Source organism: Tachypleus tridentatus, chromosome 8, assembly GCF_004210375.1.
Source record: "Tachypleus tridentatus isolate NWPU-2018 chromosome 8, ASM421037v1, whole genome shotgun sequence".
In the NCBI taxonomy this organism is placed as follows: domain Eukaryota; kingdom Metazoa; phylum Arthropoda; class Merostomata; order Xiphosura; family Limulidae; genus Tachypleus; species Tachypleus tridentatus.
In genome coordinates this window covers 10,068,128-10,124,023 of record NC_134832.1, presented here as the reverse complement: position 1 = coordinate 10,124,023, position 55,896 = coordinate 10,068,128, and the positions used below count along the sequence as shown (strand labels likewise).

The 55,896-nt window shown below is 33.0% G+C and overlaps 1 pseudogene; it reads left to right on the top strand.

Moving 5' to 3' along the window:
• Positions 1 to 267: 267 nt before the first annotated feature.
• LOC143223867 (aspartate--tRNA ligase, cytoplasmic-like) lies at positions 268 to 55,191 on the top strand (annotated as a pseudogene).
• The last annotated feature ends 705 nt before the right edge of the window (positions 55,192 to 55,896 follow it).

Below are 55,896 nucleotides of genomic sequence, written 5' to 3'. Positions count from 1 at the left end.
TATCAGCATTTAGTAAGTTTACTGATCTTGTATTGATAAAGCAATGCTAATACAGGAAAGAAGAAAATGGTTTGTAAGTGTCAAATGCATATATGTGGTACATGTGGTAAATAACCTTGATGTCAGTATGGATGCAATGGTTTAGACCTAGAGGTCAAAATGGCATGAAAAACTGGTGGGAAACAGCTGCAGAGCAAATTAAAGGCACAAAGAAAGAAAAATAGAAGGACTGATTATGCTATTTCATTGGAAAGTGATGAAGATGAAATGTCTAACAATACTTCTGAGGATCCCTTGAATTTTGTGACATCAAAGAATGATGCAGATCATCAAAGAACTCAAATACAAGAGCAAAGAGTTCAAAGAATTATTGTAGTATTCCAACAAGGCATGAGAACAATGTCTATTCAATGTGGTAGTTCTTTGGTATTAATTTACAGTACTTCATAAATTAAGAAGTTTGACAGAAGACATCAAGTTGCAGTGCTCTTGACAAGAAAAATTGACTTTTAGCATTCTGCATGATTGTATTAAAAATTCTATGTACATTGTTTCTCCCAGGAAATTTGGATAATATTACGAACGTGATTGGAAATTATATTTGTAAGAAATCTGATGATACAAAATTATCATCATCTGCCAATGATATGCAATGAGCTCTGCCAGAGAAATATATTCAGATAAAAGCTATATACATGCACTGCTTTGTTAGTGAATGGCATTCAAAGAAGTGAAGATCTGATTATTGGAGAATAAGCTATCGAAACAGTTAGATGGCTCTTTTCAATTAGTCTGTGCTTTAACTAGAATCTACAGTGTGATCTGTTCAATGTTACTGTAATCGAGCTACACTAAATGTGGTAAAGTTCCATTGAACAAGGTGATAGAATTATCTCAATGATGCCAAGGTCAAAGCCTTCATATCTACTCAGCAAACAAAGAACAACAACAGGACAAATAGCTAAGAACACAACAAACTATGGCTAAGTAGGTAAGACAAAACCACAACACTACATTAATGTCTTAAGTGTGCTACTGTGCACTGTAGGAGTCAAAACTAATGATAATATCACGACACAAGCAATTTTTTTCAAAAACTATGTGTTTAATTTTTATTCAACCAGAAAACATTAAAAGTAGTTTTAGTTCATTCCTGAATTATGTTAGATATTAAGATCTTCCACAGAACCTTATTCTAGGTTTCTGGCCAAAGGAAGCACTGTTAAAATATTTTATTTCAGTGATAGTACGGAATTACAGAAACCAATATTATTGTAAAATGTTTAATAAAAGTGGTGTCAAAAGAGAAATGCTCAATGAATGAACAAGAAACATTTGGGGTGGGCATTAGTTGCTACAAAAACACCCACACAATGATTTTTTGCTCAAATGTGTTGAAAAGAAAACCCATAATTCCTAGGGTTCAAGTTTAATAAATATAACTTTGAAACCTTAAATTTTTTTGCTGCCCTGTAAATTTTAAAAACTCCCACTAGAGGTATTATGTTCCTGGTTTGGAAACACCAATGTAAACCAATTAAATGAATGAAAGCTATTATTGAAACTTGTTGGGATCTTTTAATTAGAAAAAATGGTAATAAATTTTTAGTTATTAATTGCCAAAGGCATGTACTAAAGTAATTGAGTGGAGTGTTTTACCAATTATCATATCCATGTCATCTCTTTTTATGTATATGCATTACATCAATGATTTTCTCAAACATCCAAGTTGTTTCAGAATTACAAAAATCAAGTTTGTAAATTTTCATTGCTCAGTAGTTACTTGCAGTTTTCTATTTTGAGCAAACCATTAAGACTTTTGAAATATTTTTGAATAAAATGAAATTCTGTAATATCAGCTCTCCCAAGCATTGTAACAGCATTATTATATTTGCAAATAATACTGTCCACTAAGTTATCCAAATTATTGACATAAGCTGGGAGCAAGAGTCCTAAAACAGAAACCTTATTGGAAAAATGCCACTGTGCCACTGCTGTATTTTAAATGAATTTTTTTATTTTTCCTGCAAATTTCAATTATCCAGAGAATTTGTTTAACAGCAGGTATCTTATCAAATGCTTTCAAGTTTATTATACACTATCAACAGAAATGACCTCATTTTTATGATTTACTCATAATAAATGTTAATGCCTTTCCAATCAGAGTGATAGTTTACCATACTATTTTTGTTTCTTTCTTAACTCTTTCCTCAATAGTGAGAGGTGGGCATTTGCAGGTTTTTGACTAGTTTTGACTAGAAAGAAGTTTTTTCTTTCATTTAGTTAAAAAAAAACAGCACCTGAAATTAAGTTAAAGACAATGCATATTCAAGGTTTTACTGTAAAGTTAATCAGGGTTACTAGTTTTAGTCTCAAGATATTTTGTATTGTAACTTATTATTCATGTATATTTTATTTCTGTATGAAACACTACTATTTCTAACCTGGAAATATTTCCTGGTAAAATATGTTATTTTTTTATTATTGAAGTTAATTAAAGAAGGTGTGAATACTTTAGAAGAAGATTATTCTATTGGACAGTATGGAAAGTTGCCAATGAATCAGTCTCAAAAGAAGATAATAAAATATCTTGTAGATGTTAAAGAACTTGATTTGAACTTTGCTGATAAGAAGGTGTGGGTACATGGATGTCTTCATACCAGTCAAGCAAAAGGTGAGATTTTAGCATTAATATTTCACACAAATTATGGAATACTGATGTTCTACAAAGCTATGTTGTACTTCTTAGAATTGTCTACAGCTGTTTGAATTACTTCTCTTATAATCATGATGGACTAAGATTATGAATTTCATTACTTGAAATAAAATATTTAGTACTTGGTGGTAAAGTCGCTTAAACCACATTTTAGGCCCGTATTGAAAGCAAATGGGACATATACAATTGTAGAATCTAATACATAAATAAAATATTTTAAGGAAATTATGATATCAGACATTAGTAAGCATTGTGAGCATTATAACTAATTCTGAAGTTGTACGATTAGTGTGGTGTACACATGCAGCATGGAAGGATAGTTTGTGTTAAAAAGGTTTTGTTTGAAATAGAGCTAAGACAGAAGGTTGATAGAAATGGTTAAACAACTTTTCTTTAGTTTTAATTTTAAAAAATTAAATTGTTCATTTGATACAAGCATGTATTCAAATGGTGCCTTGTTAATCTTTAATTACTTCTGTTATAAATGATGGCACAGCAGCAGATAACTTTAGAGTGGTGTTTACAACTCAGTTAAAATGTCAAAGGTTTTATGGATTGTATGATTTATCATGCTACTACATCCAGCAAATATTTTATTATTGATTGGTGAATGTGAAATTTGCTTGGAATACCTTGTGGTACAAGTGATTCTAAGAAACTTCAATCATTATCAAGAAATTTCTGTCTAGAAATCTAAAATTGTATATTGAATATAATTTAATACAATCTGAGGTTGTTGCTCAAAATGAAGTTCAAAAGGGGCAAATATCAACTAAGTTATAATTAATGGTACTAGAAAGATTATTTGATTATCTGACAAGCACACTCATTAATGATGTATATCTCATATTGATAATGTACATGTATAATTTCATATATGTATAAAAATAGTCCACATTTGATCATTATTTTTTAAATTGGTAAAACAGTTGGCACATTTCACTTGTATTCAGTAACTAGGCTACTACAAATAGTAGTTCTAGTATTTGTTTGTACCTGTGACTGGTAGTTACAACATTTTTTCATTGTTTTTTCACAGGAAAACAATGTTTTTTTGTTCTTTGTCAGCAACATTTTACAGTTCAGTGTCTTGTATCAGTATCTGAAATTGTCAGTAAAGCAATGGTAAAGTTTGTTGCATTGTAAGTATAAACATTTTTTAAATCATTTTCACATATAATACACATAAACAGAAATCTTCCAGAGCCACACATTTCCACTCTTTGGTGATCATATTTAAGGTCATTTGTAAGTATGAGGATAGAAATTTAGGAGGAGGATGTAATATTTGTTAAAATTATAACTTTTATTTCAAAAGTTAATTAACTGAAATTATGATTGATTTGTTACCAAAATTAGTTGTTCTTATTATTACCAATTTCAGTTATTTCAACAATGGTATAATCAAAACTATGATGAAATCAATTGTTACAAAAGTAACAAATTGAAATTAGTTCCCCATAACTCATTGTTTTTGATTACTTAGACTATCCAAATAATCAGAATATTGCCATTGTGTTTGGTGTTAAACAAAAAGTGTACATACAGCATAATTAGGTGAAGTGCATAGTCATTTGAAGGTCTCAGGTCCAACTCCCATTGCCACTAAACTTGCTCCACCTGTCTTTATTCTAAAGCTACTAAATTGTTGTTACTCATTTTAAACTACTAATGGAGGGATGCTCAAATATTAAAATGTAAAACTACAAAGTATAAATTTACCATGATTTTGTATTGTGTTTACTGTTCTATTTCTGTTAGCATAATAATAATTTTTTTAAATTTTAATTGTGTTTAATATTTTTTGTTGTCAATCACATCACTATAAATAAAGGTTAAAGTTTCAAAACTGCTGGATTATAACCTGTGTAATTTAATCATTTAAGAATATAGTAATATATTTTAAGTTTTACTTTAATTTACTTCAAGAATTTATGTAAAAACAAAATACAGATACACATTTTGAAAAGACTAGTAAACAAAAGAGGTCATGATACAAAATTATAATTGCATATTCAATACTTTTTTGGGGGGCACTAGCTTTAACTTTCCACTGAGAATAGATCTCAAATGATCTTAATGAAGTCACTACTGTTGACCTGTTCTTTGACAATCAGTATTTGAATGGTTGCTTTTTAACATCATAGATTATAAGGATTCCACCTCTTCATAATTTTAGTCAATTGATATGTAGTTTTGTTTTTCCACAAGAACAGTTTCCCTTAAGATCATTAGCTGTCAGACCTATGCCAAGCCCCTTGGTGTGGATTCATGTACATGGTGAGGGGACTTCCAGAGAAGGTTCCTTTCTGTCAGTTTACCTCCCCAGGGATCTGAACATCCACCCACGGATTTTTTGTGCATGGTGGCCCATGAAGGGAAGAAAAGGATTCTGGTGGTTGAGGGGTCCAATCCTAACATACCACTTTGGCTTTGAATTCCTATAGATGGGCAGCCTTGGGGTGGCTTCACTAGGGTCAGTCAACTGGTCCACTTGGGTTAGGGTCAACCAAGTACTAGTGTTGGATGTTCTCAGCAGGTTTTGTGGACAATTGTATCATGCTGGTGTTTGGGTATAGTGCTCATGAAACCCTGGTGTTGCTGCAGTATCCTTGTTTGGCACTGTAGTGCATCCCCTCTCAGGGCTTCATGGTGGGTGGGGTCAGTGGGCACTGAAACGTAGCTTCCTTGTTATGGATATTCCTCTTTCTAACAAAATAAATAAAAATGAAAGAACTGAAAAAAACAATCATTGGAAAATGACCATGCATGAATGACTTTGTTTTACAGTCAACCTTACAGCCAGATTCTACAGCTCAATTTCTCATTTTCCATTCCTTCTCTGAGAAATCCTTGCAGCAGATGTCTCCATTTTTCATTCAGAAGGACTTCTTGCTCCACAAAATCAGTAAAGAAGTTGTACTCTGGAGACATTTTGATGGAAACATCCTTCAACACAGCATAACAAACTTCTCTTGAAATCAAAAGCTATTGGGGATATACTCATTAAGTTTACTCCCCATGCAACTTTGAATTCTTCCAGAGGAATTATACTTGAGAGGGATTTAAAGAACATTCCTGAGTTGAAAATCCTTGCTGGTTTCTCCAGTCAAGGCATAACTATGGTATGCCAAATCTTCACCCATAAAGACAGGATTATGGACCTTACCAATGTTCTAATACTAATGTTTACATCACCTTGTCCTCCTGCAATGGTCAGAGTAGGTCATCTGAACAACAAGGTATGGCTTTACTTTCTTAACCCTCTCAGATGTTTTCAGTGTCAAAAGTTTGGTCACTTAAAAACATTGTCATGGTTCTTTGGTATGTGCTCGTTGTGGTCATGACGCTTTCAAGTGCAACCTGAAACCACACTGTGTTAACTGTAGTGGCCCACACCTCTCTTACCTTGTTTCTTGCCCTAAATGGGTATAAGAGAAAGAGGTGCAATGCTTAAAGACTGTTAATAATATCACCTACTCAGAGTCTCAGAAATTATCCCCAACTCTATCCCAGACATATACTGCTGCACTCTATTCCACAACCACAGTGGGAGTGCCCCAAACAGAGTTGTTTGCAAAACGTCTTAAGAATCTTGTGCCCTCCATAATTAAAAAAGTTGATGCATCTATGTCTATTTCCATTTTTGTCCCTACCATTTATTCCAGTGACTGTCCAGTTTCACTTCCTTCAGGTTCAAATGTTTCGTCAGATCCATCCTCTTCTGCAGCCCCAAAAAGTAAATTGGCCATTCGTTCATACCCTTAGTCATTGGAATCTTTGTTCACAGACAGAGACCTGCCTACCTGACTCAGGGTAGGATCCATGGAAGTTGATTGATCTTCGTCCAATAAAGAAAAGAAGCGTGGTTGCAATCAGAAAATCTCCCTGCCACATTCTCCTCCACATAGATAACAATGGCCACTCTGATCCAGTGGAACTGTTGAGTTTTTTAATCAAATGTAGATAACATTAAGGATTTGATTGATTCTTACCATCCCATGTGTCTCTCCTTACAGGAAACATATCTGGAACCTAATGATACAGTCACCCTTCAGCAGCTTTCCTTGTATAGAAACAACAGGTCATGTGATGGACGAGTGCATGGCAGTGTGGCATTGCTGCTTGATCAGCGGGTGTTCACTCTGTCCTTGTCACTTGATACATACTTGGAGGTTGTAGCCATCCGTGTTTCATTGGGTCGTACCATCACTATTTGTTCTCTCTACCTGCTTCCTGAAGAGATCTATAATCAGACAAACCTTTGATGCCTTCATTGACCAGATACCATTCCCCTTTTAACTACTGGGAGATTTTAATGGACATAATCCCCTTTGGAGTGGTACTAGTATTGATGGGAGAGGTCGTGTTATAGAACATATGCTCTTGAACCACAACCTGTCTCTCTTCAATACTGGATCTTATACTTATTTTCATGCACCTAGTCAATCTTTTACTGCTATAGATCTTTCTGTCTGCTCCCTTTTTCACTTTTCTTGGAGAGTCGGCAGTAATCCTTGGGTCAGTATCATTTACCTATCATTTTTAGAGAGACTGGCTGTAGTCGATGCTATCTGACCAGCGTCTTCGATGGATGTTGGACCAGGCTAACTGGCCTTCTTTCACCACTTTCTCAGAACTTGATCCTGCCATTGTGTGTAAGCCATTGATAGATGGCTGTGTGGCAGCAGTGACTGACTGTATTGTCCAGGCAGCTAGTCGGTGTATTCCTTAAAGCTGGACATGTTTCCCACAGTATCCTCATCCATGGTGGAATCCTGCCTGCAAAAGGACAAGAAAAGCTCAAAAAAGGGCTTGGGATACCTTTGGTAGATATTCCACACTTTTAAACCACATTGCATTTCAGCAGGCCTGTGCACATGTTAGGCAGGTCAGATGTCAAAGCCAGAAGGAATCTTGGATTAAATATACCTCTAGCATTTCTTGTACCACTAGTTCTAAAATCATATGGGACATAATTTGAAAGGTTTAGTGACCAGTATCTTTCTGTCCCCTTTCAATCTTTTTCTCTGATGGCCAAGAAGCCGCTGATACCGAGAGCATCACCAAAACTCAGCAAAAGCTTTTATCGTACATCTAGCGCTTCATTCCTATCTTCTCAGCCATCAAAACACGGGCAGAACAATTGCCTCTTTCCTTTCAGGCTGATTGTCTCTATGACAATAATCACTCACTCATACTGATGGAACTTAAACTTGCTCTTTGTTAGTCTGGCAGTACATCGGTTGAACCTGATGATATTCATTTCGAGATGGTATGACATCTCTTTCCTGCCTCTCTTGTTATTCCTCTGATTGTTTTTAACAGGATCTGTTTGGAGAATGTTTTTCCTGATGCTTGCCACTATGCTATTGCATTCTCTTTCCCTAAACCTGAGAAGGATCTCAAGATTCCTTTCAACTACCTTTCAATTGCTTTGACGAACTGTCTCTGTAAGATCTTAAAGAGGATGGTTAATGCTTGTCTTATTTGGTTTCTTGAATCAAACAACCTCTTTTTTCCCTATCACTGTGGGTTCTGAAGACATCACTCCACCATGGACCACCTAAATCGACTTGAAACATCAATTAGGGAAACCTTTCTCAAACAACAACATCTTGTTTCTCTATTACTTTACCTTGAGAAGGCTTATGATACAACGTGGAGGTATGGTATCTTGCGAGACTTCCATTCATATGGGTTGCGTGGCAATTTACCAATTTTTATTAAACATTTTTTAATGAATTGGTAATTCCAAGTCTGTGTAGGTTCAACATTTTCCCATTCTTTTCCACAGGAACTTGGAGTCTTTCAGAGCTGTGTCTTTTGAGTGTCACTTTTCAACATAAAGATTAATGCCATCAGTGGACAACTACCCCTACAGTGGCAAATGGTCTCTTTATCGATGACTTTTATATCTCGTGTCATTCGTCAAATATGAGGTGTATTGAGTGGCATCTAGTCTGCCTTCACTCATTTATTGACATGGATCATTGCAAAATGTTTCAACTTTTCTCTCCAAAACTGTTTGCATGTACTTTCACCATCAATGAAGTAGTCACCCTGATCATGGACTTCATATTGGTGAAGCAGTGTTTTCCATGGTCCCTGAGGCTAAGTTCTTGGGGCTTATATTTGACTATTAGCTGACCTTTATACCACGCATCAAGCAACTAAGTGTCAAGTGTATAAGGGCACTGAACATCCTCCGTGCCATCTCTTCCACCTTTTGAAGGGTTGCGGATCAATGTTCCATACTAAAAGTCTATCGTGGCCTTATTTGATCAAAATTAGAGTATGGGTCTGCCAGGACTTCAGCCTTGAAAATGTCGGACCCCATTCACCATCAGGGGCTTTGGCTCTGCACAGGTTCCTTCCAAGTTTATCTAGTCCAGAGTTTGTACACAGAATCCCACGAACCCCCTCTACACCTTCGTTGTTTGCAACTGTTTTTAATGCAACTTCGATCTTTACCACAGCATTCCACATGGGGTTGTGTTTTCCTTTCCTAGTGGGCCACACTTTTTCATAGTAAATGGTCTGCCACTGTTCCTTTTAGCCTTCATTTCCAGGTGCAGTTGAATGAGTTTGGTCTATCTTTGGATGACACAGCGGTATATATAGATCAGCTCATCTTACTGTGACAAATTACTATCGCCAAGTGTGACCTTTCTTTTAGTCATCTGAAGAAGACAGATACTCCTGACTGGAAGTATTGCCTTCTATTTGCTGAACATCTTTTCAACCATCCTTTCATTCCTATTTATACAGATGATTTGAAATCAGATGCCATTGCTTGCTATCATTTGGTTGTTGCACATAGTTTCTACAGTTTCTGTGTTCATTCCCCAATTGTACGCCATTTCTCTTGCCCTGGATCACATAGAAGCTATGCAGTACACAAACTGTACTGTTTATACCAGTGTGATAAGCACTATGTTAACCCTGTAATCTCTACGTCAGTTCTCACCCTATTCTTGCTGATGTTCAAAACTGACTGGTCCATTTCTCTTTAACATCTATTTCTATCCAGTTCTTCTGGATACCAGGCCATGTTGGTATCTGCAGGAATGAGCACACTGACACCGAAGTTAAGTCCATCTGCTCTGGCACTATCACTGCTGTGCCTGTTCCATACATGGACTGTGGTTTTGTATTCAAGGCTTGGCTCCATACCAGTTGACAGTCGATTTGGAGTGAGCAACGTAAAAATGAGCTTTTCCAAATGAAACCCTTTATTGAGCTTTGAGCATTTTGTTTTCATAAGAATCGGAAAGAGAAAGTTGTCATAACTAGACTACCCATTGGTCACAGTTTTTTAACTCATCGTTTTCTTTTATCTTGGACTGATGCACCAGTGTTGTCTGTGTGACACTCATTTCATAATAAGCCACATTCTGCTGTCTTGCTGTCATTATGACTGTCAATGATGGCACCATTTTAGAAATGTTTTGTCCCAAGGTTTACACATAACGTCGGACAGTGTCATCGACGATGGTGACACTGTCCACCTTACAAATGTTTTTTTAGTTTTTTAAATGTGATTGACCTTTTTAACACTATTTAAATTTTTAATTCGTAAATTATACTTTTTTATAATTTTTTTTGAAGTGCAACTAGTTCGATATGAAATTAGAAAATGACCATAACGTCAAATTAACTCGAAACCAGGACTGGAAAGGCCAACTTAAGGTGACTAATGCTGGTGTTTGTACTTACCTATTAGTCATCCTAGCAAGTTATGACCATTCAACTTATGCTACAAAATTTCCTTTAAAACTAGTATTACTATAATTTCACTCTTGCTGCTGTACACTAGATCTAAAATTTGGATTTCATGCTGTTTAAGTTTTAATTCTAAATTTCAACTTTGTCTTGTTTTACCTTGATTTCATTTTACAAATTTTAATCCCTTTGCTTTCCTTTGAACTTTTTGCTGGATGTTTGGCACAGATAGCCTAGTTGCTTTACACCATAAAATGCCAAATTCACCCATCCACCCTGTGCCAAGCCAACATTTAAGTCACACAGCATGGGAATGTAAATATCATACAAGAAATATTTTTAAAATGATCTTTAAACATGACAAAAACGATTGTATACTAAATACAAAAGTACTTGTCAGATATTTGTGTTTCACAGAATATGTAGTTAACAGTCACTTTTTTGCCTCTAACTGAAATAATTCCACAAATCTATCAAGTTTGTTAGGTGTAAATAAATTGAATGGAAATGATGTGAAAATAATAGTCTTTACCATGAACTCATATTAACTTTAAGTCTGTTTTCATTGTTCACTTTGACTTGCAGTAGCAAAGTTGAAGCTTAATGGTAATTCAAGATGAGTAGAAACTTCCTTAGATGAACAACTTAAATCCTCCATGTTGTCTGATGGATGACAATTACCATGAAACAGACCGATACTCAAGAGAGCATGGCAGACTACTGTGCAACTATTCATGCCCACATTGCAAAAGTAATATTGATTCCAAATTCCCAACCATAGTAATTTGACAAAGCTAGTTGTTATCTTTCCTAATGGAACACCCCTTGGTGTGGATTCCTGTATTTGGTGAGGGGACCTCCCAGGGAAAGTTTAGTTTTTTTGAGTTTACCTCCTCTAGGATCTAAACATTTACCCACATGTTTGCCATGTGTGGTGATCCATGAAGGGGATGAGATGATCCTGGGGATTGAGGGATCCAACCCGAGCACACCACTTTGACCTTGAATTCCTTTTGACGGGCAGCCTAAGGATGGCCCCCCTTAGGTCAGTTGGCTGGTCTACTCAGGCTAGGGTCAACCAAGTACCAGTGTTAGATGTTCTCAACACGATGCTGGTGTTTGGGTATAGTGTTCACAAAACCCTGGTGTAGCTGCAGTGTCCTTGTTTCACATTGTAGTGCATCCCCTCGTAGGGCTTCATGGTGGGTGGGGTCAGTGGGCACTGAAAATTCCCTTTCTTTATTATGGATACTCCAATTAAAAATTTTAATAAAATAGTGAGAAAACAGTCCATAGGTAAACGACCATATCTTGAAGATTTTGAGCAGCAATCATCAACATCTGTAACACCTGTTGTACCTCATTTTCTCATACTACATTCTCTTTCAGACAAACCTTAAGGGCAAATGTCTCCGTTTTTCATTCAGAAGGGAATAGAGAGACTTACTGGCTCTCCAATGTCAGTAAAGAAGCTTCAGTCTGGTGACATATTCGTGGAAACATTCACATCTCAACACAGTGAACTCCTCTTGCATTCAAAGGCGATTGGGGATACACCTATTATGGTTACATCTCATGCTAATTTGAATTTAGGAGGACATTTCTTCATGAGGAGTTATTGTTGAGAGGGATTTGAAGAACATCCCCGAGTCAGAGATTTTTGCTAGTTTCTCCACCCAAAGAGTTTCTGCAGTGAGGTGTATCTCCACTCATAAAGATGGAATCATGATGCCAACCAATGTCTTCATTCTGACATTTACATCACCATGTCCACTTGCCACAATCAAAGCAGGTTATCTTAATTGCAGGGTATGGCCATACATTCCATACCCTCTCCGATGTTTCCAGCGTCAGCAATTCGGTCACTAGAAGTCACCATGTCGTGGTTCCTTGATGTGGTCCTTGCCACTATGAGTGTGAAATGGACCCTCATTGTGCCAACTGGTTCTCACCTCTCCTAATTTCGTTCTTGTCCTAAATGGTTGGAAGAAAAAGAGGTGCAGTGTTTGAAAACTATTCATAACATTACTTACCCTGAGGCTCAAACATTGCTGTTTACCACTTCATCTCAGATGTATGCTGCTGCACTTCGTTCCACTACTACAGTAGGACTGCAGATGGATCTCTCTGTGCCTGCAAAATAATTGTTCTCAAACCAAATGAAAAGTCTTTTGACCTCCATGGTTGAAAAAGTTGATGAATCAAGTTCAACACCCATCTCTGTCATTAACATACATTTCAGCAAATTCCAAGATCCACTTCCTTTGGTTGCGGGTACAGGCATTTCCTCGGGTACATCTTCTCTCAACCCAACATTCAAAACTATCATTTGTTCACATCCTCAGTTGCTGGAATCATCTTCCAACAGCAAAGACCTGCCCAATCGACTAATAAAGACAGTAAAGAAAAAATATTTGGTTGTAAACAGAAGGGTTCTACACCCAATTTGCCTACACATAAACAAAAATGGCCACATTGATGCAGTGGAACTGCTGAGGTTTATGTTCTAATCTGAATGACATCAAAGTACTGATTGCTTCATACCATCCTGTATGTCTTTCCTCACAGGAAACATTTGTGAAACCTTCTGATACAGTCACCTTTTGGCAGTTTTCTTTGTATAGAAATGACAGGCTGTGTGATGAACGAGTACATGGAGGGGTGGCACTGTTGATTCATCAGTGTGTGCCCTCGCTGTCTTTGCCACTCGATGCACCCTTGGAAGCTGTAGCCATCCGTGTTTCCTTGGGTTGTACCATCACTGTTTTCTCTGTCTACATGTTTCCTGTAGAGCCCTATGATCAATCAGACCTTGATGCTCTCATTGAACAGTTGATTTCTCCCTTTTTAATCCTGGAGGACTTTAATGGGCATCATCCCCTCTGGGAAAGTGCTGATATTGATAGGAGAGGTCACTCTGTAGAGCATATGCTCTCTGATCACAACCTTTTTCTTTTCAATAGCTGTTCTTCTACTTATTTGCATGCACCTGATCAGTCACTTACTGCTATTGATGTATCAGTTTGCTCCCCTTCATTATTCTCCAATTTTTAATGGAGGGTTGACAGTAATCCACAAGGCAGTGAGCATTTTCGTATAATTTTGAGAAAAACTGACCGTGGTTAATGCCACCTGACCTTTGTGCTTCTGTGAAAGCTGGATGAAGCAAACTGGCCCTCATTCACTGCTCTTGCAGAATTTGATTCTGCCATCGTCTATAAGCCATCAATAGATGGCTGTGTGGCAGTGGGAACTGAATGTATAATACAAATAACTGCTCAGTGTATTCCTAAAGCCTCGACACATTTTCCACGATATTGTCATCCATGGTGGAATCCTTGCCACATGGAACAGAAGGCTCAAAAATGGGCCTGCCATTTTTTTCGTTGGTATCCCACACTTTCACACCACATCACTTTCCAGGAATCTTGAATTAAATTCACAACCAGCATATCTTCTACCACAAGTTCCAAAGTAATATGGGACAAGATTCGAAAGCTCAGTGGGCAATATAATTCTGTTCCCCTCTTGATCTTCCTCTTTGATGGTGAGGAAGCAGCTGATACCCGGAGCATCATCAATACTCTAGGTGAAAGCTTTTTCCTGGTATCTAGCACTTTTTCTTCCTCCTTCACCTTCTTAGCCATCAAGACTTGGGCAGAGCAATCATCTCTTTCCTTTCGAGCTGATTTTCTCTATGACTATAATCGTCCATTTACGCTAGTGGAACTGAAATTGCCACTTCATCTATTTGGCACCTGATGATGTACACTATGAAATGCTGCACCATCTATCTTCTGCTTCTGTTGCTATTTCTCTGATTGTTTTTAACTGGATCTGGCAGGAGAATATATTTCCTGATGCCTAGCACTAGGCTTATTGTCCTACCTTTCTCTAAGCCTGGGAAGGGTCCCAAGATTCCTTCAAACTACCTTCCAATTGCTTTGATGAGCTGTCTCTGTTAAGATGTTAGAAAGGATGGTTAATTCTTGTCTTGTTTGGTTCCTCAAATCAAACAACTTCCTCTCGCCCACCTAGTGTGTGTTCCGACGACAGCATTCTACCATGGACCACCACATTTGATTTCAAACGTTAATCAGAAAAGCCTTTCTCAAACGGCAACATCTTGTATCAATATTATTTGACATTGAGAAGGCTTATGATACAACATGGAGGTATGGCATTGTGGGAGACCTCCATACATATGGGTTACATGGCCATTTGCCCATTTTTATTACAATTTTTTAAAGGACAGGTGATTTCAAGTTCATGTGGGTTCAACACTTTCTCGTTCTTCCTACAGGATCTTGGAGTCCCTCAGGGCTGTGTTTTGAATGTCACATTTTTCAGTATAAAGATTAATGCCATCACTGAACAACTCTCTCTTACTGTTACAAACGAGTTCTATGTCATCGACTTTCACATCTTTCATTCGTCGCACGTGAGGTATATTGAGCAGCAGGTGCAGACTGCCCTCACTCGTTTACTGAAGTGGACCACAGCAAACAGCTTTAACTTCTCTCTCTCTAAAACAGTTTGCATGCATTTTTGCTGCCAGTGGGGTATTCACCATGATCCTGAACTCCATAATGGTAAAGTTATGTTGCCTGTGGTCCCTGAGACAGTTTTTGGGGCTTATCTTTGACTGTAAGCTGATTTTTATACCACACATCAAGCAGCTATGGGTCAAATGTACAAGAGCACTGAACATCTTCTGTATCCTCTCTTCCACCACTGGGGGAGTGGGTCAATATTCTATGCTAAAGATATATCGTGCTCTTATTCGATCAAATCTCGACTGCAAATCACTGGTCTATGGCTCTGCCAGAACCTCAGCTTTAAAGATGCTGGACCCCATTTATCATCAAGGACTTTGGCTCCGCACTGGGGCTTTCTGCTCTTCCCCAGTTCAAATCTTATACATAGTCTCATTAACCTTCTTTGCACCTCTGCTGTTTGCAACTGTTTTTACTATATGCTTTGAAACTTTGTTCCTTACCAAAGCATCTCACCTGGGTTTGTGTTTTCCTTCCTTTCTTCATATCCAAGTGCAAATGGATGAATTTGGCCTGTCCTTGGGCAACATTGTTTCATTCATTGGTCAGCCCATCCCACTATGGCTTCTTACAGTCCCCAAATGTGACCTATCTTTAAGTCATCTGAGAAAAGCAGACACTTCCAATTGGAAATACTGTCTGTTATTTGCTGAACATCTTTTGAACCTTCCTTCCATTCCTATTTATATAGATGGTTCAAAATCAGGTTATTGTGTGGGCTCTGCCATGGTTTGTTGTGATTCGTTGGTTGTGCACAGAATTCCCTCTGTAGCTTCTGTGTTCACTGCTGAACTGTATGCCATTTTATTACATATATATTACACGTGATCCATCTATCAAAACACAGATCAACAGAACAAATGCAAAAATTAAACAAGAAATTAAAATAGCAAAAGAAACTAATTGGCAAAACTTTTGTAAAAACTTGGAAAAAGTCAAAAACAATCCAAAAGAATTTTGGAAAAAATTCAAGAGTATTTCTTCCGATAAAAACACAAATCATATGCTACAACACATCATACACAACAATAGAATCGCAAGGACGGACGTAGAGAAAGCCGACCTATTAGCCGCCTACTATGAATCCTCCTTCAGTAACCTAAACTCAGTCGACTTTGACACACAACACCAACATCATGTCAAGAACTTCATAAATACAAACCAAGCTTCATTCTCACCACAATTCCCTGGTGAGACACTGGAAACATACTCAAGTTCAATCAACAGGAAAATTACCATCACTGAACTAAAAATTAACATTAAAAAATTGAAAAACACTTCCCCTGGACATGACCAAATACCAAACATTATTCTGAAAAAAAGCTCTACTCTCCTATTACAACACCTCACATATATCATGAACATTTCACTAACAACTGGATATTACCCCGACACTTGGAAAAAAGCCATCATAACCACGATTCCAAAGAAACAAACTAATAGGGCCAATCCAGGTAATTTCCGTTCCATCAGTCTGTTAAGCTGCCTTGGCAAACTGATGGAGAGGGTTATCTCCAACCTTCTTCTTCACTTTTGTGAAATAAATAATATCCTTCCAGAATCCCAAAATGCTTCCAGAAAAAACAAGCAAGCAACAGATCACCTCACACGACTCACCGAACAGTCTACAAAGCTTTTAACAACAACCAAGTAACCATTGGTGTATTTCTAGACGTTAAAAAAAGCATTTGACAGCGTATGGCACAATGCCATCAAATACAAACTAACTCATCTAAAAATAAACCCTACTATAGTTAAATGGATATCAAACTTCCTGACAGATAGAACAGCACAAGTAAAAGTCAATAAAACTATATCTAAATCATTCAATATAACTGCAGGAGTGCCCCAAGGATCAGTCCTTTCTCCACTACTATATAATATTTTCGTCAGTGACATACCTTTCGCCAATTTAACATACATGGATAATTCACAATACGCAGACGACATCGCTATCTGGAGCACCTCCAGAAACCCAGTAATGGCCATGCCTCGCGTGCAAGAATCACTTAACAGCATCTCGACCTGGAGTAACAAGTGGAGAGTAGTTTTAAATCCAACCAAAACACAAGCAATCACCTTCTACAGGAAACTAAAAAAACAAAGAAAAAATCTAGAAAATGTAAAATTATCACTCGGAAATACGCCCATTAACATGAGCAAAAACATCACATTCCTTGGTATCACTTTTGACACAAAACTAACATGGAAAAAACATGTTAACAACATACACTCATCAATTAGAAAACACATTTCACACTTAATGACTCTAACCAGCAAACACTCAAAATGCTCACCAAAAACCATTATCCAAATATACAAGGCTTACATCCGTCCACTAATAGAGTATGGATGTTAAGTCACATATAATATGTCAAATAACACACTCCAGAAAATCCAACTTCAACAAAACAAAATACTAAGATCTGCATTCAGTCTACCGTCATACACTCCAGTAAATTATATACATCAAATCAGCAACTTACCAACACTAAGAAATAGACTAACAGAAATATCAAACAAATACTATTTAAAAGCAGAACACAGAAACAAACTAACGGCATCACTCTATAAATTAACTAGTGCACCAACCAAATTTATTTCACCATACAACATATTTCAGGAATCACAAATCACACAACAGAGTACTCAAAGGGCAAAACTCACCTAAATACTATGTATTTTCTTTTTCAGGTCTCGGGCACAGGACAGGTAAAACTTTCGGCGCCTGTCCTGTGAAAGTGGGTTTTTCTCGGGGCACTCCCGTTTCCCCCCACAGCAAAAACTTAGGCATTGGATCTTTAGATCCCAGCCTAGGCAACTTTATTGCCATGCCCTGAATCGGGTCGTTTATGTTTATGTTCACATTTACTATGACATCTGCCTTTCGGGACGGGATCTGACTGTTTTCTTCGGTGCTACCTTTGCCTTGTTCATGAATAATATTAATTATGACCAACTTCACTCCTTCACCCAAAAAAAAAAAGAGTTAAAAAAAACCCAGCTAAATTCAATAACCTTCCACAAAAGGGGACGAAGAGGAACCACAACGTTCCTGAACACCCCAGTTGGAGAGAGAATTCTGATTTTCTCTCTCTAAACTAAACCCCTGCCACGTTAGTTTGCGTTTACACATACAATGACCTAAATATAAAAGGTGGAAGACTTTTGAAGCGTTCTCCTCTACACTTGTGTCTCCACAACAGGCAGATGCCATCCATTCTACAAAGTTTTATCATGAATAGTCTGCCTTAAACAATCTGTCAAAACATGGAGATTGGTTTTATATTTTCACTCATTTGAATGCTAGATTTATTCTGGAGTAATTGTTGAGTAAATGCCTTTTAGGAATATACAGAACAGATTTCAACAAAAGCTTCATGGGATAGTGATGTAACTGGTGGAACAGAGTTTCATAGGCCCATACAAGTAGTTAAAATCAGCTGTGGTTGAGGGTTGCAGGAACATTCCACCTCTGTGCAGGATTGTGGTTTTAGTTTGTGGGCATATAATGTGTTGGGGTCAAACACTTTGAAGGTAATGACTTGATGCAGTGAAAAGTCAGTGTATAAGCCATTGACTGGAGAGATTGGAGAAAACAGCATGCGAAACTTAGCTGGTTTTAAGAAGGACATGACTGATAACACATCTTACTAGCTTGAGTGTCAAAACAGAAGGGGGGAAAGAAATCCAAACATGAGTTTTTATGCAGATGCAATGGAATTTCATCATTGATAATGTTGGCATTGTCCAGTTTGAGTGTGTTTTTACATTTGTATCGATTATAGTTTCATTCTTTTGTATAGAAACTATTCTTGTTTTATGTTTTTATATTAAACATTTTTAACCTTTTACTTGCTGTTGTAATGTTGAAAGTTATCCTAATGTAACCAATTTGTCGAATAATATAAAATTAGATGTTTGTGATGTCAAAATACTAAGTCTATAGTTTCATACAAATTAGAAACTCAAATTACCAATATTAACAAGCTAAAATATAAAATAAGAACCTCGTATCTCTTTATTTTCCTGAGATGTGGCTTATGTATGAAATCAAACACAATGGCCCCGTTCATCTCTTTCCATTTTTTAAAACAGTCCCTTATATACTCTTTCTTCAATGTATGACATGAATAACTAATCATCAGCTTGGAGTGCCCCTTTAGTGGTTTTCTCAGCCACTTTAATTGGTAAAAGGCTGCCTTTTTTTTTTTGTTTTCTTTAGCCAAGATTTCAAGGAGGTAGGTTGTGCCTTTAGCCTGCTCTAAATTTCATATTTTTTTAAATCTAAATACATCTTAGTTATTGAGCTTAATAAATTATAGTGGAATCCTATGGTATCAGTATAGTTATTTATGATTTCGTGGTTACTCAATAAGGTATGTTTCATGTGTCTGTACTGCTCTAATTGAAAGGATCCCAGGGTATGAGCTGTCATGTGGGATATAAAAAAGTACCCTAGGTTTTTAATGTTACTGCAGAAGTAGGACCAACATTGTGGTGGGCATATACCATCTATCAGTCTTAACCTCCATTTGCCAGTCTCATGTAAAGGAATAGCAATAGAACTTAAAATTAAGATAATAAATATAGAAATTAGGAAAGTGATATGTGGGTGTTCAAGCCCTCAATGTCTCACTTCTATATCACTCTTCACTGCCTGCAGACAGTTGTGGGAAGGTGATTGCTCACCAAAGTAAAGAAGTAAAATATAAAAATAAAAATAAGGTATTGCCATTTGGGGGGTAGGTAAGTTAAATAAACATACTTTTTGTAATTAGCATTCCAGCCCCAATTATGGTAGAAAAGCAGTAATTGGAAGCCCAGTATATGGAATTACATTAGTATGAAGGATCACATCCAGGTATCTCATTTAACTAGCATAATTTCCAACCACCACACATTAAGTCTTCTGTAACTATCATGCTCTAAACAAGCCTTTATATGCAGTTAGGTGTACAACCACATAAAGTAGAGCCATGTTGTTAAATGGCCTTATTCACAACTACAATTAGAAGTCTACCAAAGTTTGTGAAGATACATATAATGTATCAGAATTTATAGTGTAAAACTTAATATGTGCAAATATGTAGATGAAGTCTTGTATTATACCAAGTCCGTTGCTAAAGGGTTAAACAAGCAAATTTTGCATAATTCACAGCCTGTTATTTCACCTTAACTTCTTGTCTGACCTTTGGTCTATATTTCAAATGTCTGTTCCTCTGCTGATGAAATGGGATGACACCTGTGCCACTATTGGCCAAATTTTACACAACCATAGTAAGCTCCTCTCTTTCCATTTTCTCTCTGTAAATCTGGACATCTCTCCATCTGCATGGTCAGAGCAGTAAATTTCAAACATATTAGCTTCTCTACTGAATCATTGCAGTGAATTTTTAGGAGTAACGAATGCCATCTGTTCTAACCTGCCATAACATGGTATGTTACATCTTTGGAAAAACTTCAGCTACCTCTTTAGGTGTTTTCCATTCTAACAATTTCATTTAATATTTTTTCATTTTTTGAAACTACTGACACAGCTTTATTTGTAGATACGAGGGCTGTTCAAAAAATACGCGGACTGTTTGAATTGCGCGGCTTCAGTTGGTTCCAGGGGAATCCGCTTGGCGTCGCTAGGTTTGCACAGATCAGCTAATTACGACGCCATTTCCCGATTGCAGATATCTTCATTTGTGTATTAGCTACGCGGTTTTAAGTGAAGTACGATTTTTTCGTTTGGCGGATTTCAAAATGAATGACCTGAAGGAGCAACGACTTGCTGTGAAATTTTGTGTTAAACTTGGAAAATCTGCGACTGAAACTTTTGCTATGCTTAACACGGCTTACGGTGATGTTGCTATGAAGTGTACGGCATGTTTCAAGTGGCATGAACGTTTTAAGGATGGTCGACAGTCCATTGAAGATGATGAGCGTCCTGGACGTCCTTCCACGTCAACTGACGACCCACACATCGACAAAATCAACACCCTGGTACGGGCAAATCGACGTCTGACTGTCAGGGAGCTTGCTGAAGAGTGTGGGATATCAGTTGGATCTTGTTACGAGATTTTGACCGAAAAATTGAAGATGCACCGCGTTGCTGCGAAGTTCGGCTCTCAGAACTCGTGAGTTTTTTGGCCAAACACTCAATCACTGTTCTTCCCCACCCCCCCCTACTCACCTGACCTTGCTCCTTGCGATTTTTTCTTGTTCCCCAAACTCAAAAGACCCTTGAAAGGAAGAAGATTTGAGACGATTTCGGAGATTAAGGCAAATGCGACGAAGGAGCTGGAGGACATTACAAAAGAAACGTACCAGGACTGTTTCAACAAGTAGAAACACCGTTGGGATACGTGTGTGCGTTGGGGAGGAGAGTACTTTGAAGGGGTCCCAGACCTGTAACTTCTAAATAAAGTACATTTTGTTTTAAGACGTCAGTCCGCGTATTTTTTGAACAGACCTCATATATAATGTCTTTAAAAAAACAAATTGTAGTGTAGGTATTCATTAGGAAATTCCTCCACAAATTTATTGACCAAAACATCTTGGTCAGTTGCTATTAAGGTATGTTTCAAGGTAAAACATAGTAACTTATTAGCATACTCAACTAAGGTTTTTATGTTTACAAATTTAAAATTCCAATGAAATTAAGGTTCTCTTCTTCACTGATTCAAAATGCTGACACAATGTTTGAACTACTATTTTATGAATTTATGTCAATAAACTTGGTATTAAAGTGTAGGTTATAATTTAGTATTATACGTCAGTTAATTTCTTAACTTGAAAGTAAATATTGAAAAAAATCCTAAATATCTATTTTTATGTGTCACATGGAATGTTTAATGCAAATTTTGTTTAAATCAAATGTTTGTGATGTCTAAATGTTTATAGTTTATTGCAAATTAGAGCTAAAGTTAATGATATCAACAAACTAGAATATACAGTTAGAACTTCATATCTTTCCTTTTTCCAAGATATCACTATATCTAGAGAATTAACCATTTTTGAAGTACTTGCTTGCGTACACCAGTTTTGCTTTCTGATATGTTTATAACTAAACGGAAGCTCAGAATGTCCCCCATGTTGTTATCTCAGCCTGTATGAAATGTTTATGCAGTTAAAAACTTTCTTTTTCATGGTAGATTTGAAGTGGAAGGGTAAGTTTGTAATGAAACTCAAAATATATTTTTTCAGACCCAAATACAACTTAGTTACTAAACCTGATAAAGTGTACTAGATTTCTATGGCATTGATAGAGTATACTCATGATATTTTGTTATTTCAGAATGTGTATGTAAAACTCCCAAATATTATTTTGTTTTGTAAAATTTGACAAGGCTTATTTGCAAATTATGGCAAACAAGTGCAAATTTCTTTAGTAGAAGAGATCATTGTTTTCTGTATTTCTTTATTTACTATTTTGTGCTTTAAGAAAAATAACTGAAATTCAAGAATGTTTTGAATAATAATAATAATATATACATATGCATATGTGCTGTGTTATAGTTGAAATGTGACTGCATTTTACAAAATACTGGTCCACCAAATAATAACCATAACAGGTCACTGTAAAGATAATTTTTCTACTATTGGATATAGGAAAGAGTACACATGCACCATGTCACTTTAACTTCTGTAATCTTTGTCAGACACAGCTGAAAAGTCAATAAAATAATAATAAATATACATGTATAATGTTATCAGGATTATGCTATTTAGAATAAACACTTGTGGTTTCATGTTATAATTTGTCGTCATTCTTGAATAAAAAAAAGCATAATTTATACCTGTTTCATAGTAGGTAGAAGATCTCAAATCAATCAAACACATACAGAAATACAATACTGGAAATAACAGATAAAATATAAAGCTTTTTCCAAGAAAAACGTTTGATAATTATTTGGAGATTATAGAGATTTTAATGTGAAATTTGATATTTTTTTGATGCATTAAGACACTTTTAATATTGAAATCAAAATTACTTTGCATATTGGATAGAAAACATTTGAAAAGAAAAAATATGCAGACAAATCATTACTTATAAAATCTTAAAACTTCATAGAAAAAATGTTTTGTGTACAAGAGCCTTGTAATATTTACTTGATAATCTACAAAATTTTATGATATGCTTACTTTATTAAAAGTTGTAGTATGAAAACTATAACTAGCACAGAATGATTGAGATGAATTCATGGGAACAAGTCCACGTGGGTTACAAGATATCTGGTATGTTAGTCAGACAGAACAATAAACAAAACAAAATAAAAAAACTGTCATTGCAACTAATGTCACTAATATTATTGTGTAAAATACATGATTTTAACTAATCTTTTTTATTGTTTCTTTACACTGATTGTTATAATTTACAAACTTATGGTTATTTAGTATAATTCAAGCATATTTTTATTATGTGTTGTCACCACTTGCAGTGAACAGTATAGGAATACATTGACAGTAGGGGTAAATCCATTCAGGATTCTAGTGAACAGATGTTTCGATGACATGCATATAAACCTTTTAGCCCTGTTGAATTTACGTAAAAGATTTTTAAATTTTCACATAATAAAGACTAATGATGACTAGTTCAGTGAGTAATGAGAATTGTATAAAGTACCTGTATCTGGGTGTTTATTCAAGGTGAGTTCCCTTTTCAGGACTGTAATGTTACCTGTATTAAACTCATTATTTTCTAATGATGACATTGCTACAGCCTTAAAATTTAAAACACATACACTGCTGGCCAAAATCTTAAGGCCAATGAACATAAAAAAAGAATATGCATTTTGCATTGTTAGGCTCGACCACTTATTTGAGAAGAGTTGAAAATAAGAAAAGAAAAAATAAAAATAAAAAACTTTTTTAACATTTAATAGGGAAAATGTGAACACTATGAAATTAGCCTAAATACTAGCTGGTCAAAAGTTTAAGACCATACTGAAATGAAGCATTAATTGGTAAACATGTTACAAAATTTAGACATTTGTTTTCAAGCATTACTGTTGCCAACATCTCTCACTGATATCTCGTGTCACATTGGGTAAAAACATGGCAAAAGCTAAAAAGTTGACAAAGTTTGAATGTGGCAGAATTATCAAGCTGCAAAAGCAAGGTCTCTCTCAACATGCCATCGTTGGTGAGATTGGGCGTTGTAAAACTGCTGTTGCAAATTTCTTGAAAGACCCTGAGGGATATGGAATGAGAATTTCAAGCGGTCGGCCCAAGAAAATTTTGCCAGTGTTGAGCAGGAGGATTCGACAGGTTGTCCGGCAAGACACCAGTCGATTGTCAAACCAGATTAAGGCCCTTATGGATGCAGAATGCAGCTCAAGAACAATAAGACAGCATCTGTGAGAGAAAGGCTTTGAAAGCTGTAAATTTCTTCAAACGCCATGCCTCCTTCCACACCATAAAACAGCTCGGTTAAACTTTGCTGAGAAGCACCAAACATGGGATGTAGAAAAGTGGAAGAAGGTTTCGTTCGTTGATGAGAAAAAAATTAACTTGGATGGTTAAGGATATCCCACCGGAGGCATTTTCTACACGACACAGTGGAAAAGATTCCATTATGATCTGGGGTGCTTTCTCCATGGAACAATGGAACTTCAGGTTATACAGGGGCATCAAACAGCAGCTGGTTACATTGGCATGTTGGAGAGAGCATCCTTATTGACTCAGCTTCCTGTGTGGAAGTGACTGGATCTTTCAGCAGGACAATGCTGCAATCTACAATGCCTGCAGGACAAAGGACTTTTTCATGGCGAATAACGTGATTCTTTTGGACCATCCAGTGTGTTTGCCCAAACTGAATCCTGTTGAAAATATTTGGGAGTGGATGGCAAGGGAAGTCTATAGAAATGGACATCAATTCCAAACAGTGCATGACCTTCATGAAGCCATCTTCAGCACTTGGAATAACATTCCAGCAATCCTTCTGCAAATGCTTATATCAACCATGCCAAGGCGAATGTTTGAAGTTATTCAAAATGACAGCCGTGCAACTCACTACTGAGACCTCTTGTTGGGCATTTCCTACCCTGTTTAGGACTTCTTTTTGGTATAGTCTTAAACTTTTGACCAGCTAGTATTTAGGCTAATTTCATAGTGTTCACATTTTCTCTATTAAATGCTTAAAAAGTTTATTTTTATTTTCCTTTTTCTTATTTTCATCTTTTGAAGCTCAACTCAAATAAGTGGTTGAGTCTAACAATGCAAAATGCATATTTTTTCTTCATGTTCATTGGCCTTAAGATTTTGGCCAGCAGTGTATCTATAGAAATTTAGTGGTGGTGAATGCCAAGTTTGCCAGAAGGGATTTGTTTAAATTCTCAAACTCATAGAAAATATGGCATATTAATCGATTAATAATTGAAATAGGCTTTTGATATATTAATTGGAGAGTATATAATTATTAAAAGGTTTATTGGTAAATGTTCATCTTGTTTCTCTTATCTTGTTGAGGTGCTGAAAGATTTAAAATATTTTATATGTACAAAATAAATAGGGGCTATTTAGTATACATGCTTTTTTCTCTCTTTATCATAGACTGAAACATTAATAAGAAATAAGATTTTACAAAGTATGTGATCAAGTTTCATGAAGTTTCCATTTCATCTCTATAAGTACATTAATGTCATTGTACAGTTGAGATCTTGATATTACACAACACTTACAATGCATAATAAAACGTAATTAATTTATTCAACTTTTGAATATTGAAGTGCATGATCAAAGTCATTGACAATTAAAGGCTACCAATTGACTAATGGTGTGCATACTGTATATTGAGTCTATTAACTATAAAATATTTGAATTGTCTTAAGTGGAGCAAAAAAAAGTAGATATCACAATTCAAGTGTAATTAAAATTTTGAGAATAGTAAATTAGTCAAAATAATGTAAGTTCTGCACTAAAATGGATTTGCTTTATAGGTTTAAATATTGGAGCTACAAAATGAAATAATCATGAAAGTAGGTGCAGATTTCAGTAGTGCTGTGTTTTTAAAAAATTATGTGAAATGTTTTTTGACAAATTCATGAAGATTCTTTTAATTTGAGTCAAAAATATAATCCTTTGAAAATGAAGCTGTGATGACATCACTATCAGTGCTTGAAATTTCAATTCAAGTCAGAAAAGCTTCTGAAACTCACCATACAAAGTTTTACTATTGGTAATAACTATTCAGTTGAAGTATGATTTTAAGTTTGGTTATTAATGTTTGAGTTAAATATTTCTATACATTTTGTAAAACTTTCAGTTACTATTCAGATTAAATCAATTTGAAATAAAATGATTTAATCTGAATATTGCTAGTAACTGAAAGTTTTAAACATGCTAATTATCAAGTCAGAGTAATTAATTATTGACCATCATGACATATTGCTATTTTTACATCTCTCAAATATCATGTGTCTTCTTATATTGCTGCAATCTTGTTATTAAATAAATATTGAACATTTCGAAGATGTTTATTTTCCACTATACACCATGTATTTTGTTTCTGTTATTTTTATGCACAATAGTATTAATTTCAAGTAACTACTTAACCTTAAGTTTTTAAAATTAAAAGCTCCAGGAAATGGTATGCACTGTAAAATAGGTGGTAATTTTAAAAAACTTACAAAAGTTATGCCACTCCATAATTTATCTTAGCATTTTATTAAATATCTTTGATTCACATTGTTTCACTAAATCCTTTAAGTGATGTTTTCACAGTCATCTTGAATTTAACCAGTTGGAGTGTTATCTCCCCCCACATTTGAGTTTCTTGAAAGTCTTATAAGTGCTTTTTTAACACTTTCTTATTCAAGACTCATGTTTGTATTACTTTAAAATTACTAACTGTCACTCAAAACATGCTCACCCTTTCAGCTGTAGTAGCTTTATAATGTTACAGCCAATCCTACTATTTGTGGGTAATGGAGCATCCCTTGAGTTGGTGGTGTTGACTAGCTGCTACTTTAGGGATAGATAACACAGATAGCCATCATGTAGCATTATGCAAAACTTCAAACAAACCAAACCAAATATGGTAGATTATCATTGAAATACAAAACTCTTTTCAACAGCACATATTAAGTCTTTCAGCATTATCTCTCAAACTAAAAAAACATCATAACAATAAAGGTAACTTTAAACTTACCAACAGTTCTATGACATGCATCATGACATTTTACTAGAACTGTTATAAGCATGGGCTATCTTTAAAATATTTTCCAAAAGTTAAGCAGTCAGGAAATTTATATTTCAAATATTGCTTATATCTTTTATGACTGTAAAAACGACCTGTTATGGCCAGATGGTTAAGGTGCTTGACTTGTAATTTAAAGGTTGTGGGTTTGAATTCCTATCACACCAAACATGCTCATCCTTTCAGCCATGGGGACATTACAATGTGAAGATCAATCCCACTGTTTGTTGGTAAAAGAGTAGTCCAAGAGTTGGTGGTGAGTGGTGATGACTAGCTGCCTTCCCTCTAGTCTTACACTGCTAAATTAGGGATGGCTAGCACATTTAGCCTTCATGTTGCTTTGTGCAAAATTCAGAAACAAGTAAACAAATATTGACTGTAAAAAGAAAGAGCTGGTAGAAAATATTTAAAATTAGTGACTGTTCACCAGTTTAACTTCTGTCATTCATAATGTGTTGCAACCCAATTTTAGGGATATAATAGATTCATTAATATCACTTAACATTATTTTATGAATAATTATATATTCATTTTCTTATCAGAATTTTATTTACTTTGCAAGGATTCTACCCCATTTTGTTGGTTATATTTCTTTTCTAGGAAGTTGACTTTGATTTCTAGAATGCCTTGCTTAAGGCTTTATATTCTTTTTTAATTACTAATTGAGAGAATTATAATGTAGGTAAGAAGTTTAAAAGGAGACTAAAAAACTGCCTTAAGATGGAATACTTCTGTTTCAGTAATTGAACAGTTTTGTGAGCAGATGAATGTTGCTAGTAATGGTCTTTGAGAGACTATCGTAAGATCTTTATTAATGTATTTTATTAAATCAAGGTGATGTCAACATAAGCTTTAAATTTCTGGAAAATATGATACTCAAGTTTCGATCTTATTTGTATCAGAAGAACCTCCATGTGATCTATCCTATACTTAGAAACTTTATACACCTATTGATAAATGTGTAAGTCGTATTTTCTACATAAAATCCACAGCTTACTGTTGCTGTGTGAGAAAAACTAATGTAGTGAGGGAGAGCATCTAAGTTTCACTGAATACATACTGTTGATTTTTGATGTTAATAACTGTGTTTAAATGTTAAAATATTCACTGATAGTGCCAACAGCAGTAATATTAGTTCACAGGTTAACACTGGATTTCATTAGTTTCTTCATTTTCTAGTTAGTTTAATGATTTTCATTACATGTATGTAATTCAGACACCTTTGAGAATACTTTTTTTTTCCTTTGACAATTTCACTTAAGTATGTAAAAAGACAAGCTAGAAATTAAGCAAATACGTTGAACACATTTGTTTCTGTTGGGTAGTAATAGAGCAACAAAAAACTGTAATATGAAATCATAAGAAAATGTTATTGCACTTCAGAATAGTTAAATATGAATTTTATATATGTAAAAATGGCTGGTATGGGTTGAGATTTTTTTATGTAGAAGCGCGAACAACATTTTGACCTTTGGTCATCATCAGGTTCACAAAAAAAACAACTGGTAACTGACCAATAGCTGATCACATGTTTGAAGGGGGTTGTGTAATTGAGTGTAGGAATGTAGAGGGTGTGCTTAGATGTTTTATTATATTTATTAATATAGGTATAAAAGTGTTTGCTCCTCTGCATAAAAAAAAATAATTCTCAACTCATACCAGCCATTTTTACATATATATTTTTCTCTACAAGTGGGTATTCTTATCATCACAGATAAATATGAATTTGTTGAGGTTGTACATAAAATTCTGAAAATTGGCCCTAAAGTTAATGGAAAAATGAAAAATTTCACATTTTTGCCCATGTAATAATTTAACTAGATTCATTCTTCAAGATTTAGTAGTTGGTCAGTTATTTAGAATCTTATTAATCCAGAACTTTGTTAGAATTTCAATGAAGAGTAGGTTATACAAGTCTTTATAAGTTACACTCGTTGTTTAAGATCCAGAAAAAAGATAGGTTCTGTAGAAGTATATTTAAGACTTCCTTAGAAATTTATTTATATGGAATAGCATATTATCTACAGTCCTTTTAGGTGGTTGATAAGTATATTCCCTGAAAGATATCCTAAACAACTATTTTCTTAAGTGATTTACTTGGTATGGTCTACAGATATGTCATGGTTAAAGCCTTTTGAAGAAGAAACTTTTATATATATTCTTTCTGAACAGGATTACAAAAGAATCGATAATTGATGTTGAAGGTTATGTGTGTACAGTTTCTCAGAAGATAGGAAGTTGTACACAGAAAGATGTTGAGTTGCATGTAGAGCAGGTAAGTTATATAACATTTGTTAATTTCAAATGTTATTTCCAACTTATTTTTTATTTTAAGTTAATCTTATATTTAAAATGTAATTTTAGCAAAGAAATTTACATTATCAGCTATTATGGTACATAATACCTTCTGCTGACAAAGAATAACGTACACATAAATAGTTTGTATGATATTTCATTAAAGTAAGACTGATAGTAATTTTAACAGTGTTGTAAGCTATATTTTTATTGTTATGACTTGGATGTTTGCTAAAGTGTGCATGACATTTAGGTCAAACAAGTTCATAAAAATAGTCTTAGCATACTCAGAAACCATATTTAACATGCACAGCATGAAGCTTAACAACTATTAGTGTCATAAATTACCTTCAGTTAGGATGAAGTGAATTACAAACACAAATAATTAACTATCGAGGGAGCAATGCTAAACTAATTTGAGATGATGAGAAGCCTGCTTGAAGTAAAAATATTTTCTTAAGGTGTTAACCTGAAGATGACCTAAGAAAGTCAAAATGTTGTTCTGTACTTTATTTTAATTAATGTGCTAATACCCATACCAGCCATCTTGAGAATACAATGTTCAACTTACAACCAGAATTTTCTAGAAACATTGAAACCTGAGCTACAGTGGTCTCTTTCTTCATTACCATAAAATTACATGGCATGAAAGATAATTAAGCCTATTAACTTAAGTGTTTTTCTTATTTGTTTCTTACTTGAACAGCTAAAATTCATGGAGTTACTTAAATACTGTCGTTTAACCATTTTTGCTTCAATTTTGTTGATTATTTAATACTTGGAAGTGAATCTTAATTTAAAAACCTGTTATAAAGACAGAAAAGGTCATAGTGTTGCTTGATTTTTATGAAGGGACACTTGAGGGCTACCTGAACATAATTTTGAAAGTGATAGACTAGAAAAAAGGAAAGCAAGTTGCAAATACCACTCATATCAAGTCATAAGATACTTTGATAGAATAAAGATATTTAACAATGCCCTAAGTGCAGGACTTCAGTAACAGGACACAAAGTGCCTTCAGATCCACATTCCACACACTAACCACTAGGCTATTTCTGGCCCAAAACAGACTATCTTTATAATGTATTTATACAAGTGGTAACTTTACCACTTTTAAAAATAATTGATTCATTTGATTTGTTTTTATTCTCAAATAATTAAAAACAGTACATTTGATTTACTAAATCTATATCTATTAGTTATGATACATCTTTGGATTAACATACTAACCTTAATTTGGTTTTGACCTGAAATTATAGCAAGCTCAGTTCAATAGCTTACAGTTATGCTGGTACATTGGGGATTGAAGGTTTTAATTGTGATTATATTGAAGATGAAGATCTTAATTATTTAATATGATTATTAATATGTATGGTGTGTTACTTATATTAACATTTGTGCTGCATTATTTAGGTTAATATTTGTAATATGCTAGATGTGGTAATTTATTTTTTATTAGAAATTGATTATAATTATAGGGTTGATATCTTAATTTACCAAAGTTAATAATGGTTCTTTTGCATTAATTGTATTTTATCTTGCTATTTGATTTTTTGGTTTTATTTGTTGTTTTTATTTTTTGGAAGGCATGTTTATACATTATTCATAAATTAGTAAAATGAATATTTCTATATGTATATCTACAGAAATGAGAACAATATCCCAATTTTACAAAAAATAATATACAAAGTGTAACATTATTTCTTGCAGCTTTTTAGTTATACTTGAACAAACTTTATGTTCTTTGTTTCAATTATTTAGTTCTAAGATTTGAAATCATACAGATACACACACACTTATTATTTTTGTTATTCAATAACCCTTTTATTTACATGGTGGTTTCATTTTTTAATATATATTTAACATAATGAGAGAAAAAGAAAAAAAATGTTAAGCAGGTATTTGAATTCTCTTTGAAGAACTTAAGAAACATCACTTTTTAATCGTTTGTGGTTGTATTTTAATTATAAAAAATAGTATTTTTATTACATGTTTAAATAATGTGTTATAAAAAAAAAACATGCATACAACCGATAAGTGTTGGAATTAAAATGTTTTCTACATTTGTTTCTGCTTTATATATCTCAAAATATTTGTTTTACAGTCATCTTGAATAGGTGGTTGTACTGTTCTCGTATTTTCATTTTTCAATAGTATTTTATATAAGTGTTTTTTATAATTTTTCACCTATTTCAATAATCTAAGAAAGTGACATAAAAGGTTAAGAAAGGAAATTGGTTGCTATTGACATAGTCACTTTGCTAAACTAAGGATAATAATAGCTGAACTCAATTTCTCCTACTCTGAACCTATGCCTGTGAGCAAAATTACCACTTGAACTATATACATTCTGGATTGCATTGTTTGTAACAATTTCAACAATTTCTTCTGATTATTAAGTTCAATTAAAAATTATTTATTCTTGATAATTTCATGTAACATTAAGTTTAGCTTACAGTTTTCTTGTAATATTGGGGATGTTGGCTTTGGGTTACACAAGAAATCATTAAAATTATCTGTATTTAAATGGTAAAATGCTTAAATGTTTCCTACATTCAGTAATCCTTCTCAAAGACATTACTTACTCTTTGTCACCACGACTTATGATTGACATGAATGAGAACTCCATGCTTGGTATTGCTGGCACTACAAAAATTGTTGAAACAGAAAAGTAAAAACTGCAGAAAATGAATTAATTGAATTTAAAAAATGTCATCCCTTCTTTGGCTCAGACTAACATAATTGAAGTGATTTGTCAAAGTAAGAATAAAATTGTTTATATTTTAGGTAACTCAGTTTTTGTAGTTTTGACTTTCTTGTTTAATTACTTTTTGTAGTATTAAAATTTTTTGTATTACTATAGCTTAGCTACGTTACGTATATATTAATTTCTACATGTCTTTATAAAATCTAAACATTTTTATTGCACTATTTTTTTATAATAATACTCCCAAAACAGCTATTCTGATACTGAAAGCCTGGCTCACATTTGTTGATGATACTTTCATAATATAGCCAAATATGATTTCAGATTTTCTTAATACAGTAATATAATTGACAATATAAATAAAGGTAACAATGATGGTTATGAAGATACTTAAGTTACATACAGAAAATCCATTAATGTGCATACAGAAATGTCTCAACTGTACCACTCTAGCTGTTTAAAGATGAGCAATGTATTTTAGACTGACTGCCTGGTCTATGGAATGAACAACATTTATAGTGCAGAAGATACTATAAAAGGCATCTTATAGTGGATACTGAACACTTTAAAAAGAAGTTTAACATCAACAATAAGCTGAAAAAGTTTCATAAACAAAGCCATATTCCCAACTGATATCAGCATTTTTTTTGAAAACAGATATAATATAAAGTCAAAACAATTTTCATAAATCACAATATAATGTAATCATGGTTAGTACATAGGTAACTGCCTAAATACCCAGTAGAGGGCACCATTTTTAATTCTGGGACTATGACTCCAATACATAAAAGAAATAAGTAATAGCAAAAGTTAGAAGTATAGTAGACACAAAAGACTGTGATAACAATCAACATGTAATAGTTTATTATGTTAGATCATGCAAACTCAAAATACTTATAATTAGGACTGAGCACTTTTATTGCTCCAATAATTATACTGGAAGTAAGGATAAATACAAATTGCTTCTTGTTGATTCTGAATTCAGTTACTCTTACATTACTCTAGTAAGCCGTAACGTTGATAAAATCAGTAAGTTGTTATATTAAAAGGAAAAAAATTGTAATTATAAAATATCTAAATGTGGAAATGATATTATTATTTACATATTTTTCATTATGTGGGAAAGAGAGGGTGGGGTAAGAGTCATGGTGCTTATTGTCTGCAGAAGTTCCAATATCCCTGTTTAGACTATAATAATATAATATACAGATCTTAACCTTTTAATGTATTCCAACTATTCCAAATGCTGTTGGATAATCTTTCATCAAACTGAAAGGACATAATGCATTGAGATTTGTTAAGAGACTTGTTCCTTGAGAGCTTTGATGGGGATAGTTACCACTGCTTTAAACTATTATGTGATTGTGCGATCAAGTTTTAAGTTAGAATGTGTGAAGCATTGAATTTTTGTTTGTTTTTAGTTATTTGTTATTAGTGCCTCAGAACCTAGACTAACCTTTCCACTTTAATAAACTATAATATTTATTTCAAAATAGGTGAGCTCCTAGTGGTGCAGTTGTATGTCTGCAAACGTGTACTACTAGAAATCGGTTTTTGATACTTGTGGTGGGCAGGACACGTGTAACCCTTTTGTAGCTTTGTGTTTAATAACAAAGAACAACAATGACAAAATAGCTGAAGCAGTTTAAATCATATTTTTTTCTTTTAAAAAGTATAATTGTCTCCTTTGTCAGTAATTTAGAATTCAAGTATTTTAATACAGCAAAGACTTTTATACATTTCATTTTAATATTGAAGTTTATTTGATTCTTTTGTATTTCAAATGTTGTTTTAGCTACTGATCCGCATTAAAAAAAAGTAATTATATTTGGAGAGAGATGTAGTTGTGTGTGTCTCTTGTCTGTAAAGAGAAAAATTTCATTTTACTTTTGTTAGAAATTATTTTATAAAGTTCATTCTTATTTGTAACTTTCGTAGAATATCCATGTTAAGCGTTCACTGAACATTTGTTTACAAGTGATGTTTAACTGTGGAAAAGTTTCATACATGTTTTCAAGGTATCATTATTTTAACTCCTATTGTATCAGTTTAAATTTAAAAGACTTCTGAATGGTTAAAAAAGAAAAAAAACAACATAAACCTAATGACTAAATGATAGTGTAACATCTCCTGTTGAATAAAGTTAAAATTTGTTTCTGCTAATAAAATGCAAATGAACCTAAAATTGAAGGTGAGTATGACATATTTTGTTGCACTGAAGTTTAAATAAAGTATGATTAGTTGAAGATGCAAGTCTGATATAGTTACAATGCTTGAGAATAGTTAAAGAGCCATCAAAATATAAATAATTGATTCCAAAAAATAAAAATGCTTTTCACATTTATGTGCGTGCATATGTAGGATCCTAATGGTCTACACATTAGAGTTTGTCAGGATACCAGACTAGACAATCAGATCTTGGACCTTCGGACCCCTACAAATCAGGCAGTCTATCATCTCCAGGTTCTTTCATGAAGCTTTGAAAAAGATGGGTTTTAAAGAAATCCATACACCAAAAATTATATCAGGTAAGGCTTGAATAAGAAATACTGCATAGTTTGAAATTGCATGATTTTTAATTATTAATTAATCTCATAAAATATATCTTTTCAAAATGAAACAAAATATTGAGTTTAAATTCAAAGGTTTTCTGAATATTATTTTTTTGTTAATCAGCACCTTTGTTTATTTTTGTATTTCAGTGTGTCCAAAAATTTTGGTTATTTTTTATTTGTAGAAGCATCTTTTGAGAATTGATTCTTTTAAAATATTTTTAAGTGATAAAATTCAAAGTTAAAAAGTATTGATTGGCATGAGTGAAGAATGTTATGACATTTGGTGATACTTCCTTAGCATGAAAGTTGCACTAAAAATCTTTGTTTATGGAGAGTGGCAAAGTTTTTTTTAGTTATATTTATAACATGTACAATCATGTAGTTATAAATATTTTTGTTACAATATATAATCTTTTTATTTTGAAAATTTAAAAACTATTCTTCATATGCATGCTTAGTGGGATATGGGTAGTTATATATTGGCATGAAAATTTTTTATATTCATGAAATATTTTCTTCTTAGCTGCAAGTGAAGGAGGAGCAAATGTCTTTGAAGTATCATATTTTAAAGGCAGTGCTTATCTTGCACAATCACCCCAGCTTTACAAGCAAATGGCTATAGCAGCTGATTTTGATAAAGTTTCACTATTGGTGCAGGTAAGTATTTCAATGTTTCATGATTTATTTTCCTCTCATGCATAAGGTTCAGTCTTGAACTTACAAAATCACATGATATTAAAAGTTTGTTAAATATTTAAAGGTTTTTAATACACATTAATGTTTTTTTTCATTTTGTGACCAGCTACAAGTCATTTCAGGTAACTGAAATATTTGAAATTTCACAATTTTTTGTCTTGTCTTTTGCTTTAACAACTCACTATAAAAATCTATAATTTGGCAAATCATGCACACAGTTAATATATATTGTATTTGTTTGTATTAAGTATTGTAGCATTGTATTTCTAAATTAACATATTTTAGTGATAAAACAAGATTATACACTTTTTCATGGAAGAACTGAAATGTGATTTCCAAGTTATAATGGTATTAAAAAGTAAAATAGTATGTGATACAAGAGAGTCAGTCAATTTTGCATGTAATATATGTTTATAATGTTTTATTCTTTTATTTATAAAAAAGTTTGAGAAGTTAGAATGTATAACAGTTACATGTACAGATATATCTAGCAGTTTTTGTTGTACTAACTGAAACTTTTCATACGCACTTCATAAATCCTTGATGAACCTTTATGAGAAGCCATTAATATAATTTAGTTTTTCATTTCCTCACACTTCTGCAATTTGCTAGCTTAAGAATATAGCATTATTAATACATTATTCTGGTAAAAAGTAAAAACCTGTAGTTTTTGGAGGAATAAATTTTGATAAAAACAAAGATTTGTAATAATACCATTAACTCTTAGTCCTCGGGACCAATTTTATAACAATTTTGTGATTGCTGTAGTTTTCATACTGTAGCTCTTAACACAGTATGAGTATCTTTGTGAATTTTTTTAGGTTATCAGTAAATCTAACAAGATTATCATACACAAAATATCAAATTCATTATCATGTTATGAGATTTTTAAATTTTATCTATGCAACATAAAAATTAAATTAAATGTGAAACCTTTATGAGCTCCTGTGTAGAAAAACTTTATTTTATCTGTTTATTTTCACTATTGTATCTCTTTATGAGTTTGATTGATTTAACTGACCTTATAAGCACCATAACCAAATAGGAAATAGGTATAAATTATGCTTTTTTCATTCTAGAATGACTACAAATTATAACATGAAATCACAAGTGTTTAGTCTAAAGAACGTAATCCTTGTGACATTATACGTGTATATTTATTTTTATTTTATTGACCTTTCAGCCATGTTTGACTAACATTACAATAATGCAGCATGTGTGCTCAGATTACCATATCCAGTAGTTACAAACTGGCCTTCACAAAGTGACCTGTTTTGAATTTGTTCTAGTGGACCAGTATATTGTAAAGTACAGTCACATTTCAGTTATAATACATTACATGTATATATTATATTATTACCATTTACAAATAAGTTCTTAAATTTCAGTTACTTTTCTTAATATACAGAACAGTAAACAAATAAATATTGCAAAAATTGATCACTACTACTTACAGTTGCAAAAATATTTGTACTCACTATACCTTGCAAGGTAAGCCTTACCAGTATTTGCATGTAGAGGATATAAGACAAAATAACTTTTCAAATTTTATATATGCATTTTGAAATAACAAAAAATTATAAAGTACTCCATAAATATCACAGAATTCTACTGTATTTTATCAGGCTTACTAATTAAACTGTATTTGGGTCTAAAAAAGTAATTGTTTTGGAACACTATTTCCACTCACCCCTTCCTTCTGAGATTTTGGACAAAAGAAATAATCTTGAGAACTTTCCACCTTCAAAAAAAAAAGCTGAGAAAATCATGTAGAGGAAATTGAACTTTCAATTGGTTATAAACTCATGATTGAGCAAAGTGGGTGGACATGAAGTATTTCCAAAAATGAAAAAAGTTTAAATTTACTAAATATAGTGATATCTCAGCAAATAGAAGAGATAGAAATGTCTTATTTTATACTTTATTTTTGTCAATATTGGTAATTTGAATTTCTGATTCTTAAGAAACTATAGAATATACCTTGGCAACACAAACATCTAATTTGAAACAAAGCTGCATTCAACATATGTGATTCATAAAAGTTGATATTTAGGGTTTTTTTTTAAAACTTATTTTCAAATTAAGAAATTAACTAATATGTAATACTAAAATTGGAATTATAATCTACAATTTAATACCAAAGTTATTGACATAAATTCATAAAATAATAATAATCCAATAACGTTTTGAGTGTAAAGTCTGCAGCATAGGGAAATGCCCTTTGACCTCTGACCATAGGAAGACCTGTAGCAATAAGATTAATAATTAAAAATCATCAATAATTAGAAGATTAAGTTATGTACTTACACATTTTCTTCACAGACTAATTAATTGTATGCTTAAAATGATGTCTGAAACATTATTTTATCTGTACCTGCTCAGATATTAGGTAACCTTAATAACACTATACAATTACACCTTTTAGTGTCATATCATGGTGAGAAATGATGCACTAAACTGACCAGGCATTGCTGGTTTTTCAATACAAATTAAATTTCACAATTTCATTTTGAGAAAAAAAAAAGTTTTGTTACTGTGGCTGAGATCCCCTGATATATACCTGATCCCAGAATGAACAAACACTTCTAATGTATATTAAAAAATCCTAAAATGTTTTGACAGTTATTTCATTTTATGTTCTACACTCTTCATTACTTTCTTTTAGTTCTTATCAATAACTTGTAGAACACAATTTGACAAATTTATAGAGTTGTAGCATCTAAAAGTGTGGTCTAAAACTGCAGAATATCGAATTTATATTGAAAAAGTTGAAGTTATAGTTTCAAAGTTTGCACCTTCAGGGACATATTTTTAACTGCAAAATAACTGGATCCTGAATAAAACTGTATAAAGCTTACCTAAGAATTGGCTCAACTTAGTCTAAACTCACTAGTTCATGTGTCACTGTGATACATAATCTATATACAGAAGTTTTACCAACAGTTCTTTAAAGAGTTGACAGTCTTGTTTGTAAGTTATTATCTTGTTTAAGTACTTCACACTTTACAGTGTTTTGCTTTTTCAAATTTTCAGGTTTGATCAACTATAAGTAACAGCTGGCAAGAGAAGTAAAATAAAGTTAATATCTGTATTTTATTATTGATAATTTGGTATGTTACTTTGCATTTAATGTTTCTGATAAAAGAAATGAAAACAAATCAATACTCGTCCTTCTTTATTGAATCATTACCTTTTAGCATAAATACTTTATTAGAAAATTGTATTTTTTCTGTTCAAAAGATGTTTACTGAACATTTGCCAAATTGTATGAGGATACGTAAATTGTATGATACTGGATAATGTCTTCATAATATGATACTAGTATCATATTGCTGTGTCATCACATCTTTAATTATTACGTGTATAGTCATTTTGATGTAATGTGCTTATCAACATTTTACAAGTATTATGTAATTGGAGTTCATAAAAATAGGGCAATACATACAAACAAATAGCATAGCATGGCTTAGAAAGGCAGTTGGAAAGTGTAGTAATGTTTTCAATTAATATATGGCACAAAGGTAGCTTTGTACTTGTGGAACTATTATTCTTGTGCAGAGCACTACTATAACACATACATACTACCATTTTGAGTGTCATAATACTACAGAATTGAATACCCACCTAGTTAAAATAGTTCCAAACATACATAATTGAAAATAATTATTATCAGTGTAAAGTATAATTGGACAAAAGTAACATACTACTGAAGAAGTTTATTTCAAATTCTGAATAACAATTTACAGCAAGCTGACCAAATTTCTCTGGATTTGTGGCAGTATGTAACACCCCCCCCCCCCCCCAACACACACGTATATATATAACGTAAAAACATGTTCATGTTATTACACGTAAATTGTTATCTTTTAATATTTTCTAGACCAACCAACCATGTTATGCGGAAATAGGCCTCACTGTAAATTTGTTAGTAGGAGAAACTTGTACTACTTTCTTTGTCACTAATAAGTTTTGCTGAAGGATGCCTCTGCATTTTTTTTAGGGTATTAGCAGTTTTATTTTACCAACACACACACAACAAAACTATGTGGCATATATTTCTTACAAAATTACAGACATTTTTTAAAAAATATTTCTACAATATACGTCATTAAAATATTCTTAATAACAAATCTTATACAGAATTTTCTTGTCAAATTTTCATCATCTACACAACAAACACTGAAAACATTGGTATAAATTTAAACTCTATTCAGAAATTTACGGTAGATATGTTTGACAAGGAAACCACTTTTTAGAAAATAAAAGTTTGGGGACAGCTTTCATGGGTAATAAGAAAAACTTTAATATAATTTTAGAATATTTCAACAAGATTATATCATCATCAGGTACTTGCTAATGGCCAAACTTTATTATAAGTGTACAATGTTTCAATAAGATTATCTTGATTACCATTTCAAGCCATCACAGTAATTATGTTATGAATATTGTATAAATCATGTATGTAAAACTGAAATCTAGTAACAGAGGTATTTATAAAGCAATGTTGTTAACTGTGTGTAAAAATTTGGTAAAGCCATAACATGAAGTTAAATTACAACAGTATTGTGTTGGTCATCATGTAAGTTGTTAAAGTTTAAAAGATAAAGTGCAACAAAAAACTTTTTCAGAAACTACATCAAACTAAAAGAAAGATGAGTGTGTGCATAAGACACTTTATTTCTAGAATAGAGATATTTTTATTAAGAATTACTGAAAAAGTCTGGAAAAAGAGTAATTAATTTTGCTTGAATACTCTACAGCTATATTATGATTGTGTGGTATTGAGATTTCCTTAAAACCTTACAAAGCACAAGAATACTTTCATATATTTAATACAGTACATTTTACATGTACATACACAATTACTACATTCATCTAATACCAGATTTCTCCCCCCCCCCCAATATTCTTATATAATTCAAAATTGTTTAACCTGCTAAGTTTCTAATTTTTACCTTTAATTAACTTGTATGTTAGTAAATAAAGAATGCACAATAAGACAAGAAATATGGTACTTATTTGTGTTTTCTTGTTTGCTTTTTGCTGTTGGCTGTTGATGAATTTTGAGCCAATATTTTATATTAATCATACAACTATACTAAATAATGCATCTAAGAAAACAAAACAACACAGGTGAATCTGTTGTTCTTTGGTTGTCTTATTTCCATAAGGACAGGAAAGAAGTTGTCCTAACTTGGCTACGCAGTGGAAACAGTTTAACTCGTTATTTTCGTTTATCTGAGATTGATCCACCAATGTGTGCCTTTGTGGCACTCAAGTTGCAGTAGCCCATGTTTTACTGTTGTACTTTTGTAACAATTGTGAGCAACAACATCATTTTCGATGTGTCTTTTCTAATAGTTACCCTTGAAATTGGACAGTGTCATTAGCTATGGTGACACTGTCTAACTTCTTTGTGTTTTTATCTTTTTATGGACCATTGGCCTTTTTAATTCTATTTACATCTTTTATTCAAATTTGGACATTGTTTTTGTTAATTTGGTTTAATTTTTTATCTTTTATAATAATTTTACTTTTATCTTTTTTCTGATTATGTGTTGTGGATAATCTACTTGCTTTGTGCCAATAAAACCCAAACAACCAACCAAACAGTAGCAGTTCATGTGAATTTCATGGAGGCAGAAGCACTGAATACAAAGTTTGCATTGGCCACAGTATTACCTAGAGCTGGCTCTGCACTCTTGTGCAATTTCACCTTTTTGTGCCATAGGTGTTGTGTGATCAACATACGTATTCTTCACTTTTACTCTTAATTTCTTAGAATTGGGATACCATTTTTGGGACACCATGCACTGAACTGTAAAAGTTTCTTTATCCCACTCTGACTGTATAGTAAGAAACAAAGTGTTAAACTTCTATGCTTTTATTGTACAGAGTTTATTTTAATTTGCTTTCTTAAAGGTGATGAAAAATTTTAAAAACAAATTAAAGTTCAGATGCTATTTGGTGTTTGCAGATTAGAAGTGTTACTACTCTGCTGAATATTTTTCAAAACTAAAATTTCTTCAATGAAATCTGAATTATCTGCTAGGCAACTTATTCTACTCATTCAGTATTTTCCCATTGCTTACTGTGAAAGCAATTTATTATTTTATGTTCATTATTTTAAAAATAAACTTACTTTAGTTAGCCATTAAATCAGCATCCATATTGTAGTTGTTAGTCTTTTTTTTTTTCTATAAATTAGGTAATATGATGAATGAGGTATGTTTTGTGGTTCTTTTGTTTTTTTTCAATCTTGTCATTAGCAGCACAGCTGAGTGGCCTCACTCTTGGACTTTTGTAGCCAGATGGCTGCAAGTATGAGGCTGGTAGCATTATGCTGTATCCAACAAAATACACCTTTCAGTATACCCAGCTGTACGATGAGTACCTAACTATTAGATGATAATTAACCTGTGATAGACTAACATCCTGTTCAGTGAGCATGGGTCAACATTCTTGTCTGCTTGTGTCACTGGTACCAGAGTTTGAAAGCCTTGTGAAGGTAGGTAAGGATGTAGCAAACTTTAACTAACCATAAGTATTGATGAAATTTGAGCCAATATTTTATATTAATCATACCACTATACTAAATAATGCATCTAAGAAAACAAAACAACACAGAGGTTGTTGGAAATGTCTGAAAATTGAAAACAAACATTGCAAAGGACTTATAGTTACATAAAAACATCTGAATAGATCAGTGTTCAGAATTTACATAATTCATGGTAAGTAAATAAATTAAATTGTTTTGCATGATACTGTTTGTGGAATGTAATATTTTGCATTATTTATGTTATCTTGCTGCATGTGAAGAAAAACAACAAGAAAAAGTAAGCTCTAAATGCCTTAAATTCCATCCAACTTTCTGATAATATCTATGTAGATATATGTAATTATTTTATTGGATGTAATATTTAAATTCTAATCAGTATAATACATCTTTAAGTGTTTGGGGCATGAGTTAGTCTTGTGGTAGTGCTCTGAATATCATAGCTGATCTGAATTTTTTGAATATCTTTAGAATTTTTACATCTAGGTTGTAGTTACCAGTTTAACCTTCATTTTACTAATGCTATATTTTTATTAAGACAGTTAAGATCAATTTAATTTCAATGAACATTCTCCACAAAAATTTCACTTACATTTTATAAAAATGTTTTGTAACTAACAATAGCGAAAGTTAATGTTTTGGTTTTCTTTCCTAATCGATGAATAATTTGCTATGTGTGATTATAAAATATTTTCACTATTATTTTTGTGGAATATATTAAGCCTCATTAAAAATAAAATGTACAGCTGAAAACTTTGTTAACATTGAGCATTGAATGGTTCTACTGAGAATACAATAATTATCTAAATATCATGTTTTTTAGATATACCACAATTCTTTATGTAAGGAATTTAATTATAGCACAATTTCTATACATCATCTAAGCCTGGCTTGAAATTTGTAAGCTTATAACTTATCAAGCTTTTGTCCATCTGATCTGTGTATTGTGCATTTTGAATTGTTTCAAATGCATTGTGTTTTGAGCAGTAAATAAAAACATTTGTTGTGATTAATTTCAGATATACTTTTGGCTATCTTAGCATGGACAATTGTTTCTTTTAATTTTAACAAATTTAGTCTCTTCAGTTAAACCATATTATTTCTATGAATATTTTTCTATATTTTTACCAGTTTTCAGTCAATTTTGTAAAGGATGTTAACCATTGCAGTGAATTAAAGTTTGGTAGACTTCACAGAGCATTTGAGTAAAATGCTAAAAAAAATAGAAAAGATAAAACATACAGCAAGGTATGTAAATTACTAGGTCAGTTGCTGTGTAAGGTATGTAAATTACTAGGTCAGTTGCTGTGTAAGGTATGTAAATTACTAGGTCAGTTGCTGTGTAAGGTATGTAACTTACTAGGTCAGTTGCTGTGTAAGGTATGTAAATTACTAGGTCAGTTGCTGTGTAAGGTATGTAAATTACTAGGTCAGTTGCTGTGTAAGGTATGTAAATTACTAGGTCAGTTGCTGTGTAAGGTATGTAAATTACTAGGTCAGTTGCTGTGTAACGTATGTAAATTACTAGGTCAGTTGCTGTGTAACGTATGTAAATTACTAGGTCAGTTGCTGTGTAAGGTATGTAAATTACTAGGTCAGTTGCTGTGTAAGGTATGTAAATTACTAGGTCAGTTGCTGTGTAAGGTATGTAAATTACTAGGTCAGTTGCTGTGTAAGATATGTAAATTACTAGGTCAGTTGCTGTGTAAGGTATGTAAATTACTAGGTCAGTTGCTGTGTAAGATATGTAAATTACTAGGTCAGTTGCTGTGTAAGATATGTAAATTACTAGGTCAGTTGCTGTGTAAGGTATGTAAATTACTAGGTCAGTTGCTGTGTAAGGTATGTAAATTACTAGGTCAGTTGCTGTGTAAGGTATGTAAATTACTAGGTCAGTTGCTGTGTAAGGTATGTAAATTACTAGGTCAGTTGCTGTGTAACGTATGTAAATTACTAGGTCAGTTGCTGTGTAAGGTATGTAAATTACTAGGTCAGTTGCTGTGTAAGGTATGTAAATTACTAGGTCAGTTGCTGTGTAAGGTATGTAAATTACTAGGTCAGTTGCTGTGTAAGATATGTAAATTACTAGGTCAGTTGCTGTGTAAGGTATGTAAATTACTAGGTCAGTTGCTGTGTAAGATATGTAAATTACTAGGTCAGTTGCTGTGTAAGATATGTAAATTACTAGGTCAGTTGCTGTGTAAGATATGTAAATTACTAGGTCAGTTGCTGTGTAAGGTATGTAAATTACTAGGTCAGTTGCTGTGTAAGGTATGTAAATTACTAGGTCAGTTGCTGTGTAAGGTATGTAAATTACTAGGTCAGTTGCTGTGTAAGGTATGTAAATTACTAGGTCAGTTGCTGTGCAAGGTATGTAAATTACTAGGTCAGTTGCTGTGCAAGGTATGTAAATTACTAGGTCAGTTGCTGTGCAAGGTATGTAAATTACTAGGTCAGTTGCTGTGCAAGGTATGTAAATTACTAGGTCAGTTGCTGTGCAAGGTATGTAAATTACTAGGTCAGTTGCTGTGCAAGGTATGTAAATTACTAGGTCAGTTGCTGTGCAAGGTATGTAAATTACTAGGTCAGTTGCTGTGCAAGGTATGTAAATTACTAGGTCAGTTGCTGTGCAAGGTATGTAAATTACTAGGTCAGTTGCTGTGCAAGGTATGTAAATTACTAGGTCAGTTGCTGTGCAAGGTATGTAAATTACTAGGTCAGTTGCTGTGTAAGGTATGTAAATTACTAGGTCAGTTGCTGTGTAAGGTATGTAAATTACTAGGTCAGTTGCTGTGTAAGGTATGTAAATTACTAGGTCAGTTGCTGTGTAAGGTATGTAAATTACTAGGTCAGTTGCTGTGTAAGGTATGTAAATTACTAGGTCAGTTGCTGTGTAAGGTATGTAAATTACTAGGTCAGTTGCTGTGTAAGATATGTAAATTACTAGGTCAGTTGCTGTGTCAGGTATGTAAATTACTAGGTGAGTTGCTGTGTAAGGTATTTAAATTACTAGGCCAGTTGCTGTGTAAGGCATGTAAATTACTAGGTCAGTTGTTGTGTAAGGCATGTAAATTACTAGGTGAGTTGCTGTGTAAGGCATGTAAATTACTAGGTCAGTTGCTGTGCAAGGCATGTAAATTACTAGGTCAGTCGCTGTGCAAGGTATGTAAATTACTAGGTCAGTCGCTGTGCAAGGTATGTAAATTACTAGGTAAGTCGCTGTGCAAGGTATGTAAATTACTAGGTCAGTTGCAAGGTGTGCAAGGGTATGTAAATTACTAGGTCAGTTGCTGTGCAAGGTATGTAAATTACTAGGTCAGTTGCTGTGCAAGGTATGTAAATTACTAGGTCAGTTGCTGTGCAAGGTATGTAAATTACTAGGTCAGTTGCTGTGCAAGGCATGTAAATTACTAGGTCAGTTGCTGTGCAAGGTATGTAAATTACTAGGTCAGTTGCTGTGCAAGGTATGTAAATTACTAGGTCAGTTGCTGTGCAAGGTATGTAAATTACTAGGTCATTTGCTGTGTAAGGTATGTAAATTACTAGGTCAGTTGCTGTGTAAGGTATGTAAATTACTAGGTCAGTTGCTGTGTAAGGTATGTAAATTACTAGGTCAGTTGCTGTGCAAGGTATGTAAATTACTAGGTCAGTTGCTGTGCAAGGTATGTAAATTACTAGGTCAGTTGCTGTGCAAGGTATGTAAATTACTAGGTCAGTTGCTGTGCAAGGTATGTAAATTACTAGGTCAGTTGCTGTGCAAGGCTGTGCATGTAAATTACTAGGTCAGTTGCTGTGCAAGGTATGTAAATTACTAGGTCAGTTGCTGTGCAAGGTATGTAAATTACTAGGTCAGTTGCTGTGCAAGGTATGTAAATTACTAGGTCAGTTGCTGTGCAAGGTATGTAAATTACTAGGTCAGTTGCTGTGCAAGGTATGTAAATTACTAGGTCAGTTGCTGTGCAAGGTATGTAAATTACTAGGTCAGTTGCTGTGCAAGGTATGTAAATTACTAGGTCAGTTGCTGTGCAAGGTATGTAAATTACTAGGTCAGTTGCTGTGCAAGGTATGTAAATTACTAGGTCAGTTGCTGTGCAAGGTATGTAAATTACACTAGGTGCACAGTTGCTGTGTAAGGTATGTAAATTACTAGGTCAGTTGCTGTGTAAGGTATGTAAATTACTAGGTCAGTTGCTGTGTAACGTATGTAAATTACTAGGTCAGTTGCTGTGTAAGGTATGTAAATTACTAGGTCAGTTGCTGTGTAAGGTATGTAAATTACTAGGTCAGTTGCTGTGTAAGGTATGTAAATTACTAGGTCAGTTGCTGTGTAAGGTATGTAAATTACTAGGTCAGTTGCTGTGTAAGGTATGTAAATTACTAGGTCAGTTGCTGTGTAAGGTATGTAAATTACTAGGTCAGTTGCTGTGTAAGGTATGTAAATTACTAGGTCAGTTGCTGTGCAAGGTATGTAAATTACTAGGTCAGTTGCTGTGCAAGGTATGTAAATTACTAGGTCAGTTGCTGTGCAAGGTATGTAAATTACTAGGTCAGTTGCTGTGCAAGGTATGTAAATTACTAGGTCAGTTGCTGTGCAAGGTATGTAAATTACTAGGTCAGTTGCTGTGCAAGGTATGTAAATTACTAGGTCAGTTGCTGTGCAAGGTATGTAAATTACTAGGTCAGTTGCTGTGCAAGGTATGTAAATTACTAGGTCAGTTGCTGTGCAAGGTATGTAAATTACTAGGTCAGTTGCTGTGCAAGGTATGTAAATTACTAGGTCAGTTGCTGTGCAAGGTATGTAAATTACTAGGTCAGTTGCTGCAAGGTATGTAAATTACTAGGTCATGTAAATTACTAGGTCAGTTGCTGTGTAAGGTATGTAAATTACTAGGTCAGTTGCTGTGTAAGGTATGTAAATTACTAGGTCAGTTGCTGTGTAAGGTATGTAAATTACTAGGTCAGTTGCTGTGTAAGGTATGTAAATTACTAGGTCAGTTGCTGTGTAAGGTATGTAAATTACTAGGTCAGTTGCTGTGTAAGGTATGTAAATTACTAGGTCAGTTGCTGTGCAAGGTATGTAAATTACTAGGTCAGTTGCTGTGTAAGGTATGTAAATTACTAGGTCAGTTGCTGTGCAAGGTATGTAAATTACTAGGTCAGTTGCTGTGCAAGGTATGTAAATTACTAGGTCAGTTGCTGTGCAAGGTATGTAAATTACTAGGTCAGTTGCTGTGTAAGGTATGTAAATTACTAGGTCAGTTGCTGTGTAAGGTATGTAAATTACTAGGTCAGTTGCTGTGTGAGGTATGTAAATTCAGTTGCTGTGTGAGGTATGTAAACCATCAGGTCAGTTGCTGTGTGAGGTATGTAAATTACTAGGCGAGTTGCTGTGTGAGGTATGTAAATTACTAGGTCAGTTGCTGTGTGAGGTATGTAAATTACTAGGTCAGTTGCTGTGTGAGGTATGTAAATTACTAGGTCAGTTGCTGTGTGAGGTATGTAAATTACTAGGTCAGTTGCTGTGTGAGGTATGTAAATTACTAGGTCAGTTGCTGTGTGAGGTATGTAAATTACTAGGCGAGTTGCTGTGTGAGGTATGTAAATTACTAGGCCAGTTGCTGTGTAAGGTATGTAAATTACTAGGTCAGTTGCTGTGTAAGGTATGTAAATTACTAGGTCAGTTGCTGTGATTTACCTAAGCATATAATAGAATCAACTACCCTGTCACGTGTTTTACAAGGGTGATTGATGAAGAGTATATTTACTCACTAGCTCCTAGGTGTCACTTGCAAATGAATAAATAGAAACTTATGAAATATGTCAAGAAACTTGTCTATGTTAATGCAATCAAATCTTCAGGGATATGTGTGTAGGTCTGGCAGGTCATTGCTCTACTGAAGAATATTAAAAGTTAAAATGGCTCCCTACATAATATAGATCACAAGATTACAGCTGCTTCAGAATTATCTAAGTAGTTGCACCATTATTCAGTTGAACATTTTAACATGATCCTACTATATGGGGAGTATCACAAGAATAGCCAGGTTACTGTCAGATTGTATAATGAATATTTCATCATCCTTCACATCAGATAATAGGAGATGTGCATCAGAGGCTATTTATTATGCACTTAGTTATTTGCAAACATGATACTGATAAACCAAGAAAAGCAAACACTGTTGATTGTTTATCAGTAATTTATAATAATGTGTTGGATGTTCACCTCATTTATATATATAACTGTTGTTCTTGAGGAGAAATGTAATTTTTGTTGTTTAATTTTTTTCTCAACCTTTACAATTAACATAAGGTGTATGATGTATACAATTAAAACTTGCAAAGGATATAATCATGAATGATCGCAATAATATTGTCTCATGATAGGCTTCATTCTATACCATTAACAATTATTTTCTTATATCTCTCCACTTCTGAATTATATGCCTTTCAATGAATTTATGAATTACACTATGCATTATATCAAGAGTGGTTATTTTTTGTAAGCCTTATACTACTGTATTTAGCCACTAGTAATAAAATTATTACTCAGTGAGTTTTCTAAGAGTTTCTGTAAAACTAATATTTTCCTGCATATATATATATATTATGTTTCTAGTGTTGTGTTTTGACAAGGCTGTTTTGAAAATTATTGGGAAAACTGTTGTATTTGATGCATTTAATGACTTATTTTAAAAGGTGTTTTATATGATAGGGACTTAAGTATGCAACTGTATAACAAACATGCTTTTGAATTAACAATTATTCACATTGCCACCTATGTGAATTTGTGGGCCTCGATCTGGAAATGGCATTCCATTATCATTACCATGAAGTTATCAGTCATTGGGATGATGTTTGTAGAAATCTTCAAGGGCCTCCAAGATAGGTATTAACTAACAAAGGATTTTTCGAGAGTTTTCAATATATTAATTTTAAATACTGTTACTAATTAGTGAAAGATGGGTTGTAAAATATGAAAAGATGTGTTAATGCTGAGAAGTTCCACAAACAGAATTCATGTAAATGTACATAATTAGCATGAAGATATATGAAAAATTATTTTATTGAATGTTTAAAAATGTTTCTTTAAAACTTGGTGGAAACAAATCACCCATCACATTATTCATGATATTGAGAACATTGTGAGAATCCAAAGAAATAATTGATTTCTGTTATACATTTTACTGCACAAAATCTGTTGTTCATAGATCTCATTGATATGCCTGTGTTTTCTTTATCAACAAAATTAAAAATACCCAACAAGTAATAATGTTGTGAAATCAGTCATTGTTTTAAAATAAGAATTAAATTTGCAGTTATACTGTGGAAATTTCAACTTTAGTGCTTAGATGTAGATAATATATTGACAGACTTAAAAAGAAAAAGTAGTTGCATTGCTCTTCAAAATAGTGTATAAAAAACTAATAATATGTTATTTTTAAATTTTAAAATAATAATAATAATATAGCAGTGTTTTAACACATCCCTCAGGAGTCAAAGGGTGTCTTTACATTACAATTTGTTGAATATTAAAAGTGAAATCATTCTAGAACCTCCCAAAGAGGGTGGTTTTGGATGTATCTTTTCATTTTATGTTTAGCTTTCTGTTGAAATACAAACAATTTTAATCAGTGATGACGAGAAACCCACTTGTTGAGAAATTTATATGCAAAAACGGCTCGTTTGGGCTGAGAATTTGTGATTTGGTTGGAGAGGTTGAAGCATCACAGTAGCAGCAAGACAAGCAGGCAAAAGTACTTTGAAAGCAGCTACAGGTGTGATATTGTACTCAGCTTGCTGCATAATACGTACTAAGGTTCCTAAATACCTCAGCATATCAGTTGGAGACTTGCATGTTTCTGTGCTTAGCTATTAAGCTTGTGATTACTGATGGATTTCATCATCTTACCGCTTCAAATCACTTTTGTAACCCTAATGCTAAAATAATGTGGGAAATGCCTTCTTTTTAGCCAATAAAAATGTCCAAAAATTTCAGTTAAAATTAAGAAAAACCAAATAGAGCAGTTTGATTTGTTTTCAACAAAAATCTTCCCTTTGGCTTGTGAGGGGGCTGTTAAAATTATTGTATCATACCCTAGTTGTGGTAAGCAAACTGCAGTGTCTTGTAATAGGTGAGAATTCATTGAATACAAAAGCCAGTAGCAGAAACCATTCATGTCCCAGAAAACAGTATGGAACATAATCAAGAAAGATCTGTATCTGGAAAAATGGTACAAGTCACATACCTTGAGCAAATATAGAATGAAACAAGCATTCACAGGTCAGCTTTTGTGGTTGAACTTGGCTTCATTTTTTTTTCCAGTAAACTTTTAAATTAGTCTAACTATCGTGTGTAATGTAACAACTTTGTTAAAATCTGTCACATTATGAATCAAATTGTTTACTTATAATTCCCAAGTAGGTTTTGCTGAGGTATAAAATATACTATATTTCTGAATTCTAGATTTTGTTTTGTTTTTTGGGTGGGTTGGTTACAGAAATAACACTGTTACATCATTAAGCACATTGTCTATGGATATCTGCATGATCAGACTATTGAAATGGACACTGTAGAAATGTTGCCATGCACTAGATGGATTATGGAAGGCAAATATGAAGACAGGATTCCTCTAATAATACTTTAATGTCATGTATAAATTTTCATGTCCAAAGTATAACCTTGGTTGTGTGGACACCATAATACATTGTCTGATAATACATAATACATTAAAGAGCATGTGCAAAACACAACACATAATCAGCTGCCCATTCTTTGCCACTGTTTACAGGACTGTGACACAGATGCCATTCTAAACATTTCAACATCTTGGGGAATGCAGATAGCAAAGAAATGTTACACAGTAAAAAAAAAAAAAATGTTGGTACACGAGATGCATCTTGAATTAAATGGTAATCAAACAGCTTCACCTTTGCTCTTGTGCACAATTATTGGGTTTTTACATCCATCTCTGCATCTGAAATTTACTTGTTCATTTCACAATTTATTCAGTTTTTTGTGTTCTAGTTAAAACTTTTAGAAACAATATGTGTTAGTGATTCTTTGCCAGTTTCAATATCACAGTCTTCTTTCTTTAATATCCTTAGAACATTCCATGTTTCCAATCATCGGTATTATGCCAGACTTCAATACTGTATTAATAATTTCATCAACATCTCATAACTGCATTCCAGTTTTGAACTACCCGTTTCCCTTTTCTATTACTTCAGTTCTGATTTCATTTAATTCTGTATTCAGCTCATTTAGAAGTGGATATGTGGCCAAGGATTTTCCATTTCCATTATCTTTGTTTAGTCATTTCATAATTTCTTTAACATGTCTCCTCCATTTCATTTTACTTTCTATTTTGTATCCAACATATAACCATGAAATTATTCATACTTTAACTCTGTGTTTGCTTTACATATCTGCATATCTGGCAAACAGAGCAAGTCTGCCCTTTGTTTATAAGCTGTTGTTTGCCTACCAATTATTAAAAGTGTATATTATGAAAAAAATCAGATTGTTTAAAGAACAAAGAATTTCTACTGTGAATTTGTTTTGGATATACAAAACTGTTTAGTGTAGTTGTTATTATTTTATTTAATTTGTGAGTTAATATTTATTGTTTACTTTTTATAACAAAAGCATTAAAATTAAAATCATAGTTACTAAATTTTGGTTGCATAACTCAGAGTCATCAATCAGTTATTGTACTATTGTTCATTACATCATTGTTGCATAGTTTATGGAAAGTTTGAGACTTCAATGAATGACCTATAAATATAGGCAACCAAGTTGAGTGCAAGTTAAATTGAAAAATAGTAAAATCAAGTAAAAATTTGGTCAGAAAAAAATGAGAAAACATGAAATTAGCCTGTGTGAGAATGGTTAGTGCAAATGTGCAAACTTTTATAGTTAATTTCACAGTTTAATATAGAGAAGGAGAATAATTTGTTGTGTCAAAGGGTGTTTTAAAGTTGTTGATGGAACAACCAACATTTTTATAAACATAAACATAACATCTGTGTGGACTTTAACGAAAGAAGATAATTATTTGAAGTTCAAGATACTATTGTGGTAAAAGTAGAAAAAAATAGTTCATCTTGTTGATTGGATCCTAAGGTCATTGAATCAGCCTGAATGAACTTTTGACAAGAAAAGATAATTATTTAGAGTTTGAGATACAATTATAATATCTATACTGTAAATAATTTGTGTACATACATTTGACTTGTTTTGAACATATTGTAAAACATATGGATTATGTGCTTTCCATCACAGACACCTGCTGAAAAAGAATCCCAAACAGTTTGCAAGCCTTTACTACATCAGTCTGAGTGAAAGGCAATTTTCGTTCTAAGAATAAAAACATTTCTTTTCATCTTAAATATTTCATTTGCATAACCACTTGAAGCTCTTAAGTGAATATCAAAAGTTTTTTCAGTAAAATAAAGACATTTTATGTATTATTTTCTTTACCTTGACAATAACTGAAGCAAATTTAGCAGTGTAGGGTAAAATTAAGTTGAAAAAATAAAATTTAAATTGTCCTTTTTTCTCTCTAGAATGATTGCACATTTAACGAACAATAACATCATATTTATTTTTACAATCAAAGCTAATAGATGTTTTTAAATCTACATTATCTTGGTTTCTTGCTTTACAACTGCACTTAAGCCTAAGAGTATGCCAAAAGCCATTTATCACAGTCAACTATCTTTGTGTAACAAACAACTGAGTTACAAGCATCCCACAATCAAATTACAGTCATGCAACACGTTGTGCACAATATTGAGTTTCAAAAAACAGTTATTTCATTTATCTTTCCTTATGTATTCCTGATTTGTAAATGCATGCATTTGTACATATTATATAAGAAAAAAAAATAGTATTTATGTCTGAATAAGGTTATTTGTTATCAACAGATGAAGCACTATAGACTTACTTTTCTACTACTATGTTGGTAGTCCACAGTTACTTTTACTTAAAACTTTCAAATGCAAAAACTTGTTGCATAAATGAAAGAGAATGTTCTACTCCCTAAGTTAAACAAAATTTCATTATCTGATTGAGCCAAACAGGCACAATGAAACTGATGCTAAATACTTCCTATCATGATGCCTAAATGAATTAGCCTTGTAAGAAATCTTGTGAAGAACAATCTACGTTTTTTATTTCAAAAGCTGAAAGATGGGATGAAATAAAAGGGACATGGTTCGACTTTCTTGTTTGTAGGTTATTAAAGTATATTGTGGCTGAGTAATATCTACAGCATATCTGCACTGAGGTGGTACACTCAGAAGATTGTATAAGTGTAGAGAGAGAATCTGAAATGGAAACTTTGGAGTAAAGAAAAGTAATTACTGAGAACTTAATTAAATATTTCCTTTTGAAATTATATTAACATTTGAATTAAAAACTAATCATAAAAACACAATATTAGCAGTTCAAACTTTGATAAACCATATATAATTTTTTTTTTTATTTTAACCTTAAAATTAGGGATTGACTCTACTGAAATTAGTGGCTGTTTAGGTCATCACACTCTTGGGCAAATGTTAGAAATTACTGAATGATGCTTTGATATTAGAATTATCAATAAGACAACTGCTCATCAGTTTACGTATTGCAGAAAAGTAATTTCAAATTTAGTTCTTTTATTGTGGAAATACAATTTAAGCAAACACAAATCATGTTTTACAGAAGTATTCTAACACTTACAACATGTATATGAGAACTTCTGGTGCTCAAAGAATCCATGACCCAGAATTTCTGGCAAATCGAGCAAAGCATCATGAAATCAGTAAGACTTTCTTTAAAATTATGCTGCAAAAGTACATTTTCTAAAAGTAAAATATAGTTAGTTGAAGTTTCCATTTTCTTATGGTATAGGTAACATTATTTGTTGGTAGAGAACCATTTATGAACAATCTACTTCATTTGAATTAAATAAGCTTTACACTAATTAAAATCAGTGTAATCTTACTGGAGGAACTGTGAACACAAATTACTCTTCAGTTGTAAGAACAATATTTGAGTCTTAAAATAATTAGATATATATTATTCAAGTAAGTAGGATTATTATTGTCACTATAATATGTTCTACCAAATTTAATTGTATGTTTTTTAAATATTCCTTTTTGATTTAGTTTTCTACATAGTTATATTTGATGTATTTATTGTGAAAAACATAATCCTGTCTGCATTTGTAACTTTCTTAAGAATATTATTAAATATTATAAAAAAACTGGATAAAAATAAATAAACCTTAATTAATGTTTTCTTTCTTTAAGATATAGAGCATATCAAGGCCTACATTGATTCTTTTCGTTATGGAGCTCCACCTCATGCAGGTTGTGGAATTGGTAAGTTTTATAACAATTACATTAAGGAAGCTCTTTTATTGTTGTTTTATCTTTTGAGTGATTATAATGAGGTCATTTATATGATTTTATTGAATTTAATCATGTTGAAAAATTATAATTGAATGTACATACTTGTTTAGATAATGAGAGAAAAGTGGAACAAAGGGTATATAACTATGTTTTTTTAGGAAGCATACTTTGATTTCAGTACAACAACATAGTGAATGGAGACAATGGTAAGATTAAAAATCCACCAAAAAAATCTTGTTGCTTAGCATTAAGTTTGAAGGCTTGTATCATTAAAAACAGGGTTTCAGTACCTCCAATGGACATTGCAGAAATGACCCATCATGTACCTTTGTAATTAACAACATCGAAATGCCTATAAAAGTATTTATGTGTATATGTATTTAACATAATTTAACTGAATCCAGAATGACATCATTAATGGGTATGCGAGTTAAATCACTGTAATGAGCAGTTATGGTTAATTGTATATAAAAGTTTAATAATAGTTGCTTCTAATACTCATTTTGTTAATATGTTCAGTTATGGAATATTTTCTTTAGTTTAAATTAAGTCAAACACACCTTTTTCAGATGAATTCAATTAAAACTTCCCATTCATTGTATGATAAAGAAATGGAAGTAAATGTGCATCTTCTGATCTTTGATATTTATATGTGTCTATAATCAAGTTTTTAATTTTTTGTGCAAATGTTATCAACTTTTTATCTTGTACTACAAAATTTATATTCCCAGGGCTTGAACGTGCGACAATGTTATAAGTTGGTTTTGATAATATCCGTAAAGCTTCCATGTTTCCTCGTTGACTTGCACCATAAGTTTTTCAAGAAACAGTAAATAACGTTATTTTCTTAAATTATTAGTGTATGCAATTATGAATGGTGCACTGCAATAAAATTTCATGACTAAAGTGTTTTTAAGTACTTTTTTTCAATAATTAGAATACTGCACAATAAATAGGTATACATGTGTGATATGTTTTAAATTATTGCAAATTTTATTTTATTTTAAAAAGACTTATAATTAGATTCAAGCAGTAGACAAATTTTAACTAGATATTACTGTTAGAAATTTATATCAAAGCCCAAATGTACTATTAACCAAGTATTATATTTAATGTTAGATATTTCATTTGGAATTTTACCCAAAGTTCCTCAAGGGCTACATGCACTAGCCATTTCTAATTTAGCAGTGTAGAACCAGAGAGAAGGCAGCTAGTCATTACCACCCACCACCAACTCTTGGGCTACTCTTTTACTAATGATGATGGGATTGACTGTCACATTATATTGTTCCCATGGCTGAAAGAGTTAGCATGTTTGATGTGATAGGGATTCGAGCTCACAACCTTCAGGTTGCGAGTCAAGCACCCTAACCACCTGACCATGTTAGATACTGACTATAATTAACTTAGTTTATCTTAACAGTTTTCTCTGTCATCTCATTTCTATATTATTACTTTAATTTTATCTTATTCAATATTGCAGAATGAATATTGATAAAATTACAAA